General features: G+C 49.2%; 1 protein-coding gene and 1 pseudogene across 4 annotated transcripts; one reads left to right on the top strand and one right to left on the bottom strand.

Annotated features, from left to right (window-relative positions):
- Window positions 1-317: 317 nt before the first annotated feature.
- On the bottom strand, window positions 318-49,951 carry ZNF512B (zinc finger protein 512B). Of its 4 annotated transcripts, none has more exons than XM_038750278.1 (18): window positions 49,934-49,951; window positions 39,676-39,801; window positions 23,312-23,391; window positions 22,231-22,359; window positions 16,928-17,262; window positions 16,503-16,750; window positions 14,754-14,825; window positions 14,457-14,642; window positions 13,097-13,231; window positions 12,803-12,927; window positions 8,546-8,638; window positions 8,063-8,164; window positions 6,841-7,008; window positions 5,417-5,608; window positions 2,798-2,899; window positions 2,213-2,275; window positions 1,578-1,676; window positions 318-643 (listed from the first exon to the last, which is right to left on the bottom strand). In XM_038750278.1, exons 2-18 carry the CDS (start codon window positions 39,797-39,799, stop codon window positions 320-322), a joined length of 2,577 nt encoding a protein of 858 aa, XP_038606206.1. In that variant the 5' UTR covers window positions 39,800-39,801; window positions 49,934-49,951; the 3' UTR covers window positions 318-319. The 4 variants fall into 4 exon arrangements, with proteins under 4 accessions (XP_038606206.1, XP_038606207.1, XP_038606208.1 ...); XM_038750279.1 differs by lacking the exon at window positions 49,934-49,951 and adding an exon at window positions 47,731-47,801; XM_038750280.1 differs by lacking the exon at window positions 49,934-49,951 and adding an exon at window positions 45,584-45,648.
- Window positions 49,952-60,165: 10,214 nt separating this feature from the next.
- Window positions 60,166-60,265, top strand: LOC119931869 (annotated as a pseudogene).
- Window positions 60,266-60,948: the final 683 nt, after the last annotated feature.

Below are 60,948 nucleotides of genomic sequence, written 5' to 3'. Positions count from 1 at the left end.
CTGGTCAGGGTGCATGCGCACACATGCGCACACATGTGTGTGTAAGTGTATATGACAGAGAAAGAGAGAGGCAGAGGGAGAGAGAGAGAGAGAGAGAGAGTCAGTCATAACTGGACAGGAATTGCACAGTTGGTTGTTGTTTGTTCAGTGTGAAACAAGGCCTAGGATCTCCTTAAAGTGGTTTGTTTTTTCTTTAAAAAACAATGAGCCAGAGAAATGGGGAGACAGAAAAAGAATCAGAAACAGATCACCCCATGACCCTGGGTTGTAAACTAATAATTAAGACAGTCTTTGAAAAAACACCCAAATCCCCCCATTCTCATTTCTCAGGCATCTTACTGGCTCCTCCCTTTCTGCTGTGCAGCGGCAGCGGCGCTTGGCTTGCCTTGTCTCTTGCTGCTGCCTCTCCAGGGCTGCTGGGCGACTCCTCCCGCAGCTGGGATTCCGCACCCGGACGCTTGTTATGAGTCTTAGCAGCTGGGCCCTCTCTACTCTTGGGGAATGAGGCCTCGGGGGGCCTCTCCTTGGGCTTCCGGCCTCGCTTCTTTCCACTTGATGTGCTTTTCTTCTTCTCTTTCTTGGGCGAGATCTGTTCCCTGTGCTTCTGTTTGGGTGGGGACTCGGCCGCGGTTCGAAACCAATTCTGTGATGTGGGGGAAGAGGACTAGGATAAATCCCGGGATGTCTCTCTCACCTCCTCTCTCCAATACTAATCCTACTGGAACTAGCAGGGCCTTTCTGGGAATCATTTCATCTCTCCACCAGCCTTCCCCCCCACCACCCTGGGGGTATGGAATAAGGGGAGGGGGTACCCATGTATCATTCTATGTGGGTATGCTTCTTCCTCTCTCTCTTTATCACTCTTGATGGTCAGCTTGCTAAGGTAAGAGGAGCAGAGTGAGGCCTCAAGGCCCAGATCCTGAGCTCAGAGACTCTGTCACTGGGCTCTGTGAATGGAAAGCAAGAGCACAGCTACACCATTCACTTCTGCTCTCACTCCAATCCCCCATTCGGCCCCTCCCCTCTCCAAATACGAGAGGCAGACACACACATACACACACACACAGCAAAGATTGTTCCTGACTCCTGGTGGCCCTGCCCAACCCTGTGGATATGCAATCGATCTAGACCCAGGACCAACGGACCCACTTGGCAGAAGGGGAGGCCCCTGTGCCGTAGTTAGAAGGGCCCCTGCCGCCACTGCACAGTAAGGGGCGAGATGTTACTAAAATTGGCTGCGGCAGGATAGGCAAGATCTGGGAGGGGTCTATAGACCCAGAACAAAGGGACTACAGGGGCAAACATGGGTTTCCTCTATCTTGGACCCACCATCTCCTTTATCTGGTTTTGTGTGGCCTATGCATCTGGAGACTTGGGCCCTGGTTACTTCTTTGGAGCCTAGGGATGTCTAGAAGTTCACGGAGATTGGCCTGTCCTGGCTACAAACACACAGGATGGAGATCGTTCCGTTTCTCCCACCATTTCCTCCCTTCTCCTTAAATGCAGAGAAGCTGAAATCCTCTTGTGCAGCCCCAGGGAGGGAAAGCAAGCATGGCTCTACTGCCCCAGGGTCTCACCTCTGAGTGGGTCTTGATGATGTGGTATTTCACACCGCTCTCTGAGCTAAACTCCTTCTGACACAGAAGACACCGGTACTTCCCCACCGAGTGGCCTCCCTGCAAAGCATAGAACAGTGTCTGGCATCCAGCTAGGTGGTCAGACACCTGGCTTTCTCCAGGTCCAGGGGCCCACAATCTCCCACCGCTTCCCTTGTCTCCCCCAAGCCTTATTCCCCTCTCCCCAGTCCCTGGGGCCCCAGGTTTCCCTGGGGGAGGCCTGGCTTACTCAGAGCCCAGAACCACAGGCTCATGGGCGCTCTTGATCCAACATTAGCGGCAAAACCACACCACTACGGACAGCGTCATGTGCCCCAAGGCTATTTGCTTGATGAAGAGGAATTTAGGATAGTGCTCTGCACACAGTGAGCACTTAATAAATAGTATTAGTAGAACTACTATGCCTCATGGCATAGTTATGGCTGTGGAAATCGGGCCTGAGTTGTAAAAATGGTCCAGATTGAAGGCCGAAAAATACAAAATCACACCGGCCTTCCAACAAAATTCTGTTTTTCTCCCATTCTGGACCACCACTTCCCTCCCCTGAAAATGCAAACAAATAAACCATGGCAAAGAGCAGCCCCATGGAGACCTACCTTGTTACAGTTGGCGAGGTGGGCTTTCAGGCCAGACACACTGGAATAGATGGCTTCACAGCACTACTCAGGAGAGAGAGGGGAGAGAGCAGGGAAGGAAACCACCTGCTTCAGTGCTCACGGAATTCCAGAGGCACTTAGCTTCTACAAGCCAAGCTCAAGCCTACTCTAGGGCTTCCCCAGATATACCTGCTGGGAGGAAACAGTCTGCTCCTCAGCTCCCCAGGGTTCCCACACTTCCCCGGCCCCTCACAGGGACTGAGGCTCTACTTGAATACCATCTGGTCTCAGGCAGCCAGAACGATCGCCAGCCAGATGATTCCCAAAGATGAGGACAGTTCCAGCTCACAGATTTGCTTTCTAGCCCTTTGCTGGAAGGATCCAGTGGTCAGTAACACTAAAGTGTTCTCATGCCTGGATACCAGTACTCTATGAACTTCAGCGTAACTGCCTCAGTTTTTTTGGGGGAGGGAGTCTGGGGATTTCTCAGCTCTTGGTCCATCACTGCGGCCAACTTTCCCTTTTCAAACCTCCCTCCATCCTCATGCCGGCCCCCAGCCTGCTATCACTTGGGAACTTTCTTACGTTATTGGGACAGTTGATGTGTCCTTTCTCCTTGACTTCAGTTTTCCAGGTCTCCAGGAGCTGAGGGTTTAGCGTTGGGAGTCCCGGCCGAGTGTAGTTCAGCTGCAAACAATACAGAATGGCCCAGTAAGTGGCCCTGATGGCCCTGGGCCACTTGGCTCAGTCACTCTGCTGGCAAGGAGGGCAGTGGGGAGAGATGGGTGCCAAACCCCCAGGGTGCATGTCACCTGGATGTTGCTTGGTTGGGGAGGTGGACCAGGTTGGGGACAGAGGGCGGTGAATTGAAAACTGGGAGAGGATTACTGCAAAAGCCCCCAAACCCTGCCTCTCTTTCTTGTTACTGTTAGAAACTTTCTCTTGTACCAGTAATGGTGCTTCATCTCTGATGCCTGGCTTCCCCACTCAAAATATCTTCCTGATTCATTACTGGACCTCTGGCTGGACTTCCCCTCTAGACTGTAAGCTCACTGTGGGCAGGGAACATGTCTGCCAGCTCTGCTATATTGTATCCTCCCAAGTACAGTGCTCTGCACAAAATAAGTGCTCAATAAATACCACTGATGATGATGATGATGATAGACACAGCCTAAGCAGGATCCTGCCAGAGAACCAACAGCAGCTTATGGCTTTCTTGCTGGACCCTGAAGTCCTCTGGGGGGACGAGACTTTCCCAGTTCCCACAGACTGAACTAAGATGATGAACTTAAAGGAGATGGGGAGGCGGGACACGTGAGTGTTGTGTGTGTGTGTGTGTGTGTGTGTGTGTGTGTGTGTGTGTGTGTGTGTAGATACACATGCATCTGCACACTTTAGGAGAGTGGCCTGGAAGAAAGCAAGAGGGACAGATGGATTTGGGGATGGGAGGATTTGGGAGTTAGAGAGAAGTTTCTTTAGCCAGCTCAATGGAAATCCAGACAATACTCTGGTGTGAAACACAGACACCTCTGTTCAGAAAGCCCAACAGGCAGGATGGGGGAATCAGTTCCTCTGTTTATTCTCTGAAGAACCTGAAATTGGAAGACCTTCCCAGTCCTGTCTTCAAACAAATAACCCATACTGGGGCCAGGTCCCAAATCTTAACCCAGATAGAGAAACACACAGCCCAAGAGACACATCCTGATTGGAACAAAGAGCTGGAGAAAAGGAGAGGGGGAACAGAGTGAGGGAAAGCTCACTGCCAGTTTTATTTCCATCTTTCTCTCCTCTAGTGGAAAATCTCTTCAATCTCCCAACCTCTGAAAACATGACCCCTATAAAACCAAAACCACACGCTGTTTGCCTAGTGGCAGCAAACTCCAAGCTGGGTCATTTCTGTGAGTTGTTCTTCTCTGGCAACCCTGGCCCCATGACTAAAAAAGACCAGGAAACCCAGGGACCTGGGACTTGGGGCTGGGGAGGAGATCAGTATCCCCTTCCAACTGCAGCCCTGGATTGAAAGTGTAAGTTGCCAAAGAAAATAAAGTCTTAAACCCTAAGTAAATACTTAACATTAAACTCTGTGACTAATTTTAAACCAATTATACAGAGGACTGAGATTCACTGAGGCCAGAATGGGGGAAGACGGGTCAAAACTGCAACAAGAAGGGTTTAGTCTAGATAGCAGGAAGTTCCTGCCAGCGAGGTTTAGGAAACATGTTAGAACGGATGACAAAGAGATAATGTTTTCTGGTTGTTCAAGATTTCTGAGGAAGGAGAGATAGAGATTTAAGGCACTTAACCAGCCCTCGCCATCCTACCTTACTTCAGTGATCTCCTACTTCAACCTAACCAGTACACATCACTTCTGTACTTTGATTTCACCTTTCTCCCCACCCATCCCTTGCCCACATCCTCCCTATAGTTTGGAATTCCTTCCCCATTCATATTCAACAGACCACCACTCTCCTCTTCTTCAAAGCCCTACTAAAACCACATCCCCTCTAAGAGGCCATCCTTGCCTGAGCCCTCACCTCCCCTATTTGCCCTCCATTCTGCATCCCTCTAGACTGTAAGCTCGTTGTGGGCAGGGAATGTGTCTATTTATTGTTATATTGTACTCCCCCAAGTGCTTAGTATGGTGCTCCGCTCAAAGCGCGTGCTAAATAAATACAATAAACTGACTGCTATGCACTTGGGACTGTCTGCCTTAAGTACTTAGATTTTCACCTCATCCGCACCTCAGTTATGTACATATCCACCTTTAATTTATTTTAATGTCTGTCTCGCCTCTAATCTGTAAGCTCCTTGTGGGCAGGGATCGTGTCTACCGACTCTGTTGTACAGTACTCTCCCAAATGCTTAGTACAGGGTTCTAAGTGGGCATGCAATAAATATCACTGATGAATCAACTTGGGGTCTGTTCTGATCATGCTGGCTAGTCCTGCCTGACCAGAAATCACCAGATTCCTTCCCAGCCCTCCCACTGGATCGAGAAGGTTTTTGATGGTCTCTTCTGGGGCGGGGACCCTGCTGTGCACCCAGAGAGTGGGGACGCCTGTGGAATTATGTCGTGACCCGCCGGAATTCGAATAATACAAGAACGACGATTTCAGTTCTATTCCAGGTGAATTCCATTGGACCTGGGACTCTCCACGCTGCCTGCTCCAAATCGAGAAGCCCGAAGGAAGGGCAGGCCCTTACCCGCTTTGTCTCGGGCACCAGATCGTCTTTCATCCTCCGCTTGGTCCAATCTCTGGCCAGCTCGTCCTCCGCAATCTCCTGAAGGTGGAACACGGCCACCTGGGCTGATGTGCGCCGGATCCGGCCACTGGGCGTCCTCTCAAAGTCCAATACGACCTCAGTCTCGGGTTTCACCTCTGGCTCCTCCGCTGGCTGGAAAGCAGGGAGGAGGGGGGCAGAGAGATCAGGTGAGGGAAAGGCAGGGGTTTTCTCAATTATCCTCTTTTCTCAGATACACCCAAGTTCACAAACTTCCGAAATTCACAAACTTCTGACATTCAGGAGAATTTTCAGAACTCAGTAGCCAGGAGTATCAGGCCTCGGCCGAGGGTTCGGTTTCAGCCCAGATCTGGGCTGAAAATTCTATTCCTCTGAGACAGCGTATTGCAGCAGTGTTGCAGAACTGCTGCAGAACCCAGTCACAGAAGGGAGGGCTCAATGGTGATTTCTCAGGGTGCGCTAGTAATGCGTCATTCTAAGATTTCACACCAACATTTTTTTCCTCAAAATAAGAATTAATGAAATAAAGTGCTCCAAACTGCTCACATTCTGCAGCCAGTAACCCTGGGCGGAGGGAGATGGGGCTGCCCTGTCCGCCCACACGGATTTTGCGATTCAATGCAGCAGGATGTGGCTGTGGAAACCCAGCTGTTCGCTCCCGATCCATCATGGGTCACTGACTCACTTGCGCTGAAATTGGTTACAGCCCCAGGCTTGGCAGTTAGTTGCCTCTGCTGACAATGGGCATGAGCTGTCGAGGTTCAGGAAATGGGTCTGGTCTCTGGGTTCATCCCTCCCACCCTGTTGATGTGCAGGGGCTCGGTCCCCCGAATAGAGACTATCCCTGCTGGAGCCTCTCCTGGGGCCACTGGGGCTCTGACTACCAGTGCAACATCTCCTTGGGGCCACCCACACGCAAGACCGAGGACTTTCAGAACCCGGCACCTGCCGGCTCCCCGAGGGGCCACCCAATACGTAGAGGTCACTGGTCTTGGTCAGGATGAGCAGCAAACTGGGCTGACACCGATGGAGAGCAGCCTCCCAGAGAGCCCAGGGGACTACCTTTGGTTGTTATGGGGATTCACTATGGAGGATAATCTCTCAGGTGCTTGGACAGGGGGCAGACTAACCCCTCACACAGGAAAGGGCTCTGCTCCAGAGGTGAGGGCCACAGGATGAGGCCATTCAATATTTGAATATTTCTTTAAAGGGGGAGCTATGCTCAATAAATGCCACTGATTGACTGAAGAGAGAAAACAAGAAGCTAATGGAGAGAAGACGGAGAAGGGAAATGGGGAAGAGGAGGTTAAGGAAGGAGAAGAAAGAAAAGGGGGTGCTGAGAGCAAAGAGGTCCAGAAATGGGAAGAAGGTCCCTGGGGTCTCACCGCCGCATGCTCGGACCGGACATGATAGTCATGTCCGGCCTTGGACTTGTACTTCTTGCCGCAGTGTGGACAGGTGAACACAGGATTCTCCACCTCAGATGGCTGCTTCCCACAGCGTTTCTGGTGATACTGGTAGCCCATCAGGCTGGAGAAGGTGGCCATACAGCCCTGGGAACACAGGAGGCAGAGTGGGTCACTCAGGGGCATGAGCCACCTCATCCTCCCTCCTGATCTCTGAGGAACTGGGTGGGAGGGAGACAGGCTTCAGAAAAATCTTTGGGGCAGCAGTGCTGCTCCAAACTTCCATGCCACAAAATGGTAGACACATGAACTGCAATAATAATAACAATAATTATAATAATATATTTAAATGTTGAAGTAAGTGCTGGGGTTTGTACACAGGGAATGTGACTGTTTATTGCTGCATTGTACTCACCCAAGTGCTTAGTAAAGTGCTCTGCATATAGAAAGCGCTCAATAAATAACTGAATGAATGAATACATTACATGTAGACCAGTCACAGTCTCTGTCCCACATGGGGCTCATAGTTTAGGAGGAAAGGGAAAAGGTACTGAATCTCCATTTACAGATGTGAAAACTGAGACCCAGAGCAATGAAGTGACTTGCCCAAGGTCACCCAGCGGGGCTGGTGGCTGTGCTGGGATTAGAAGCAGGTCCGTTGATTCCCAGACCCCTGCTCTTTCCACAGGGTGCCACATCATAGGAGTGGAATCCATCAGTCAGAACCCATACCGCACATCGCCCCTCCTTGGAACCATAACTCTTCCTCCCCTCAATGGCTCCAAAGGATGAACACATCCTGCAAGAATCCAGGACCCTCCCTCTCATATCCCGGACCACCAGGGTGGCTAGCTGATCCCCGTGCCTTAACCCCAGATCTCTCTCCTCCTGCAACTCATTCCCTCTCCAACCATCTGCCCCTCTCTGGCTCCTCTTCCCACTGCATCAATGGTCTAGCAAGTGAGGGAGCCTGTGGGAGGCACCAGGAAATCTTTCAGAGCAAAGGTAGCTCCATCTGGGTGGACTTCCTGGAAACACTAGGCAATCAGCAACCTGGGCATCTGTGGGCACTGCCCTGTATAGGGTTTTGTGGTCAAGGTATCTACTCCAGCACTTTGGTATAATGCTGGGCACATAGTGAGTGCTAAATAAATGCCACAATTATTATCCTAACTAGTCGCCAGAGGCAGGGTTTCCTTACCTCATTGGGACACTTCAGTTTCCCCATCTGCTTCAGTACTTTCCTCAGCCGCTCCCGCTCCTCCTGCTCATCCAGCTCGGAGGTCTCCACAGTGGTCACAGCCTGGAACCACAGCCAAAGTCAGTACCCCGTGGGGATCGGTCGGCCCAGAGAAGATTCCCACCTCTCCGGCTGCAGTGCCAGCTCATTTCTCCTTATTCCATTCACAGCAGAGGTAGAGGGTATGGCGGGGGGGGCAAGGGGGGGACGTAACAGCTCAGTGATGACAGCTCGTCATCACCCTCTCGTTGTAAGAACCCTCCAGAAACTCTCAGATCCTCTCCCCCAGATCCCCTGGGTCACTAACCTAAGCCACCAGCTCACTGAGGCAAGAATCAAAATGGGAACCTTCACTTTATTTGCTGGCCTCCCCCAATCCCTGGAAATAGAGGATGTTTGGGGCAAGGGGGGGTAGGGAAGGTCACGCAGGTGGGTGTCCAATACCTTGTTGACGTGCTCTGCCATGGTGTGGTAGTTCAGTCCGGCCTTGGACTTGAATTGCTTTTTGCAGTGCTGACATTTTAGGGCATCCTGCAGCTGAGTAAATCACACTGACATCAGGGTGCTAGCCACTTTCATTCCCCGGCCTATCTTTGTCACCTATTCTCTTCTAATCTGTCCTCCCACTACCCCCAGCTTCCACTCTTCATTCCTCCCCAGCCAACTAACTAGCTTGCAGCTCTCCCGTTTCTGACTCATTCATTGCTCACTCCTTTCCCTCAGCACAGAATGCCTTTTCCCTCTTGTTCTACCAAACCACATCCCACCCCTCCTAAATTCCCACCTCCTCCAAGAAGCATTCCCTAACAAACACTCCATCTTTCTGGCTTTGCCACTCCCCCTTAGCACTCATGCACAAGTCGATTACTTATTCAATTGTTTAACTGCAGTGTTTAAAAATCTATTTCATATATTGCCTCTTCTTTTGCCTTTCCATTACATTATAAGCTCCTCAAAGATAGGGGTCCCAAGTCACATCAATCCAACAGCTTCTCTAAATATTTACCTATTTCTATCCATCATCAGTACTTCTAAATATATATATTCAATTATTTATTCCACTATTTCATCCTGCACACTTTTCACTATTACCTGCTATATCCTTGTTTTTCCTCCTGCTCCCACTATTTGCCAATAATTTATGTCTGCCTTTTTTCTCCATTGGATTGTGAGTTCCTTTAGGACAGATATCAAAGGTAACAATTGTTTTTTCCCAAGTGCTCAGTACAGTGATCTGCACAGAATAAGCACTATATGACTATTATTGATTGACTGTAAGCTCCTTGAGATCAGGGAACATGAGGTTTACTTCTCAAACGCTCAATAAGGTGCTCAATAACTGTTGCCTATATTGACGGTCAATCAATCAATCAATGATATTTGAACACTTTTTCTGTACTCTATTGTACTTTCCCAAGTGTTTAGTACAGTGTCTGCACATAATAAGTGCTCAGTAGGTACCACTGGTTGATGGTTTGACTGAATGACTGGTTCTCCCCAGACATTCATTTTAAATCCTGTGAGTGCTAGTACATGCCTATGGAGGGAGAGGGCCCCAAGCATTCTCTGAAATGTCTAAGAGCCCATAGCCAAGTGGGGAGGGGCATTTGCAGGCTCATGGGGATACAAATATTGCCTAGGAACACCTACCAGGACTGCCCGCTGATTAGGGTTGGAGATTCCAGCCCTTGGCATCTGCTCAGTCCTTCAACATTACTATAAGGAAATCCTTATATTGTCACAGGGAAGACAGGGTCTCAGCAGAATGTTCAGGAAAGCAGCAGGGAGGCAGCGGATGCAGTTGCTATTTTTCTCCTTCCCTGCCAAGGGCTCCATCTGTAATGTGGTTTGTTTCCCAGACGCTACAGTGTCTCTGGGACAGCATGAAGGCAGGGAGCCAACGGTGGGTGAGCTGTGGGACTTTGGGGAAAGGGGCCTTTGTTTTTTAAGAGAACACGGCGATGACCTGGTACTTTCCCTGATGCAGTTGCTATTCCCATTCAGCGGCAAAGCAGAGCAGAGGGCCAACTTGCAGTGAGCTAATGGGGAAACAAAGTGCTTGCAAAGTCAGGAAAATGATGAAGCCTTGGATCGGTTACATCCATGCAAACTAGGCAATTGCTGAAGATGGCATCCAGTTTCGGAAGCTTTTTCTCTCTGACTTCTGCTTCTCCTGCTTGGTTCAGCTGCTCTCAGCGCCTATGACTCTGGTCCAGGGAACCAAAAGGTTTTAAGCTGGTCCTGCCTGGGGTGACCACCAGTTAAAGTGACAGTACACCTGACAGGCTATTAGGATCAATGACATTTACAATCATGTAGTGACCATGACAGGTGTGCAAGCTTCATTCTTAAGTACTTTCCTGAAGTGCCTAGAGGTAAAAAAGTCCAATCCCTACCCTCAGGGGCTTACAACCTTTATGTGTGGTGCAGGGGGAATGAGGTGCTGGAGTGACAGCCAATGCTTAATGTATCACTTGGAATCCTGATCCAGGGGTTATCACTGCCGAAATGATAATGAGAACAACTCATTTTAAACCACCCTGGAAGGCAAATGAAAATCTCTCTGGGTCTCGGGAGATTTTCACTAGCCCAAGAATAGTATGCTAGCCCCAGTCATGCTGACTAAACCCACCTCTTCACTATCTACCAGGCGGAGAAATGCCTCACACACAAACATGTGAAAACCTCATACAGTCTGTTCTCCTACAGTTTTAAGGAAAACGCTCACTGAAGTATTCACTTTGTGTCTGACACCACGCGAATGGGCACAACTGTTTTACCCAGAACACCACACAAAAACACACCATATGGCAGAGCTGACTGTTCAATCCACTAGATTGTATACTTTTCCACTAGACTTTAAGAAACTTGTGGGCAGGGATCAGGCCAACCCACTCCATTATATTGTATTCTCCCAAGCAGTTAGTAGAGTGTTCTGCACAGAGTAAGTGTTCAATAAATAGCAATTTTTGATTGATAAAGGAGTGGTAAAGTTTATGAACCTGGGGCCTCTGGCTGGTTTCCTTCAGATATACCACCTGACTTCCTTCAGGCCCAGGACACTTTATTTATTTATTTATTCATTTAATTAATACGGCATTTATTAAGCCTTATGTTCCAAACACTGTGCTAAGCACTGAAGTAGATATACAATAATCAGCTCAGGCAAGTCCCTGACCCACAAGGCTCAAAATTTAAGAGGAAAGGCAAGCAGGAATTTTATTTCCAATTTACAGATTAGGAAACTGGAGCTCAAAGTGGTTAAATGACTTGCCCAAGGTCACACAGTACCGTTGGGATTAAAACCTGGGTCTTCTGACTCTCACCCCATGCTCTTTTGTGTAGGAATTATGTGATGTCTACATTAATTTAGAGGGTTCCACTTCAGTATGAATTCTCTAATGTGTAATATGGGTTGAGTGATCATGGGCATTCCCTACATTCATTATGCTAAACAAAGATGAGTATTAATTTTCATTGCCATTTTAAAGAGAATCAGGCTCTAGATAGGTAGATAAATTGCTAGGTAGGTAGAAAGAGCCACTGTTTGAATGTCCAGGGGCCTCGCTGTCAGACAACCTGGACTGCTCTAAAGTTGAATCATGAGTCTCCTCCGAAATGGGATTACACTCTTAGTCTGATGCTGGTTGCTTCAGTTCCCACGAACATGTGATGAACATGAATTTTTTCCCACTCTCACTCCCCACACCCTGACCCCTGGGCTATCAAGATGCCCTTCTCTGCAGCCCTCAGCCCTGTCCTGGCTCGAGGTAACTGCAGAAATCTAATTCTGCATGATAATTAGTAAATCTCTCCCTCCCGCACATGTGCATGTAAACTTGTCCTGCATGAAAGTTGACAGTGTTCAGCCAGTTCTCAGATATGTAGGGGTCAATTGTCCAGTTCTTGGAATATCTGGGCTCTTGTTTCTTTCCCTTCTCTCACATACCCATGAATTTATCATTTTACAGCAAATTAGCACCTCCGCTGGATACCACAGGGCAGGGAATGGAAGGAAACCTCAAACCTGTCATTCTAGCTGCACATTTGCCCCTGGAAGGTTGGGTTGGGGGCAGCCTGACTCAGTGGAAAGAGCCCGGGCTTTGGAGTCAGAGGTCATGGGTTCAAATCCCGGCTCCACCACTTGTCAGCTGTAAGTCACTTAACTTCTCTGGGCCTCAGTTCCCTCATCTGTAAAATGGGGATGAAGACTGTGAGCCCCCCGTGGGACAACCTGATCACCTTGTATCCTCCCCAGCACTTAGAACAGTGCCTTGCACATAGTAAGCGCTTAATAAATACTATTTTAAAAAAAGTTGGAGCTATTGCTAGAGGAAACTTGGGGATCATTAGTGGATTTCAATTATCCATGATCTCCCTGACTGAAATGACCAAGAGGAAGGTGAGCTGACTGTAATTGCCTTTTAGCTCTATTATCTCCTGCAGCAGCATTGTCTGTGAATCCAGAATCCCCTCTCCTCCACATACACATTCATATTCTCTCTCTCTCTCTCTCTCTCTCTCTCTCTCCACTGACACCTGGCTTGCTGCTCCAGGCTCCTTTCCTCAGGCCTCAGGTGACTCCTCTCTTTTTCCCCTTCCACCTGCCCATCCTCATCATCTCTCTAGGTCTTCACCCAAGGCCTGACCTACCATAAATTCTTCCCACTCCACTGGAGGTCACAGGGGGCTGGTCCTTACCTTCTGGCAGACATCCATGTGCTTCTTCAGCCCAACGACAGTCTTCCTGGTGACGACTCCACAAGTAGGGCACGCGACTTCCCCCTTCTCGCTGATGATGCGCTGCCATTGCTCTTCTGGGCTTGCTGAGATGGAGAAAGCAGGGGCAGAGATTCAGTCAGGGGCCTGGGAGGTTTGGACAAACTACCTCAGGGGAGAAATTGGCAGCCTTTAGGAGAACCAGAGTCCGGCCTCACGGCTCCAAGCCGTCCCTGCCGCAGGAGCTCACGGGAGCCGGGGCTCCCTGGCACTTACCTGTGCTGAGGTAAGTGGCAGTTTCCCTTTTCACACTCGATGCCGGAGGTTTCTTCTTTGAATCCTCAGTGCTGCTACCTCCCTCCAGCTTCTTGGCTCGGTGGGCTTTGGCTTTATCTTCCACTTTAGCGAGACCTAAGACAGAAAAGGGGACTTTCGCAAAAAACAACCCTTCGCACTGGCTTCCTTTTGCAGAGCCTGAGACTGGGTCCGTGGAGGCCCCAAGCCCTGGCCCAAGGCTCCTGACAGTGGGGACATTAAAACAGCTGGGTAGACCACAGCTGATCACCTTTCGCTCCTTTCTTTTCTGACCAATAGCCTGTGGCTGTGGTGAGCAGCAGCAGCAGCAGTTATTTTAGCAGTTTAGGTGTTTACTGAACTTCATCCTTGCTCTTTGACTTCTTTTAGCTTTGGACTGATTTCAGGCACTGGGCCTGTTCTCACTCGCCACGCTAAAGGGGTGACAATTCCCATCTTCACCATGGGGTCCCAAGGAAATGTGGACCAAATGCTCCTCTCCACACAGCAACTGATCATACCACAGGAGCATCCATCCTGGCTTAGAAGCAACACCAGAACCCAAGTTGGGCTGGGGCTTTAACGCCCACATTGCTGACCTGTATCTGGGCCAGCCCAAGCTCTGGTGATTTCCAAGTATCACTGACCAGATAGCTGGAAATCACAGGTAAGACAGAGTGGTGGGTCACCCCACAAAAGGCATCAGGCTTTCCCCCGCCCCTTTCCTTCCCACATTGCCTTGGTCCATCAATCAATCAATCCGTGGCATTTACTGAGTGCCTCCTGATTTGCGGGCAGAAATGATCAGATTGAAGTTAGCAAGAACCCGGCTTCCTTAGACGGTTCAGTTCATTGATCTGCCCCAGGGGATCAATCATAAGAGAAGCAGCGTGGCTCACTGGAAAGAGCGCGGGCTTTGGAGTCAGAGTTCATGGGTTCAAATCCCGGCTCTGCCAATTGTCAGCTGTGTGACTTTGGGCAAGTCACTTAACTTCTCTGTGCCTCAGTTACCTCATCTGTAAAATGGGGATGAAGACTGCGAGCCCCCCGTGGGACAACCTGATCATCTTGTAACCTCCCCAGTGCTTAGAACAGTGCTTTGCACATAGTAAGCGCTTAATAAATGCCATCATTATTATTATTATCAATCCATAATTCGTATTTATTGAGGGCCGTGTGCTGGAAACTGTACTTAGCACCTGGGAGAGTACAATATGACTGATGCAGCCTCAGGGGATAAGGGGATGGAGTGGGGGTGCCGGAGTCACCTTTCTCAGTGACTTCAGGCTACGTACGGCCTTTGGTGAGGGGCTGAAGGGCAGTGTTCACACAGGACAACTACCTAAAACCACTGCTGTCCGGTGTTCTGACCCATCCAGAGTCTGGTGACAACCGCGGGGAGACTTGCATCTGGGCCTGAGCCTCAGCTGTCGGTGTCCTACACGAGACGCCACCAGCCTGAGTAAGGAAGGGTCCTCGGGTAGAGTTGCTGCAGTTGCTGCATGGAGAATGGAACCCCTTTTTGCTGCTGAGAAATGACAGGGATTCTAATGGGGCTGGGTGCCCTGGGTTCGGGTCCCACCCGCCCCTGCACTGGAAAACCGAGTTGCTATATGGACAGAGCTCCCTGGCCTGTTACCTTTTAGCCCAAACGTCCCTGAGATTGACGGCTGCTCCCCAGTAAACTTCTTAGGAGTTTTCTGTTTCCTTCCTGACTCGAGAGAGAGAAAACGGAGAGGACAATTCTGGTCAAATAACCGTAGTGCAAGTTTGGGGCCCCCCAGCCCAGGACAGTTCCTTCCTCCCCACCAGTTCAGGGGGTGAAGAGTTCCCGTTTCGGGGGGGACCCCGGTCCCCAGGCTGGGAGGCACTCACCAATCCGGTCCCTCCTGTCAGTTGAGTCTCTGAAGAGGCCCAGCACTCCTTTGCATTTCCCCACTTTTCTCACCCATCAATACCCTCCACCCTAGCTTCAGTACTTTGTTGAGACCTCGGCTGGGTTCCCAAAGTGTGTATGTTGGAGGACGGGGAGAGGGGAAAAGGGGGAGTATCAGGACCCCTTTTCCTGACACAAATCCCCTCATGTGGGTTGAGGTGCAAACAGCTGCATGCTCAGCTCTGCGGCATATGTCCTAAATTCACCCGCTGGCTCTGCCCCCAACCTAACCGGCCATGTATGGGGAGACTTGAGGAGTGGCCCTTCCTGTTACAGGCACCAGCCTTTCTAGATGAACTTCTGGGTTCTAGAGAGAAGCTATTTTCCCCTGGCTTCTCTTGGGAGGGGAGACCAGTGTCTGACAGGGTACAGCTCTTTGAAAGTCCCACAGAATTTGGATTTTTCCATTCGTGGATGCTACAGCTGCTAAGAGTTCAGGGCATCCTGAAGGCTGAGTGGCTCACAGGAAGGCTCAGCCCTGACTTCAAGGCTGTAACGATGGTCCAAGCCCAGTGATGAGCTCTTTTACCTTATGCCTTGACTCAGAGGAGGGGATGTATTTGTTTCTTTTAAGTTAAATTTGCCTTCTCATTTCACTGTTGGTGGAGCTGAGAGGCTCCTGACCTGACCTTGTCACTAATAACTGTTTCTGTCCTGAACCCCTCAATCGGACCGTGAGGGCCTCACCAGGACAAGCTCACGTCTTGTTCTTCATTTACACCTCCCCACTGCACCTAGTACAGTGCTCTCTCTTCACACCCTGGGCACTCAGTACAGATGGTTGGCTGATAGACTAATTCAGACCGAGCTTGGGGTCAACACCTTTGGCCCCAGGTTCGGCCCCCGCTGAGCCCCAGAATGGTGATCACCGGGCCTGGCCTGGGTCCGGCCAGGAGTGGAAGGTGACCCCAGTCCTTCTTTCTGGTACAGGAGGGAGTGCTTCTACGCACGCATGATACAAGCTGTGACATATACAGCGTCCCTGGGCCTGCTGGGGATGACTGGGACTGGGCAAAAATGCACACACGGTGCTTCTGTGGCTGCATCTCAGCAGCTAGGACACAGGCATCTTGGGTTCTAAATGCCCCAAAACAAGGGCATGGGAAGAAGGAGGTCAGTGACCCATGTCCGATCAGGCTTTTTCGAGCCCAGTCCACACGTTTAAGACTGGCACACTGAACAGGTCTCTACCTTGAAGGCAAAACTCTACCCTGTGTGGATTTTGTCCACCTCCATAGGGATCCTCAGAATTCCTTACAACTCCTCTGGGGTGCCTCCCACATGGCAGCAGGTAAGAACAGGGTCAGGGCCAGGGGCAGTGAGTTGAAGACTGGCCAAAAAGCCTCCATGGAGTTTGCAGTGGAGCTGGAAGCAGAGCCTAGGGTCCAGCTTTCTCCTCTCCCCCTGACCTCAGTCTCGGTCCCTCTCTCACATCCTGGGCTCTACTCTTACTGTGCTTCATCCGCTCGGGGTCCTCCTCCGGGAAGGACGCTTGACCGCCACCCTGTCTGGAGTCCTTGCAGCCTGAGGGCTTGGTGGTGGGCACTGCCGCTGTGAGGGTCCCGGCCGCGGGCAGCTGGAAGTCCTTGCCTTCCCGCGTCTCCAGGGCACATTCCCCATTCTCGGGGTGCTGGGCAGCGGCCTTCTCCAGCTTCACCTGCTTCGGGTGGATGGGGGAGGAGTCTGAGCTCTCAGCAGCTCTGGGGGGGGAAAAGCACACACACACACATACACACACTGACCTCAGGTTTGAGTTCATGGTAGCAGGGCAAGGAAACTGTGGATAAGTCATCTCCTCCCAAACCAGCAGGCCTGAAGAGCCCCTCCCTAGGGTGCCCACGGCCGAAGAAAGAGCCTCTAGCAGCTAGAGCTGGTACCTTTTCTTGCCACTGCTCCTCCCAACAGTCTTCTGGAGTCTGTTCTCCATCTTGTTCGGTGAGACCAGTTTGCTAGTTGGTACTGGCTTGCTGGTTGAGAGTGGTTTAGGAGGGTGGACGGGTTTGCCCATTGGTACAGGTTTGCTAATTGTCCCTGATTTACTGGTTGGGATTGGTTTACTGGTCGGGACTGCTTTACTGGTTGGGACTGGTTTGCTGGCTGGGACAGGCCTATCCATGTGGTTCCAAAGCCGGTGTTTCTCCAGTTGGGTCTTGGAGGTGAAGGCGGCTTCACAGTAGGGGCAGGGGTACGTCAGCCTCTCGGAGATTGCACCCTAGGAAACAGGTAAGTGTTACACATGCATTAGGGTGTCAGTCCACACTCCCCATATCATTCAGACCTCCAAGAGGAAGGCAAATTGGAGGGTTTTGTTCTACCTCCGCTAGAACCGGGGCAGCCTGCAGTGCAACCCCCTGAAGGGAGAGTCTGCGCCTGCAGTCTGAGGAGCCCAAGGATATGGGCCAGCCCTTGTCAGCCTGGATTTGAGAACTACTGGGTAATAGTAATGGAGGTATTTGTTAAGCACTTACTATGTGCCGCGCTATACTAAGCACTGGGGTGATCACGTTGGATATGGTCCCTGTCCCTCATAGGTCTAAGTATACCATGTCGATTTTCTGCCTCTTTCCCCCCACCACACTAGCAGGGGTCTAAGCCTCAATCCTATGGACCAGGAAGAAAGTCCTGAATCCGACTGGTTCCCCAGCCTGTGAAACTGCGACCTGGATAATCCTGGAGGGCCAGTGCCAAATAGTCCTCTAAAAGTTTGGCGGTCTCCAGCATTCAGTTCAGGTCCATAGAGCCCATTATCCACGGGTACAGGCCATCCCCTAATATCCTCCAGGGAGTTCCGGATCAGAACAGAGCCACAGTGGATTCCAAGTCACAGAAGGGAACCGGGTGAGGTGATAGTTTGTCAGCACTCTGGCTCTGCCTCCCTGTATACAGTCCTCTGGGACCTAGCCCCTCTCCCTACACTGAGGCAGCCACCCACCTGCTAGATGCGGCAGGCACAGAAGTGATTCGTTCAGAGGACCTGGCTTCAGTGAAGGCAGAGTCTGCTCCATAAACTTCCCCTCTACAGGCATAGTGTCATTTTGTGTCAGAGGGGCTCACAGCCTTGGCTCTCAGACAAGTCCCCAGACTCAGAAAAATGGGGAGTTTGGGTGAAACCACACAGAGATTCAGTGCCATAACATGGAAGAAAATGTCAACGAGGGGAGGGGGAGGGACCAGTCTTTGTTTACAGAAAGACTGCTGCATATAAGATGATAATATTGCTCCTCATGAATGTTTTACTGCCTTTATAACTGAACAATTTAGTTTGTATGTAGCCTGCCAGGGATGGTGCAGAATACCAATGGTTATTACACAAGGAAAAATAAAAATAAGCAAACATAATGTAGCATATGCCCTCACTCTTGCAGTCAAGCACACACACACACACACACACACACACGTGTATATATATACATATATATATACGTATATATGTACATACACACACATATATGTATACATGCACATATATGTATATATGTGTATATATATACATACACACACATATATATACATATATATGTATATATATTCATATATATATTCATATATGAATATGTGAATCTATAACGGACCATTTCTTGTACATACGCAAATATACAAATATTAAACATAAAATAATACCTGTTTATTGTATTGGTCCACTCTCTCATATTCATATATATTCACATTTGTTCATATATTACGCACAAAAAAATATAATCATTAGTACTAATATACACATGGGTGTAATGATTAGGAAGTTTATTATTATACAGTGCATGATTTTTCAAGACTGGGAATCTATATTACACAAGTGTGAAAGAGAGTTTACTATACCCATGTCTGCACGGTTAGGAGCACAACATAAGTGGCCCAGGAGATTCCTTCCCCATTACCATGTAAAGCATCAAACCCATCCACTCCAGAGGCCCCAATTACATAATAATTCACTGCTCTTTCCCCACCCCTTCCCCAGGGGCTTGTGGGTAATGTGGTTTTCTTTAGAGGTGAAATCACATAATCCAGGAGACCTATTTCCTTTTGTGGCCTGGTAATTTAATACAGATTTCTGTCTCAACATAAACACACACACATACACACACACAAACACACACATATACTCCCAAACAGAACCAGGCACGCACATATATATAGAGAGAGTTTCAGAGAACCTAAACAAATGCCCTCCAGTCACTCACCTCACCCCTTCTGGACTCCTCCCAGAGACCCTGGCGTTCTCCCCACCAGACACACACATACACACTTATCCCCACCAACTAGACACCCCATCCCCACCACAGAGGCACATATGCAATGCTGCTGACTCAGACACACACTCATGTCCCTTAACTACAGTTATGTGAATACTTTCCTCCCCTTGGAGGCACACACTCATCCCCTGCCTCAGACTCACTCATTCTCTTTCTGCCACAGAAACAGAACAACCTCTCCACTGAGATGGACACACAAGCCTTCCTAGACTGTAAAATGGGGATTAAGACTGTGAGCCCCCCGTGGGACAACCTGATCACCTTGTAGCCTCCCCAGCACTTAGACCAGTGCTTTGCACATAGTAAGCACTTAACAAATACCATTATTATTATTATTATTAGACACACATTCCACAGAGACAGTCTCCCAAGAGACACACACATAGCCCAAAGAGACAACTCCTCCACTAGAGACACACATGGACAGTCCACAGAGATTCTAAGATGCACATCCCTGGATGAACAGACACTCCCTCCTACCACACACACACAGACACACTCAGACACAAACAAATACTCCCCCAGTCACAAACACATTACTGAATTCCATAGGGAAAATCTCAGATGCAATTTGAAACTTTTCCAAAAAAACCATGCAAAGCTGTAGCTTTCCAACTTCCAACCCCACTCCCTGCTATTCAGGGAAAATGAAGTGCAAATTGCTGTTCACTGCGTGATAAATGCTGGGAGCCCCATGGAGATCCATACATCCAGCAATATGCAGGAATGGACACACACACACACAAGTTTTCTTGCTAGAAAACCAATTGGGATATGTGTAGTGTATAGAAGGGACACACTTGACTTTTTCAGGGAATGGAAGGGCTTGTCTTTTGCATAATTCTGAGCACTTTTTCCTCATTCCCCCCCCCCCCCCCCGCCCCCATCATTTTAGCTGGTTTAGAAATTCAGTTACTCCAATATTTCCATTTTTTTCTTACTTTCCTTTCCACTGGGAAGAAGCCTTGGCCAAAGGTCCCTCCTCCTTTCCTTATTTTTCAAGGGTCTTCTCCCTCAAGGGGTCACCTTCTTCTCCCCTCCCTATCCTCCCTCCCCAGAAGGGAGTCAGACACACCCTGGGCAGGTAGACCCAACATGGTAGGCGAGGAGGAGATGGGTGAATGGTGGAAGAACCACCTTATAGCTCAAGTCCCTGACTCAGAAAACCCCCATGGATGCTCCCAGTCAATCAATCAGTAGTATTTATTGAGTGTTTGCTATGCACAGAGCACTGTGCTAAGGCCTGGGGAAGCAGTGTGGCTCAGTGGAAAGAGCATGGGCTTTGGAGTCAGAGTTCATGGGTTCGAATCCCGGCTCCGCCGCTTGTCAGCTGTGTGACTTTGGGCAAGTCACTTAACTTCTCTGTGCCTCAGTTACCTCATCTGTAAAATGGGAATTAGGATGGTGAGCCCCCCGTGGGACAACCTGATCACCTTGTAACCTCCCCAGCCCTTAGAACAGTGCTTTGCACATAGTAAGCACTTAATAAATGCCATCATCATCATCACAGGGAAGCAGCATGGCTCAGTGGAAAGAGCCTGGGCTTTGGAGTCAGAGGTCATGGGTTCAAATCCCGGCTCCGCCACTTGTCAGCTGTGTGACTTTGGGCAAGTCACTTCACTTCTCTGGGCCTCAGTTACCTCATCTGCAAAATGGGGATTAAGGCTGCGAGCCCCACGTGGGACAACCTGATCACCTTGTTACCTCCCCAGCGCTTAGAACAGTGTTTTGCACATAGTAAGCGCTTAATACATGTCATTATTATTATTATTATTATTATTATCATTATTATTATTACAATACAACAGAGTTGGTAGACATGTTCCCTGCCCACAATAAGCTTACAGTCTAGAGAACTTTCACAAACCCCAGGAAACAACAGTCACTGACACACACATTTTCCCTTTCCTGTATTGTCCCCTCTAGCCCCCAAGAGGCGAGACCCAGGGAGTGATAGGAATGAGAAGCCTTTTGCCCCATTCACCTGGTCCAAAGACGTGGTTCTACATCAGCCTGGAAGAAATCAGTTCTAGGACTGATTCCAGTTTGGATCGCCACTTGAGCAAATTCATTAAAGGTCCTGTCCCTCCCAGCCTTCCGTGCTCCTGCAGGCTGGTGGTGATGGAGGGCTGACGGGGGCTGGCAGATTGGGGGTTCCCGCCTTTCCCACTTCATCCCTGGTGTTTCCTTTCTACTTCTGCTCTCCAGATGGGGCCACGGTCAGCAGGAGGGGAGGGCTTCCGTGCCTGTTTTGGTCCCTGGGGGGGGTGGGCTATGCACAGGTACATAGGGGAGGAGGTAGCAAGGGGTTCAAATAATAATAATAATAATAATAATAATGGCATTTATTAAGCGCTTACTATGTGCAAAGCACTGTTCTAAGCGCTGGGGAGGTTTCAAGGCGATCAGGTTGTCCCAAGGGGCTCACAGTCTTAATCCCCATTTTACAGATGAGGTAACTGAGGACCAGAAAAGTTAAGTGACTTGCCCAAAGTCACACAGCTGACAAGTGGCGGAGCCGGGATTTGAACCCCTGACCTCCGACTCCAAAGCCCGTGCTCTTTCCATTGAGCCACGCTGCTTCCCCGAGAAATACTGAACTTCAGAAGTTCTAGACCATAAGCTCCTTGTGGACAGGGAATATAACAGTTGTTATATTGTATTCTCCCAAGTGCTCTGCACACAGTAAACGCTCAATAAACATGATTGAATGAATGAAAGTTCCTAGAGGTGAAAGTTGATCCTCTGACAGGTAAGTGTACAAATCATTTCCTGCCTAGGGTAAGAGACACTTTGGAAGGAAGAAACGCACTAGGCACAGGGAAACCTGAACCCTGGGAGATGAATCCTGTGATACACACACACACACACACACACACACACACACACACACACACACATGCACGCACGCACGATCAGGAACACCTTACCCCTTGGCAGCGTTGGTAATGGTACTTCAGCCCATAAATACTAGGGAACTCCAGCCAGCACCCAGAATTCGGGCATTTCACCCGCGAATGGGCTTTAAACTCATCCTTCCACTGGTTCATCAGGGAAAGCTGGGAAGAGTAAACAAGCAAGTATCTAGTTGAATAAACCACTCCTCCCACATATGCTATCCTGCCTCAGTGTTCCCAACTGAAAGATGCACTCCCGGCTCACCTACTTTTCAGGGGAGGTCCTGCAGTGGAAGCAGCTAACACTGGGAAACCCCTGTGATAATGGAGAAGAATAGGAAAAACCCTTTAAATGGGAAGAGGAATTTTCTTTAAAAATTCCAAGCAGGGCAAAATCAGGGGTGGCAGCATGGACAAGTGGAAAGAGCATGGGCTCAACCACTGACCTGTTGGGGGACCTTGGGCAAGTCACTCAACTTCTCTGAGCCTCAGTTCCCTCATCTGCAAAATGGGGATAAGATATCTGTTCTTTTTACTTCTTAAATTGGAAGCTCTGTGTGGGTCAGAGGCTGGGCCTGATCTGATTCTCTTATACCTACTTCGGGGCTGAGGGCAGGGCCTCACACTTTTGATAATAATGGTAATAATGACCATAATTATTGCTACTATGGACTCAGTTTGGGGTCAATTGGACTGTAGCTCAGTCAAGGGTTTGTAAAATGCAGCCTTAGCTTCTGTTGGAAAGATTCATATTCTTCCCTTGTGGGTATTTCAGTACTTTCTTTTGGGGCTGTGCAGTTGTCCAGCTGTGTGTGAGGTGGGTGAGGGTGGATGTTTGTGTCTGTGGCTTTGCCTGGTCCCCAGATGGGGGATTCAGAGCTGGGGAGGGAGCAGGATGGGGCAAAGGGGGTGGTGTCTGGTCCAGCAACAAGCTGATCTCAGCAAACCAATTCCTAAACCAAAATGTCTCGTATTGGTCAGACACATCTGGTCTGTTGGCCCCACCTGGATCTTCTCCAGGGCCTCTTCAACATGCTTATTCAATGGTTTTGTTGAAAAAGACAGAGACAGATAAAAAAGAGAAATTGGAGTGCAAATGAATGGTCCATCTTACAGGAATGTCTCTCAGCTCTTGGTTTTCTGCTTTGGGCCGCCCTTTCTTTCTGCCTTCACTTTTATCACTGGTCACATTTCCTGGGAGGGGGGAAAAAAGAGAGAAAAAAAATCAGGACTCTGGTTTGTGTGGCTGTTCAACTTCAGTATGGTTAGTTGATGTTTATCTCTGACTCTCACAATTCTGCCAACTGACCATGCCGCCAACTCCTTCTCCTTGGCTGCTGTTAATCCCATTCCTGTAATAATAATGATGGTATTTGTTAAGTGCTTACCATGTGCCAAGCACTGTTCTAAGCACTGGGGTAGATACAAGGTAATCAGGTTGTCCCACTTGGGGCTCACAATCTTAATCCCCATTTTATAGATGAAGTAACTGAGGCACAGAGCAGTTAAGCGGCTTGCCCAAGGTCACACAGCAGACAAGTGATGGAGCCGGGATTAGAACTCACATCCTCTGACTCCCAAGCCCGTGTTCTTTCCACTAAACCATGCTGCTTCTCTTGTACAATAGTCCTTTCGCCTGGGAGCTGACCCTGGTCCCCACGTGGCCAAACTGCTAAATGAAGCCTCAGTGCTCGGCTCGATCAATATATCAATGGTACTTATTGAGTGCTTACTGTGTGCAGAGCACTGACTTAGAGTTGGTAGACATGATCCCTGCCCACAAGGAGTTTATAGTCTAGTGGTCCTATTACCTTCTGAGGTGCTTCCTGCTCCCCCAGACCCCTGGGGCATCCAAATATACAGCAGGGTAGCCTCTCTACATCTTTCCTCTCTATCCCATTTCCCAGGAGAGGCCTGGACCTTGACTTCACTGGTCAAGATGGCCAAACTAGTTGCTTAGGGCCTCCTAAAATCCCACTTTTTCCAAAAAGCCTTCCTGGGTTAATCTCGCAGCATCCTGATTCATATAATTCCATTAACCCAACACTTGCAGCATGACCTAGTAGATAGAGGGTGGGCTTGGGAGTCAGAAGGACTTGGGTTCTAATCCTGGCTCTGCTACTTGTCTACTGTGTGACTTTGGGCAAGTCACTTCACTTCTCTGGGCCTCATATACCTCGGCTTTCAAATAGGGATTAAGATCTACAGATCTACATCTCTCCCCCTGCTCTCTCCCCCTCCCTCCAGGCTCGCATCTCCTCCTGCCTTCAGGACATCTCCATCTGGATGTCCGCCCGCCACCTAAAGCTCAACATGTCGAAGACTGAGCTCCTTGTCTTCCCTCCCAAACCTTGTCCTCTCCCTGACTTTCCCATCTCTGTTGACGGCACTACCATCCTTCCCGTCTCACAAGCCCGCAACCTTGGTGTCATCCTCGACTCCGCTCTCTCATTCACCCCTCACATCCAAGCCGTCACCAAAACCTGCCGGTCTCAGCTCCGCAACATTGCCAAGATCCGCCCTTTCCTCTCCATCCAAACTGCTACCCTGCTCATTCAAGCTCTCATCCTATCCCGTCTGGACTACTGCACCAGCCTTCTCTTTGATCTCCCATCCTCGTGTCTCTCTCCACTTCAATCCATACTTCATGCTGCTGCCCGGATTATCTTTGTCCAGAAACGCTCTGGGCATATTACTCCCCTCCTCAAAAATCTCCAGTGGCTACCAATCAATCTGCGCATCAGGCAGAAACTCCTCACCCTGGGCTTCAAGGCTCTCCATCACCTCGCCCCCTCCTACCTCCCTTCTCTCCTTCTACTGCCCAGCCCGCAACCTCCGCTCCTCCACCGCTAATCTCCTCACTGTACCTTGTTCTCGCCTGTCCCGCCGTCGACCCCCGGCCCACGTCATCCCCCGGGCCTGGAATGCCCTCCCTCTGCCCCTCCGCCAAGCTAGCTCTCTTCCTCCCTTCAAGGCCCTGCTGAGAGCTCACCTCCTCCAGGAGGCCTTCCCAGACTGAGCCCCTTCCTTCCTCTCCTCGTCGTCCCCCTCTCCATCCCCCCAACTTACCTCCTTCCCTTCCCCATAGCACCTGTATATATGTATATATGGTTGTACATATTTATTACTCTATTTATTTATTTATTTATTTATTTTACTTGTACATTTCTATCCTATTTTATTTTGTTGGTATGTTTGGTTCTGTTCTCTGTCTCCCCCTTTTAGACTGTGAGCCCACTGTTGGGTAGGGACTGTCTCTATGTGTTGCCAATTTGTACTTCCCAAGCGCTTAGTACAGTGCTCTGCACATAGTAAGCGCTCAATAAATACGATTGATTGATTGATTGATTGATTGATTGTGAGCTCCATGTGGGACAAAAAACTGTGTCCAACCCGATTTGCTCGTATCCACCCAGCACTTACTAGAGTGCCTGGCACATAGTAGGTGCTTAACAAATGTCAAAATTATTATTATTATTACTTAATGCCTCCAGTCTCTCCTCTCTCCAGTCCATACTTCACTCTGCAACCCGAGTCATTTTTTTTATAACATCCATTTGTGCAAGTCTTCCACACCTTTGAAAACCTCCAATGGTTGCCTATTCCTCTCTGCATTAAGAAGAAACTCTTGATAATTGGCTTCAGAACACTCAATCAGCTCTCCCCAACCTCCTTGCTCCTTTCCCACTTCAACCCAGCCTGGACACTTTGTTTTTCTAATGCCAACTGACTCGCTTTGTCTTGCTCTCATCTCTCTTACTGCCAACTTCTTGCTCACATTCTCCCTTCTTCCTGCAACTCCTTCCCCCTTCACATCTGCTCTCTCCACCTTCAAGGACCTTCTGAAATCCCATCTCCTCCAAGAAGCCTTCCCTGATTACTCTCTTCTACCTAGCCTCTTTCTAACTACTGCCATTTCAACATAAGTCCTCACCATAATATTTAGAGAATTTTTATATCCTATTCCTTCCCCTTCCCTGCAATTTAGTTTAGTGTGCAACTCCCCACTAGATTGTAAACTCCTTCTTGTTAGGGACCAGGTCTACTAACTCTTATTGTACCTTCCCGAAGCCCTAAATACAAAGTATGTGCTCAGTAAATATTAGTGATTGATTAATTAATTCCACTTCTCAATGCCATGTGCCAGGGCCTGTCTGCTATTGTCAGATATGTCACATCACCTGGGGTTTTGCTTCACAGTAACAGACTGTGAGCCCACTGTTGGGTAGGGACCGTCCCTATATGTTGCCAACTTGTACTTCCCAAGCGCTTAGTACAGTGCTCTGCACACAGTAAGTGCTCAATAAATACGATTGAATGAATGAATGAATAAAGTGTTCCCCCATCTAGTCTGGAGTATCTTGCCTGATAACTAGTGTGGTTTAGTGGAAAGAACACGAACCTGAGAGTCAGAGAACTTGGGTTCTGATCCCAGCTCCATCACTTGTCTGCTGTGTGACCCTGGAGAAGTTGCTTAACTTCTCTGTGCTTCAATTACCTCATCTGTGAATTATTCTACTTAGACTGTGAGTCCCATGTGGAACATGGACGATGTTCAACCTGATGAGCTTGTATCTACCCCAGCACTTAGAAGAGTGCCTGGCACATAGTAAGTGCTTAACAAATACCAAAAAACCCCTCATTTTCTTTTTTCCCACTCTCTTCTGCATCTCCCTGATATGCTCCCTTTATTCACCATCCCCCCACCTCCAGCCCCAGGGTTGTCTGCCCCTCTAGACTGCAAGTTTGTTGTGGCCAGGGAATGTGTCTGTTGTATTCTCCCACGTGCTTAGTACAGTGCTCTGCACAGAATAAGCGCTCAATAAATACAATTGATTATCTTGCATCTACTCCAGCATTCTGTACAGTGCTTGCCCCATAGTAAGCTCTTAGTAGATACCGTAATTATAAGGCACATTAAGAACTGCCATGTGGTTTGAAACCAAAAAGCAGCTCAGCAGTTATGATCTTTGCTGCACAGGTATGGGACAAGTCCAGGGAGCAGCATCAAGACCTCGTCACTCTTTTCTCAGGCTTTACAAAAATACTTGATACTGTCAGTAGAACTTGGACTCTGGCAGTTACTAAGCAAATCTGGTTGCTCTGAGAAAATTGCCAAGATGCTGAGATTACTCCACAGTTGAATATCCTATTGAGTCAGGAGTGTGCATCATTTGTTCCTGTCTATATGAAGAATGTCAGGGATGATCAACCCATTCTATGTTGCTGTTTTTGAGAATGACAAGGGAGCTGGGGTTGGGATTTGTCTCTGACCCACCAGGAAATGCTTCTAACTCAACAGGTTCTGAACATCTTTGAAACCATTTATGTACATGTCCGTGATTTATTTTTTTTTTATTAATGTCTATTTCCCCTCAACACTGTGAGCTTGATGTGGGCAGGAAACATATCTACCAACTCTGTGACACTGTACTCTCCCAAGTGCTTAGGACAGTGCTCTGCACTCTGTAAGCCCTCAATAAATACACAGATTTATTGACTGAAAGAACTCTGCTCTAAAGCTAATCATCGGCATATCTCCACCTATGTGTTACCCCCACTTCAACAGAACTGGAAGAACTCTATTACTTATGCAATTAATAGTATTTATTCAGTGCCTTCTTTGTACAGAGCACTGTACTAAGTTCTTGGGAGGAGAGAACAATTATAAATTATTTATAATCACTATACATTATTTATAATTACAATTATTTACAATTCACAATCTACATTTATTAATAATGATTTATTAATGTCTTTCTCCCTCTCTAGACTGCAAGGTCATTGTGGGCATCTACCTACTCTGGTGCACTGTACTCTTCCAAGTGCTTAGTTCAGTGTTCTGCTCTCAATAAGGACTCAATAAATACCACTGATGATGATGATGATGAACAACAGAGGTTGAAGACATAATAACTGACAATAAGATTAAAGAAATCTAAGATTAAGTATCACCACCTCCAGGGAAACCCTCCAAGCAAAGATTCTCATGAGCAAGGTAAGAGTTGACAAATAATTCACTTACTTCTATATCATGTAGTCCCTTTATTCTTTAGTAGACAAAGTTGAAACTGAAATCAAGAAGGCCAGTACATACTGAAGATAACAACCGGGTGGCAACTAACTTCATACCAAGTGGATAATCTACAAAATGGCAGCCAGTGTTCCATTTTCTGTAACAGTGAGAAACCTGAATCAGGTTCAGGTCCCATCAGGCTTCCTAAACAGTTTCCTTTTAATCACCTAGTAGCTATACTTAATATCAAAGAGCAGGGCAGGATTACAAACCACTGGCTGGAGTGTAATCAGTGGACCAGCATTGGGGGGCTGGGGGGGTCTCCAAGTTCAATAACCTGCACTCAGAGGTGCTCAACAGGTGCTCCTGATGACGTTGATCATGAGCTGTTGCTCACTGCAACACAGCTCTGCTGGATGGGATCTGTCAGGGGAATGGACAAGAACAGGGCACCTTCAAGCACTTAGTGCCGTGCCAAGCACTTAGTACAAAGCTTTGCACACAGTGAGCACTTGATGAATATCACTGTTTGATTAGCAGGTGCCGTGTGGTCCACTGAAATGGAGGGCACGCAAGAAGAGGACAGAACAAGATCTTTACATTGCAAACAATATACTCCACTCAGCAATTAAATTCCAGATGTGTGTACAAGAATGGGCAGTGGACAACCACATCTGCATGCCTGACCTTTGGGAGGCTCCTGATGACTGGGTACAAGGGAACTGTAGCCTTTTTTTTTTAATGGTATTTTATTTGCTCTTTCATTCATTCATTCATTGTCGTATTTATTAAGCGCTTACTGTGTGCAAAGCACTATACTAAGTGCTTGGGAGAGTACAATATAACAATAAACGGACAAATTCCCTGCCCACAACAAGCTTACATTACTTACTATGTGCCAAGCACTGTAATAAGCACGGTGGTAAAAACAAGCTAATCGGGTTGGACCCAGTTCATGTTCGACAAGGGGCTCGCAGTCTTAATCCCCATTTTACAGATGAGGTAACCGAGGTACAGAGAAGTTAAGTGATTTGCCCCAGGTCGCACAGCAGACTCGTGGCAGAGCTGGGATCAGAACCCAAGTCCTTCTGACTCCCAGTTCTGAGCTTTTTCCACTGGGCCATGCTGAACTCTTGTTTCCATCTCAGCTTTAAGTTCCTCCTTGCTGATGAAAATCCCTTGAACTGGGGAATGTTTTGGGGGTCGGAAGCAGGGTAGAAAAGCTGTTGAGAAATGAATAGAGCCCAGAGCAGCACTAAGAGCCAGAGTTAGGAGTTAGGTCACAGATAGCAGCATTACCTGCCTTGACACCTGATTGCTGAATTCCCTAGCAATTCACTGACAGAAAGACCCCAGATAGACTCTTGGTGGTCCCACTAGATCATAAGCTCCACGATGTCAGAGAGCCTGCCTCCTTACTCTATTGTCCTCTCCCAAGAGCTTAGTATAGTGTTCTGCACACGGTAAGGCTCAATGAATTCCACTGATTGACTGATTCAGATTGATTCAAGCACTTAGTTCAGTGCTCTGCACACAGTAAGTGCTCAATAAATACGATTGAATGAATGAATCTAAGGAACAATCTTCTCTCAGATCTCTCCCACGGAGCCGCGCGGGCTAGTGGAAAGAACTGGGAGTCAAGGGACCTGGGTTCCAACCCCAATTCTGCCACTTGCCAGGTTTGTGACTTTGGGCAAGTCACAACTTCTCTGTGCCTCAGTTTTCTTATATGTAAAATGGGGATTTAATACCTAACTTCCTTCCAACTTAGATAGTGAACTCTATGTGGGACATGGACTGTGTCTGACCTAATTCTTTAGTAGCTACCTCAGTGCTTAGTACAGTGCCTGGCATATAGTAAGACAACACAAATGCTGTAATTATTGCTATTATTATTATATGCTAGGCCCAGCTCCTATGGAGATGTGAAGGGTCAAGCACATAGGCAATAAGACACCATGCAGAAAGAAAAACCTTGGTTTACAGAGCCACAAGTTCCCCCGACTCTCTGTATTGTTCAAAATTTTAAAGTGCTGTAAAAGAACAGAAACTGGCTTCACCCTGATCCGTAGCTATGCTTTAACTGGAATCATCACACATTCTTGAGATGATTCAAGGAATTGAAAAGGCAAAGAGAAAGGGAGAGGGAAAAAGTCTTTGCCATAAAACAGTCCATTTGAAGAGGCACAAAAACAGCTTGTAAGGGAACAATTAGCACTTGAAAAGAGACGGGGAGCAAAAACAGCCAAGAATAAACTAAGGCCCTCACTGGCTACCCAGCTAAAGACAGGAGGGGCCAAGCTCAAAGTCAGGCTCTGGTTTGGATATCAGAGGTGGGATTGGGAAAACAGCTGTAGGAAGATTGGGTTATTGTTAAGGCACTGTGAGCAAGTGTCAAGTCTACTCTAGACTGTGAGCCCATTGTTGGGTAGGAACCGTCTCTATATGTTGCCAACTTGTACTTCCCAAACACTTAGTACAGTGCTCTGCACACAGTAAGCGCTCAATAAATATGATTGGATGAATGAATGAATGAATACTCGGCTTTAAGGTACTCAATCAGCTCTCCCATCCACCTTTCCTTGCTCATTTCCCACTACAACCGAGTCTGCCTGCTTTGCTCCCCTAGTAATAATAATAATTATGGTACTTGTTTAGTGCTTACTATGTGCCAAGCACTATCCTAAGTGCTGGAGTAAGTCCAAGTTAATCAGGTTGGACACAGTCCTTGTCCAATATGGGGCTCACACTCTTAATCCCCATTTTACAGATGAGGTAACTAAGGCCCAGAGAAGTTAAGTGATTTGTCCAGGGTCACATAGCAGACAAGTGGCAGATCGGGGTTTAGAACCCAGGTCCTTCTGACTTTCAGGCCAGGGCTCTTTCCACTAAGCCGTGCTGCTAATGCCAGCCTACTCACTGTCCCTCACTCTCGTCCACCCGTTAATTACCCCTGGTCCCACCTTCCCTGGAACTCCTTCCCCCTTCACATCCAGCGGACCACTGTTCTCTCCATCTTCAAAGCCCTCCTAAAATCACATCTCCTCCAGGAAGTCTTCCCCGACTAACCTCTCATCTCCCCACCCTACCTCTACTGTCACTTGAATACTTGCGTGTCACCTATGTCCTTGAGTTCTCACACCCCAAATACTTAGGTATGCCCTCCCTGTCCCCCATAGCACTTAACGTAGTAGCTTTAAATGCTAGTGCTTTCTGTGCTTTTTACATCTCCCCAGCTGAATTGTAAGCTCCGTAAGGACAGGGATCGTGTCTACTAACACTTGTACTCTCCCAAGTGTTTAATACAGTGCTCTGTCCACAGTAGGGACTCAATAAACACTACTGACTGACTTAATTAAAGGAACTGTAGAGGAGTGGAAAGAGCATAGGTTTGGGAGTCAGAGGTCATAGGTTCTAATCCCGGCTCTGCCACTTGTCAGATATGTGACTTTGGGCAAGTCACTTAATGTCTCTGTGCCTCAGTTACCTCATCTGTAAAATGGGGATTAAGACTGTGAGCCCCTAGTGGGACAACCTGATTACCCTGTATCTACTCCAGTGCTTAGAACACATAGTAAGCACTTAACAAATACCATTATTATTATTATTTTTATTGATGGATGAGGAGGATGATTTTCATGCACATTTTGTATTTTTATTACAGCTGTTGGGGAGCTTAAAATCTGGAAGCAGCCACAGCCCCGTTAATCCTCTGAGAGGACCTGGTTAGGAAATCACTGCACGGTTGCTGCGTGGGCTGGATTATAACTTCTCGGCTGCCACGTTAGCCCTTGTGAGTGTGGACGGTGATGACTCTGGGACTGCAGTTCGCTGCTGGTACTGCCTAGGCATGTTTTGGATATTGCTTCTGCCACTTTGAAGAAATAACTTTTCAAAACAGCACCCTATGCTCATATCAGAGCCACCCCCTCTGCCCCCCCGAGTTCTTCCTCTAAGGGAGGGAGGAGGGCTGGCTCCTCCTCTGACTCACTGGGGCTCCAGCAGTGCTCCTTGAAGATTAATTAATAAACATTTGCTGAGAGCTTTGACAAAGGCACTGGGAGCCTGCTGTGTGAGGTGACACTGATGACAGCCAGAGGTGTCTTTGAAGCAAGAAGCATGTGAAGGCAAGCGGGATTTATTTTTTTACAGTGAACAAGTTTGCCAGTAGTTTGCCATATTTGCCTCAGGCTCTTGTTAGGAGAGTAGTCTGTACCCTAAGATGATTCCATTCAATAAAACCATTTGTTTAAATAACCTTCAAAGGCTGACTGTTGCTACGTAGGGGGGAAACTATGAGTCAAGCATCTTTCCCCCCTCACGTTGGTGACTGAAAATCTCTAAACAGGATTCAGGACATCCCAGATACAATTTCTGACATGAACAATTCTGCAGGTTTCCCCAACCTCTTTCCAAACCATCAGTGGGAAAACAGGTTATTAGATCTTTCTACTGGAAGGATGATCTAGTGGATTTGGCATAAAGTCAGACATCAGGAAGTCCAGTGCCGCCTGTGTGGTTTTGGGCATGTTTCTGCCGCTTCCGGGCCTCAGTTTCCCTGCCTGTGAAATAGGGACAGCAATGATAGCACTTGTGCTCCTGACCTGCCATTAATAGGCCCATCCTCTTAATGAACATCCATTTGGTGCTCTGATCTTCCAGGATGAAAGGTGTGACCCGGCACAAATAACGGGAATTAAAGAGCTTGCCGACTCTTAGTTCTGATTCAATGGCTGAGGTTTCAGCCCTGCCCCGGTGCCCACTACTGAGATCAGGATCCAGGACCCTGGGAACCCAGGCTTCTGCTGCATAAATTAATCTTCCCAAAGTTCTCCCCCAATTCTCAGCTTCAAGTAGCATGACTTCTCCTTAGAGGGAGAATTCACTCCTCTTCAACCACCCTGGCCGCTCTCAATCTCCCACCGCTCAGGAGGCTCTGAAAGTTTAAAAGGAAATAAATCAGACTTCATTTCTCCCAGGAGTGAAGATGACCAACCCACTGGGGAAAGCAAATAATTTATTTCCTCTAAAGTCATCCAGGAACTGAGGCCTGCATTACATCTTCATTTAGGACAATAGGGATGGCTGTGTGTAAGGGTTTTATGAACCAACTCCTCATCTTTTAACATCTGTTCTTACAGCTGTCTTCCCGTACCTCCAGATGGGTTCACATCACAGCTGTGGTGAATGGGGTTTGGTAATAAATTGCACTGGGTATCTTGGGTATAAGGGATAGCACCCTGCTTACCTCTGCCCCAATGACCCAGAAGTTGCTACAGAGACTTCCCCATTCATCTTAGAGCATATCTGACCTCCACATTTGTATAATCAGCCAGGGCCAGCTCTAAACATCTATCATCTGCAGCATGTACTTCTCAGTTTTTCCTGGGATTGTAGTCAAAGTAGTCAATTTAGAATTGTATTAGTAGGCAATAATAATAATAATAATGATGGAATTCATTAAGTGCTTACTATGTGCAAAGCACTGTTCTAAGCGCTGGGGAGGTTACAAGGTGATCAGGTTGTCCCACCGGGGGCTCACAGTCCCCATTTTACAGATGAGGTAACTGAGGCCCAGAGAAGTTAAGTGATTTGCCCAAAGTCACACAGCTGACAAGTGGCGGAGTTGGGATTTGAACCCATGACCTCTGACTCCAAAGCCTGTGCTCTTTCCACTGAGCCACTCTGCTTCTTAGCAACCTGACGAAGGACATGCTGCAGGTAGAATTTTTCCTATTTTCATTAAAATTCTCCCTTGCCCAAAGCCTGACTTCCTTTAGGCTCCACCTAGCTCCTTCCCACTCCCTACCATTTCTGGTTGTGGGACATCCCTTCCAAGGGTCAGAGTGACCAGGCTTGGAGTGGGGAAGGTGCTGGGAACTCTAAAATTGAAGGAGAGAGGAGGAGAGAGCACAAGGGAAGTAGAGCTGGGTATAGGCTAGGATGAGCCTCTGACTACAAGCTGCCCAACCAGTGGATGAGGATGGGCTGGGCCATAAAATAATATGGACTGGACTCAAAATGGGTGGCTCATGGCACCTGTCTCCCCACCATCCCTAATTTGGGGTTCATGTGGATGGAGGGGGCTCCAGCTTGAAGGAGTAACTTGTGAACATTGGCATGCCACTGAAAGGTGATACCACAATCCTGTACAAATATTTTCCACCAATGACCCAACTGGAAGCCCCAAACCCCCTCCTTCCTCTCCCCCTCCTCCCCCCTCCATCCTCCCCGCCTTACCTCCTTCCCTTCCCCACAGCACCTGTATATATGTTTGTACGTATTTATTACTCTATTTATTTTGCTTGTACATATCTATTCTATTTATTTTATTTTGTTGATATGTTTTGTTTTGTTCTCTGTCTCCCCCTTCTAGACTGTGAGCCCACTGTTGGGTAGGGACTGTCTCTGTATGTTGCCAACTTGTACTTCCCAAGCGCTTAGTACAGTGCTCTGCACACAGTAAGCATGCAATAAATATGATTGATTGATCGATTGATTGATTGAGAGAGGTAGAGAAGCAGCATGGGCTTAAGGATAAATATGCATGGGTCTGACAGTCAGAGAACCAGGATTCTAATCTTGGCTCTGCCACTTGTCTGCTGTTTGACCTTAGGCAAGTCACTTAATTTCTTTGGGCCTGTTACCTCAACTGTAAAATAGGGATTAAGACTGTGAGCTTTATGTGGGACAGGGCCTGTGTCCAATCTGATTATCTTCAATCTACCCTAGCACTTAATACTGTGCTTGGCACATAGTAAGTGACTAACACATGCCATAAAAAGGGTGAAGGAGATGAAGGAGTCAAATTTAAAACTGGAAGGGGAAACATCTTTCATTCAGCAGTCTCAGACACTCCTGAGGCATCATCCAGCTGCTGAATTATAATGCCAAGAATGGCATGGGACAATTGTGGCACCAGTAGTGTCCCAGAGGATGTCACCTGGGAGGGTCAACTGGCTCACTCACGGGGTCAGGGGCATATCTCTTCAGAACTGGCTAGGTCAAGAGAAGAGGAGGTGGTGAAAGGAAATGGGAGAGGAGGGTGTGGTCCACCCCTTCTGATGATGATGATGATATTTGTTAAGCACTTACTATGTGCCAGGCACTTTACTAAGCACTGGAGTGGATACAAGCAAATTGGGTTGGACAACAGCCTCTGTCCCACGTGGGGCTCACAGTCTCAATCCCCATTTCACAGATGAGGGAACTGAGGAGCCCAGAAAAGCAAAGTGACTTGCTCAAGATCACACAGCAGAGAAGTGGCAGAGCTGGGATTAGTACCCATGACCTTCTGACTCCGAGGACTGTGCTCTACCCACAGCACCATGATGCCAACATTGACACGTCCCCCCAACACACACAGTGTGATGGGGCAGCTGACTGCTCAGACACCATGTTTACTTCACATTTTCTAGCCTCGTGGATGGTAAAATATTAATAATGATGGTATTTGTTAAGCGCTTATTATATACCTGTCTACATGTTTTGTTTTGTTGTCTGTCTCCCCCTTCTAGACTGTGAGCCCGTTGTTGGGTAGGGACCGTCTCTATATGTTGCCGACTTGTACTTCCCAAGCACTTAGTACAGTGCTCTGCACACAGTAAGCGCTCAAAAAATACAATTGAATGAATTAATGAATATGCCACGAACTGGTTTATCCTAGGGACTCGGACTGACTTTCGGCTAAATTATGCATCCATTAGGGTAGAATCAGGGGCTAGAAAATGCTGCCGTTATTAGCCCTGCTGTAGGTCCAGTGGAAAAGGCCCAGTTCTGGGAATCATGAGACCTGGATTCTAGTACCGGCTCTGTAAGTGGGGGAATGTCTGCTGGAGCTCTGCCCTGAGTGATGAGGGTTTCTATGATGTCCCTAGAGGGGGACTCATCCTGCAGGAATCCTGACCAACAGTTAGCTAACTTGGGAGACAAACACCGCAGTGGCTACCAAGGCCCCCAAACTACCATCTGGATCATGGGGCTACACTACATCATTGGCACTATGCTGCCATCCCTTTAGCCATCAGTGGGTTCTGCTGGTAAAACGAATCTTTGTGTGCATACTGCAGTGTGCTGTCCCTTTACCCCCCAACTAGAGCACAATGGGCAGGGATGAGAAAGTGTACACCACCCCGTGCAAAACACGATCCTCAAATCAATTCCTCTGTGCAGATTCTTGATCCTACGGTCTCCCTTTATAAAAGCTCTTAATTATTTGGCTGCTTGGGATTCTGGAGGATAGGTAAGTTACGCACACATACCCTACAGATGAACACTATTCATCTCCTCATTAGGACCAAGCCAGCCGGACAAAGAATGCAAATTTGCAGCACTCTATCCATCCAACACAAACACAAGCTGCCTGTGTTGTTGGCCATATTGACAAGCACACTCCTGCTGGGGCCTCAGCAGGGACAGGACTGAGGCTTCTCCCTCCTTACTCTGCAGAAAGTTTTCTCTCTCAAGCAAAACCTGGGTTCAAATCCTGGCTCTGCCACGTGTCTACTGTGTGACCCTGGGCAAGTCATTTAACTTCTACGCCTCGGTATCCTCACCTGTAAAATGGGGATTAAGACTGTGAGCCCCAGGTGGGACATGGACTGTGTCCAACCTGATTAGCTTGTATCTACCCCAGTGCTTAGTACAGTGCCTGGCACATAGTGCTTTTAAAAAATACCATTTTTTTTAAAAAGCAAATAGGACAAACATGTAGGGGAACCAGCTTTCCAGCTTAACATTAACTCTGGCCAGAGACCACTAGGTTTCATTCTCGCAGGTGCGGGTAAATCAGGAAACACATTCAACACCATGTAGCTGACTGAACAGAGGGAACGAGGAAGTACTGGGCCCACAGCAAGGCTCCGCTGCTCAACAGCTCCCCACCAAATTCCAGCAGAGACTTCTCGTAATTCACATCATCCCACCTCACCTTCAACCTTTGGGGCTCTGAGCCTTGGGAAGCAGTGTGGCCTGGTGGAGAGAGTACAGGCCTGGGAGACAGGGGACCTGGCTTCTAATCCTCATTCTGCCACTTGCCTGCTGTGTGACCTTTGGCAAGTCACTTAACTTCTCTGGGCCTCGGTTTCCTCAACTGTAAAATGGGGATTAAATACGTTCTCCCTCCTACTTCCACTTCCAAGTGGGACGGGCTCTAAATCTGACTAGATTATCTTCTATCTACTCTAGCACTTATTAAAGTGCTGGGCACATAGTAAGCATTTAACAAATATCACAATTATTATTGATATTATTATTTCCACCACCACAAGCCAGCTCTCAGACCTGAGCCCATCTTCCCATCAACCTCTGGTGCTTCTACCCAGCCACCTAGCTGTTTTTCAAAATCCAGTCCAATAAGACTGTCCTCTGAGGCCTTTCAGGACTGAACAGAGCACAGGTAAGACTCACGATTGATCCAGACTACCCTTCCCTGGGACTGTGGAGCAGCATGGCTCAATGGAAAGAGCACGGACTTTGGAGTCAGAGGTCATGGGTTCAAATCCTGGCTCCGCCACTTGTCAGCTGTGTGACTTTGGGCAAGTCACTTAACTTCTCTGGGCCTCAGTTCCCTCATCTGTAAAATGGGGATTAAGACTGTGAGCCCCCTTGGGACAACCTGATCACCTTGTAACCTCCCCAGCGCTTAGAACAGTGCTTTGCACATAGTAAGTGCTTAATAAATGCCATTATTATTATTATTATTATTATTATTATTATTATGTGTATTAGGTATATGCCTGTATAGGCTTACGGCGGGGGCAGGGGGGTAGTTTGATGTCAACATGTGTTTGCTTCAACTCCTTCTGGCTCATAAGCAAATTGTGGTCAGGGACCACATCTTCCCCATCCCTTGTAAACTATCCAAAGGGAGCCACTCACGCACCAGACACTAGGCTTCCACTACGTTTAACAGTGAAAGGCACCCCAAATACTCGGAAAGTTCAGCTCGCATTTGGGAGGAAAGTGGACCTGGGCCAAGAAGGGTCAGCATCATCACGGCCCTCAGGCATCCTGGAGGAGGTGAGCCCCCAGGGCCAGAAATCCTAAAGCCCGAGTAAGTCCGAATTCCTCACCCAGAGCCAACCCAAACTTTCTGGAACCCTGAGGGCAAACGGAATGACTTTCTAGGCAGCTGGTGGCCTGTTTCCCGGAAGTAGACAGAGCATCTGGAGCCAGGAGTACTTCCAGGTCCAAAAATAACCTCCCTGGTTCCAATCATCGCTCTGGAAGAGCACCAGTGGCAGGGCGGGAAGCGGGAGCGGGGTCAGAGCCAGGGCTCAGGAGGTTCTGGCACCGGGGATGTCGACAGGGGCCTCGGGTGGCCCCTCCAGACCCTCAGCCCTGCCCAGACGTATCCCAGCTTAGCCTGCTATTCTTGCTCACTGCAGAGCAGATGCAGCTTCAAAGTAGGGATGTGGGCGCTTTGAAGCGCACGTGGTTTCCTCTTGACGTTACCTCTGCCCCAGCCCTTCCCTTTTAAAGTGCAGCTGCGACCCCAGCTCAGAGACGATCACAAACCAGCCCGGCTCCGGGTGAAGTCGGGGCAGCCGGAGGAAACCCGGAGTGTTTTTTCCTCGACAGTGTGGGCAGGATGGATTTTGTTGCCCCATCTCCTCTGCTTCCAGGGTTTCCTCCTTTAACCCACCCACCCTCTTGCCAGCTCTTCCTGTTAAGCAAATCCAGGAAACAGAGCTGAGATTACGGGGGTTCTGACATTTCCGAGCCAGGCCCGGCCAGACTGCCCCTCAGAGAGCTGGTCTGTGTCTCCAGGGATCGATGTGTTTAAAAATAAGCCTGTTTCGCAAAGTCTTAAGAGGTAGGGAGGGAAGGAAGGCAGGACTAGGGAAGAGATAAAATACCATAATTTTATTTCATTTATTTTAACATGCAGTTGAATGCTTGAAGTGTGTTTTGAGGGGAAGGGGGGATTTTTTTAAAAGAAACCACTCCCCAGGGATGATGCTGGAGACAGAAAAGCTGTGATAGTATGAACGAGCAGAAATCAGAACCTTCTTTCCATTAATATGTTCACTTGATGAGGCCTCAAAAATCAGACATAATTTCGACAACAGGCAGAGTTCACATGGTGACAGATCACCTGCAGTTCTTCTGGGCTGAAATTAGCAACTAGGGGTTGGAAGTCCAGGTGGAAAATCCAGATGATTCTGTCAAAAGTCTTCCCCCCCTAGACTGTAAACTTGTTACGGGCAGGGAACATGTCTGCTAATTCTATTATTAGAATTGTTCTGTATTGCACTCTCCCAACCACTTCGTACAGTGCTCTGCACATAGTAAGCGCTCAATAAATATCAGTGACTGATTGTTTTTAAAAGACACATCCTTAGGGCCCCAGTTAGAAGGAAGTTTGGGATCCCCAAAGAAAGCAACTTTGGTCTGAGTGATGAAAGATGACTGTCACTCTGAGGGGTTTGAGAGAAACAGCCCAGTGGAAACATTCTTACCGATGTTTGGAAGCTCCTGGGCTGGAGGCAGCCGACGCTCTGTCCTGCTGGCGTCTTTCCCTGCTCCAGTTTTGCTGGACCCCGCAAGTCGTCTCCCCCCTCCAGCGCAGAATGGATCGGCCATTGCTACAAACAAGTAGAGGAACCCAGGTGAGGGGCCGAGAGCAGGATGCAATGGAAGTTAAAGAGGGAGACCAAAGTGGATCCATGGGATCAGAGACCTCCTTGCCCCACTCACCGCTGGCTCCCTCCAGGAGGTATGTCACAAGATGGGGGCACTTCCTATTTAACGTAAGCAGTCAACTTTCTGAAGAGGTTTCCAAGCTGTGCTCCATGCCATATGCTTACCCTCCCCTTCCCTGCATGGAAAGCCATTTCCCTAATACCCACCCCCCATCTGCACTTTCTGTCATTGCCTAGACAAGGGCCTCAGCCCAGTCAGTGACTTTTCTTTCCTCCAGTCCTCAGGCCATGCTCACAAAACTTTGCCAAGTTCAATTGCTCCTGGCAGATCCGTCAGCTGCTTGTGGGAATCAGGGGAGCCCTTTCTCCAGGAGACAGTATCTCTTCCTCGGGGAACTGGAATCAGGCTTTGTTTGGGATTTTGAGAGGACTGGGTCTCTTTTCCAACCCCCATCCTCCCCACACCCCCACTCCTACAAACGGTAACTGGACCAGATATCCTAAGCTTCATCTGTAAAGCAAGGACAATGTCACTAGGTGGATGGATGACTGACTCAGGGGGAGGAATCCTTCTTATGTCATTCAGGTGAAAATACCCCTTTGACTCAGTCCAGAATCAAATCCAGATAAATGCTGAATTCCCACCAACGAAAAGCCCATACTGGCTTCAGCAAGAACACAAATCCATTTCCAACTTCTCAATTTGAGTTCAAAGTGAAACCTCACAAAAAGAGCTAATTCTTTTTAGCTTTTGTTATTAATGGCAATCTTCTCCTTAATCATTCAAGTTACATCTCTCCATAAATAATGGAATGTGAAAAAGTGGCCATCAGAAAGACTTTTCCATTTCTGCCCCAACTCCTCCTCCGGCAGATCAGCCTAGTATTCGAGCACTCTCCAATGATCTCGGCCCACTCATGCTTCCAGGGCAGCAGAGGGCAAAGGGTTACTGCTAAGACCCAATTCAGAGATCTGTGTCGCTAGGTGACGTGGACTTTGGTCCCCTCGGTGATCCCAGAAATGAGCGTCACCAGGCAGAGAGTTGCCGTTCCAACTCTGACGACTGTGGCTGAGAGCTAGGTAGTTTGCAAGACTCTGTTTAAGCAGAGGCAATTCTGCCCTTCTCTCTTCTTCCCCCCCCGCCCCCATCTCTTCCCAGTCCCTGTTCCCTGGTGACACTGGCCTCCATTGGACGGTTCCCCAACCATAGTCCTCTTAACTCCAGGCCACTTGTCCTCTAGGCAGGGTGGCCTGGAGATAAAATGAAAACTCAGCAGGGAATGCCCTGGGCTCACTAAGAAGGGTCTGCCAGACCCGCAAGATTCTGAAATTCTGCAATGACTCTCTCATCTCCGATTTATGAGCATTTGAAATCCTCTTTTTTAATTTGAAAATGTTATTTCATTTCATATTATGGTCAGATGGTAGATCAGACATCCCAAGTGGGTTTACATTTACCGACAGGTGAGGGCTGCAGGGGTGGGGGTGGAGGTGAGAGTGGGAGAGCAGGTTCTAAGGATGGAACATCCATCTGACCAGATTAGACAATCCCAGGGGAACAAGTGTGTGCCAGCACCAGCTGAGCTGCGCCTGATGACATTCCAAGCACGAAGGACACGGATGTTTCCTTCAATCATATTTATTGAGCATTTACCATGTGCAGAGCACTGTACTAAGCACTTGGTACAGTAGGTACTAAGTACTAGCACTCCCCAGAGTGGAGAAAATCATCTCTGATGATTATTATTATAAACCTATTACTGTACAGGGGGAGCCTTGAGGAGCCCCCCACTATCGATGCAAGAGAAAATAACCCAACTTTCTCTCTTCCCTCCTCTGCAGACTGAGGTTCACACTTAAAAAGAGAACCCACAGCCTGGCTCAGCAACAATCCCACCCCTAATAACAGCGCGAAGATCCTGAACTGCAGGAGAGATCTAAGAACACTGACCTGGAGTTTCTTTCCTCCTAGTCTCTCTCACCACCCCACACCCGCTTCCTTCCCTTCTCTCTAAGTTTCTCCCTTCTTCTTGGTCCCTCAAGGAGGTAACACCTACAGGCGCCCAAGGAAGCCTGTACTGTCGGTCAACCTGGGAGGTAGATCTTTACTCTTCAGTAGTTCTTTGCAGAGTGTTTAATCGGAACCCGGGGCACGCAGAGTTCATTCCTTCTGGGAGGCCTGGCCTTGGCTATAAAAGGAGAAAAAATAGCCCAATAGCAAACAGTAGCAACCCACTGCTCCCCTCCCGTCTCCTGCCTCCTCTCTCGGACAGCTCCCAGGCAGGACAATTATCCAGCCTGGGAGCGTCAAAGCCTCAGGGACAGGGAGTGAAGTTAAACTTCACTGTTAAACTTTGGGGTTTCAGATGTTCTAAGTATCAATTGAAACACTTTCCTTCACGTCTTACTGACTCGGTCCATGATTTATGGTGTCAGCGCAGCCCTGCCACAGCCGGCCCCTGCCTCCCGATACCTATTTCATCACTCTGGGCTGTGCAGGGATGAGTGAGTCCTGAAGTCTGGGGCCCAGATCCCTAGGCAGACAGAGGCCAGCAGACCGCAGAGACAACAGCACCGGCCCCAGGGGAGCAGGAGGAGAAGCTTCACTGCCCAATTAAAGAGTTGCACTAATAGGCTCCCAGAAGAGTCCTGGGGATCTTCCTGAAAGAGAACTTTACCTTCTGGGGGTAGTGGGAGAGACAGACAGATTGGTGAGCTCCTCCTCACTTCACCCACTCCGTGCCCTCAGGAAACACCTTCCTCTAGGAACAATGCAACTAAAAGCAGACAAACACGTGCCACTGCAATAGCTGAGCTACCAAGTATCCTGTTCTGCCGGCTCTCTCCCCACCACCATCCTCTCCCCAAATCCGCCTCCAATCTCTTCATGCCCCAGGGCCACAGCAGTCAGAATTATCCTGGATCTCTTCCAGGGTTAGGAATAATGCTTTGGCATTTAGTAAGTGCCTTGTAAATCCTAATCTTCTTCTTCTTCTTCTTCTTCTTCTTCTTCTTCTTCTTCTTCTTCTTCTTATTGTAAGAAAGAGTTAGGTTTAGTTTCTGGGGCTTTGGTGTTGTTGAAGTGAGTAGGTTTGTCCACTCATGCAAGGTTTCCCTCTTCTGAGCAGGTGCTGGGAAGGCAGGAGAGGAAAGAGCCCCCAGAGGCAAGGAATTCAGGAGCAAATCCTTGGCAGGGACAAACATCCTTCTAGTGACCAACGGATCGGGTCCTGCAAAACCATTCATTCATTCATTCAATCGTACTTATTGAGCGCTTACTGCGTGCAGAGCACTGGACTAAGCACTTGGAAAGGACAGTTCAGCAATAGAGACAATCGCTACCCACACTGGGCTCACACACTGAAGTAGAAGTCGTGGTGACCTGGAGAGAAATGTGGTCTATTGGATAGACCACGGGCCCGGGAGTCAGAAGGACCTGGGTTCTAATGTTGGCTCTGCCATTTATCTTCTGTGTGACCCTGGGCTAATCACTTTATCTTCTCTGTGCCTCAGTTACCTCATCTGTAAAATGCAAATTATTACTGTGGACTGTGTCCAATCTGATTAGCTTCTATCTAATCAGGATAGTGGCTGCCACATAGTAAGCTCTTAACAAATATCATTTAAAAAAGCTAAAGAAGAAGGCCCCATAGCTAGTTCACTAGGAAGTTCAGGGAGGAATTGAATTAAATTGCTGAATCAACATCTTTTTTAAAAAAAAATGGTATATTTTAGCATTTACTATTTGCTAGGCACTGTTCTAAGCACTGGGGTAGATACAAGGTAATCAGGTTGGACGCAGTCCATGTCCCACATGGGGTTCATGGGCTTAACCCCTATTTTACAGATAGGGTAACTGAGGCACAGAAAAGTTAAGTGACTTGCCCAGGGTCACACATCAAACAAGTGGCAGAGCTGGGATTAGAACCCAGGTCCTTTCACTCCCAGATCCATGCTCTTTCCAGTAGGTCATGTTGCTTCTCAGTCTGGATGGGGGAACACTTCAGTTATTGTGAAGCAAAACCTCAGATGATGTGGCCATCCAACACAAACATCAAGTGAGGGAGTGAGGCGGGGGCAGACTCAGGGAGACTAAAGGAATCCAGGAATATTGAGGGCCAACAGTCATTTGAAACATCAGGGATGAGTGACTTGGAATTAATTCCCATCAGTAAGTTCTTCCACTGGTTGCCCATCCACCTCCGCATCAAACAGAAATTTCTTACCGCTGGCTTTAGAGCACTCAACCACCTTGCCCCTCATATCTTACCCCACTGATTTCCTATCACAACCCAGCACATTCTCTGCACAGTTCTACCGCCAACATATTCACTGCACCTAGATCTGGTCTATCTCACCACTGACCCCTTACCCACATCCTGCCTCTGGCCTGAAAGTCCCTCCCCCTTCATATTTGACGGATCATTTCTCTTTCCACTTTCAAAGCCTTATTAGAATCGCATCTCCTCCAAGAGGCCTTCCCCGACTATGCCCTCATTTCCCCTTCTGTGTCACCCATGCACTTGGATTTATAACCTTTAAGCCTCAGCACTCATATATATCATTTGTTTCAATGTCTCTCTCCCCCTCTAGATTAAGGAGGCTTGTGGACAGGGGAGCTGTTTACCAATTCTGTTATAATGTGCTCTCCCAAGCGCTTACTACAATGCTCTACACACAATAAGTGCTCAATAAATATGATTTATTAAATGATTCCCTCTGTCTGCTCCTTCAACCATCCTCCCTCCCCGTATGCAAGTATGCCCATGGCATTCAAGGGTTCTTTATTAAAAGTCATCATGCTTATTTTATAGAATATTCTACACTATAAGCTTGCTGTGGGCATGGAACGACTCTACTAACTCTGTTGTATTGTACTCTCCCAAGCATTTAGTACAGTGCTCTGTTCACGGTCATTTATTCCACCCTCCTGCCTCCAAGCAGGGCTGCACTCAACCTTCCCCGATCACATCATCTTAGGGTCCATCACTCCTCACTCTCTGGAAACTCCTCTTTTTGTCTCCCCCCAAATACCTGGTGATGCATTTCCTATCCATCTTTGCTTAGTAGGTTTTTAGGTTTAAAGCCATGCGTCTGTCTCACAGATCTCTGCGAAGTGGGGAGAGACACAATTGAATGGAACAAACCCAGTGGGAGTCCATCTCAAAATCCAAACACCGACCCATCTCTTAAGCACATTCTCATGGTCGCCACTGCCCCCAAAATCAATAATCCAATAAACCGAGACACACCGTAAGTCTAAATTGGTGGTGGGACACCACTGCCATTCCCTCAAATTTTTACACCTAAAACTCTCAAGTTTTAAATCAAATACTTTACTGTAATTTCACAAGGCCACCATCTTTATTCTTTTCCCCACAGAAATTTCCTCTTCTCAAACTTCCCTTCTTCCCTGTCTTTCCCCTCTCTCCTACGGACTAGCAAACTACAACCATCTAACAAAGGAAAACCATAAAATAGAGTAACAAATCACAAACAGTCCTCTTTTTCTTTGTATTGATTGGTGAGTGGGTGAGCTGAGACAGGTAGGCATCCATATAAGTGCTTTCTCTCAAGGTGAGCTCTCTAGGGCCAAGATCTGGATAATGCCACATTCACAGAGCCCAGGGTCCTACCTGCTCCAACAGGATTTGTGGGATGAGAAATAGGGAGGCAGGGAAAGTCCAAGATGGCAAATGACTCTGGGGTTCTCCCCCTGACCTACCTGGGAGCTGTCCTGAATTCAAAGGCCCGTCACCGGCCTCATTCAGAGCCCAGCGTGCAACTGAGCCTTATTATTGGATGCGGAGGGCAGAGGCAAGGCCAGACATGTAATGGATTTCCCCTCCTTGGGATGGCCTGGCAGGACAGAATCGTAGATGAAAAACAAAAATTGTAGGTTTAGAGCAAAGAGGAAAAAGACAAGGATCTAGACGGGGAAAATTTTCGGGGCACACAGGGTTAACTTCAACTCCCTCCCTTCCTTCACTCCCTCAAGATTAAGTTTCACTATTTCTGAGCAAACTTGGAGGGGAGGGAGGGAGGGGGAAGTAGGGGTCTGTCTATAAGATTGCTGCATCCTGAGGGGAAAACCCCTCAAGCCAGGGGGGAAGGCTTGAGCTAGCTGCTGGCGGGAGGATGGAGTGGCAGGAGCAGCTGCCAGGAAGCTGGTTTAGTGTCCAGACTCAATCCAGCCGGGTCCAGAGCATGGAGGACCAGGGATGGAAGTGGATGGGAGGACAGCTCCAGGAACTAAATTATGGATCAGTCTACAAAATGAGGCAGGCGTCGCTCCCACCATCATTCATTTACATTTCCACTTTCGGGGGGCCACGCTTTGCCTGGACATCCCTTCCCTCTTTCTTCTGGTTTATGCCCTAAAGGGAGACACCCTGAAACCTTGGTGCTGAAGGCTCTGAGAAGTCCTGCTCAGAGCAGGGATGTCTCAGCGGTGCCCTCTCTAACCACCGTGGGGAAAAAAGGCCCCAATTCCTCTCTAGACTGTAAGCTCACCGTGGGCAAGGAATGCGTCTGTTATAGTGTACTCTCCCAAGCGCTTAGTACAGTTCTCTGCACACAGTAAGCATTCAGTAAATTTGCCTGACTCTCTATTATCCCCCCATCTCCAGGAAAAGCTGAAGCAAAAAGGACCCCATCCTCCCTAGCCTAGGCAGACTGTACATTGTGTGTTCCTTCCCAATCCCTTTGTCTGCTTAAAACATAAAAGAAAAGAAAAGAAAATACATGTAAGGGGCAAAACCCCACACAGGAACTCTTGAGTATTAGTCACAGACTCTGTACTCCTCCTTGCCTCAGCCTGTTCCAATTTCAACTCAGCCCTGGTCACTTCACTACCCTTTCAGGAAGTAGAGTTGTGGGGAGGGAGAGATCAGAAGGATGGAGAAATAGGCTCATCAATCAATGACGCTAATTGAGCACCTTACTAGCACATTACTAAGCACTTGGGAGGGTACAATCGAGGGAGAGTCAGTCCCTGCCTTCAAGGAGCGGTCATCAATCAGCTGTCTTCTAGAAATGACTATCAAAAGTGCCAACCTGTACTTCCCAAGCGCTCAGTCCAGTGCTCTGCACACAGTAAGCGCTCAATAAATACGATTGAATGAATGAACTAAGTGGGCACTCAGCCGGGAGGGAGGGAATCTTGGGGACAAAGAAAACAATTCACAGAAATAAACGGCTGAGAGTTGGGCTTTGGAAACTTCTTGCAAGGGTCTGCAGGGACCCTCGGGGAACGGTCTCAACACAGGTTTTTCGGGCATCCCAGACGGATGCCGATATCGGAAGCATCATTGCCTCCCTCGGTGTCGGGGACATTAGGGTTAAGCTGCCTTTCAGGGGTTGGCGGCAGGAATGTGTGCTAAAAAGTGACCATTTTGCAGGGGTGGGGGTGGGGTCCCCCTCTCCATCCCCCCCATCTTACCTCCTTCCCTTCCCCACAGCACCTGTATATATGTATATATGTTTGTACATGTTTATTACTCTATTTATTTTACTTGTACATATCTATTCTATTTATTTTATTTTGTTAGTATGTTTGGTTTTGTTCTCTGTCTCCCCCTTTTAGACTGTGAGCCCACTGTTGGGTAGGGACTGTCTCTATATGTTGCCAACGTGTACTTCCCAAGCACTTAGTACAGTGCTCTGCACACAGTAAGCGCTCAATAAATACGATTGATGATGATGATGATAAGAGGTCATTCATTCAATCGTATTTATTGAACGCTTACTGGGTGCAGAACACTGTACTAAGTGCTTGGAAAGTTCAGGGCATGATGGCATTAGAGGTCTCTGAATTTTAAGGTCTCGTGAAGTGGTGGGGGGGGGAAATCAAGGTAATCCTTAGAGTTCTACCTGTCTCCCACCTGACCCCCAGACATGACAGCTCCTTGGACTCCAGGCTGAAGTCTCCAAAGGTCCCGGACTCTGCTGAGCGTTGGGCGGCTGCAGACTCCCCGTTCTGCCGGGTGGTCCGGGCTCCGGCCTTCGACCCCTCCGGCCCCGGGAGTCCGGGGTGATATCCCCCAGCTCGAGGAGCCCTACCTCGTGCCCTCCCCGGCTCCTTTGACGGGGTGTGGGGATTTCACTTCCCCAGCACGTGTGTGAAAATTCCGAGAGAAAATGGGAAATAAAGGCGACCCGAAGCAGAGAAGCCCTGAGAGGGACTGGCATCTCTGAGTGGACGAGTTGTTCCTCCTCCAGGCAGCCCTTCCCTGCACCGGTGACCATTCAATTGTATTTATTGAGCGCTTACTGTGTGCAGAGCACTGTACTAATCAATCAATCAATCAATCGTATTTATTGAGCGCTTACTGTGTGCAGAGCACTGTACTAAGCGCTTGGGAAGTACAAGTTGGCAACATATAGAGACGGTCCCTACCCACCACATCAGGCGAGGTCACAGGCCGGCGGCGGGGCGCACCTGGATGCCCGTGCCCAGGTGCCATCTCACCCCCGGTTCTGCCCGGCCAGGCCTCACCCACTGCCCCCGCGACCCCCGCATCTCTCCCCTTTTGGGGAGTGGGGTCTCCCTGCCACCCACCTGTCAAAGGCGCATGCCTCCTTCCTGCGTGGGGCCTGGCCTCTCGCGGGCACCGTGGGTCACCGGGCACCAAGGGCAGGGGGAGTTTGGGGGTTGGCAGTGTGTGTGTGTGTGGGGGGGGAGATCCCACCCCTCCCAGCAAAGTCAGGCGCTGGCAAATCCCTGATTCCTGCCGACCCCTGCCACTCCCGCTACCCCTAGGTGAGGAGGAATGCCAGGGGACATCTGGGGGGTACGAGGGGGTGGGCAGTGTCCAACTCCTTAGGAGACCGAGGGAGGGATTAGGGATGGCAGGGGGGCTCGGGGGTTGGCAGTGGGGGGGGGGGGGGGGAGATCCCACTCCTCCCAGCAAAGTCAGCCACTGGCAAATCCCTGATTCCCCCTGCTGCCGACCCCTGCCATCCCTGCTACCCCTAGGTGGGGAGGAATGCCAGGGGAGATCTTTGGGGGGGGGGGGGTGCGGGGGGGTAGTGCCCAAGTCCTTGGGGGATGGGGGAGCTCGGGGGTTGGCAGTGTGTGTGTGTGTGGGGGGGGGGAGATCCCACCCCTTCCAGCAAAGTCAGCCGCTGGCAAATCTCTGATTTCCCCCTGCCGCCGACCCCTGCCATCCCTGCTACCCCTAGGCGGGGATGAATGCCAGGGGAGATCTGGGGAGGGCACGAGGGGGTGGGCAGTGCCCAACTCCTTGGAGGACGGGGGGGGGCTCGGGGGTTGGCAGTGTGTGTGTGGCGGGGGGAAGATCCCACCCCTCCCAACAAAGTCAGGCTCTGGCAAATCTCTGATTCCTGCAGACCCCTGCCACTCCTGCTACCCCTAGGCGGGGAGGAATGCCAGGGGACATCTGGGGGGGAGGGCAGTGCCCAATTCCTTGGGGGACGGGGGCAAATCGGGGGTTGGCAGTGCATGGGGGTGGGGGGAAAGATCCCACCCCTCCCAGCAAAGTCAGGCGCTGCTAAATCCCTGATTCCTGCCGACCCCTGCCATTCCCGCTACCCCTAGGCGGGGAGGAATGCCAGGGGACATCTGGGGGGGTGCAGGGGGGGTGGGCAGTGCCCAACTCCTTGGGGGACGGGGGCAAATCGGGGGTTGGCAGTGTGTGGGGGTGGGGGGAAAGATCCCACCCTTCCCAGCAAAGTCAGGCGCCGGCAAATCCCCGATCCCCCCCGCCACTCCCGCTACCCCTAGGCGGGGAGATGTAGGGGGGCACGAAGGGGTGGGTGGGCAGTGCCCAACTCCTTAGGGGACCGACGGAAGGGGGGCAACCCGCACGAGCGAGCAAAGGCAGTGAAGCAAAATGGCGACTTTTTTATGTAGAGGGAGAAGGAAAACAGTAAGAGGGAGCGGGAGAGAGGGAGGAAAACGCCCCCCTAGGGAGCCGGGGGACCCCCCGGGGCCTCGCCACCCCCTGGGCCGGGGGCAGGGGCATGGGGGGGGGGGGTGGAAGGGGGGGGCGGTGCCAGGGCCGGGCCGGGCCGGGCCGGGCCGGGCCGGAGGGGGGGACGGGGGCGCGCTTACCTCCGGCCTGGCTCGGCCTGGCTCGGCTCGGCTCGGCTCGGCTCGGCTCCCCGGGGCCGGCGCACGGTGCGCGCCCCCGCCCCCGCCGCCGCCGCCGCCGGCTCGGAGCATGCGCGCTCCTTCCCTCTACCTTTGACAGCTGTACCGTGGGGAAGGGGAGCGCGCGCGCGGGGAGGGAAGGGGAGCGCGCGCGCAGGGAGGGAAGGGGGAGCGCGCTCGCGGGGGCGCGCTTGGAGAGCGCGCTGGGGCGGGGAGCGCGCGCGCAATTGGAGGGGCGCGCGCTGGGGCGGGGAGCGCGCGCTGGGGCGGGGAGCGCGCGCTGGGGCGGGGAGCGCGCTCGCGGGGGCGCAGGGAGGGACGGGGGCGCGCGCTCGCGGGGGCGCGCTTGGAAGGGGGAGCAGGCGCTGGGGCGGGGAAAGCGCGCTGGGGCGGAAGCGCGCTCGCGGGGGCGTGCGCAATTGGAGGGGGACGCGCGCTGGGGCGGGGAGCGCGCGCTGGGGGAGCGCGCTCGCGGGGGCGCAGGGAGGGGAGGGGGAGCGCGCTCGCGGGGGCGCGCGCTTGGAAGGGGGAGCAGGCGCTGGGGCGGGGAAAGCGCGCTGGGGCGGAAGCGCGCTCGCGGGGGCGTGCGCAATTGGACGGGGGCGCGCGCTGGGGCGGGGAGCGCGCGCGCTGGGGGGAGCGCGCGCTTGGGGGAGTGCGCTCGCGGGGGCGCAGGGAGGGAAGGGGGCGCGCGCAGGGAGGGAAGGGGGAGCAGGCGCTGGGGCGGGGAGCGCGCGCTGGGGCGGGAGCGCTCTCGCGGGGGCGCGCGCTGGGGCGGGGAGCGCGTGCTGGGGGGGCGCGCGCAATTGGAGGGGGGCGCCCGCTGGGGCGGGGAGCGCGCGCTGGGGCGGGAGGGCGCTCGCGGGGGCGCGCGCAATTGGAGGGGGGCGCGCGCTGGGGCGGGGAGCGCGCGCTGGGGCGGGGAGGGCGCGCTGGGGGGAGCGCACGCTAGGTGGGGAGCGCGCTCGCGGGGACGCGCACAATTGGCGGTGGGCGCGCGCTGGGGCGGGAGCGCGCGCGCCGCCGGCAAGTCTCGCGTCATCGTTTGAAATCGGAGAAAAGTGAGCGTCCCGCCCCGTCGAACGAGCCCAACGACGGCGGGAAAAAAAATAACAAAAATTAAAAAAAACGAGAATAAAGGAGATAACGGCGACGGCCCTTGTTAAGCGCTCACTACGGGCCCAGCGCTTGCTCAGTGATCGTCGTCATGCTGGTGATGGTGTTTGTTAAGCGCCCACTCTGTGCCCAGCCCTGGTGTAAGCGCTGGAGGGATCATAATGATAATAATAGTTGTTAAGCGCTTACTATGTGCCAAGCATCATCATCATAATAATAATAATAATAATAATAATAATAATAATATTTGTTAAGCGCTTACTATGTGCCAAGCGCCGTCCTAAGCGCTGGAGTGATCATAATGATAATAATATTTGTTACGCGCTTACTATGTGCCAAGCGTAATAATAATAATTATAAGAAGAAGAAGAATATTTGTTAAGTGCTTACTATGTGCCAAACGCTGCCCTAAGCGCTGGAGTGATCATAATGATAATAATATTTGTTAAGCGCTTACTATGTGCCAAGCGCTGCCCTAAGCGCTGGAGTGATCGTAATGATGATGGTGATGGTGTTTGTTAAGCGCTCACTCTGTGCCAAGCCCTGGTTTAAGCGCTGGAGGGATCATAATGATAATAATATTTGTTAAGCGCTTACTATGTGCCAAGCGCTGCCCTAAGCGCTGGAGTGATCGTAATGATGATGGTGATGGTGTTTGTTAAGCGCTCACTCTGTGCCAAGCCCTGGTTTAAGCGCTGGAGGGATCATAATGATAATAATATTTGTTAAGCGCTTACTATGTGCCAAGCGTAATAATAATAATAATATTTGTTAAGCGCTTACTAAAAGGGTAAAATAGAGTAAAACTCTGAATTCATTGAAGCAGCGTGACTCAGTGGAAAGAGCCCGGGCTTGGGAGCCAGAGGTCATGGGTTCTAATCCTGCTCTGCCACTTGTCGGCTGTGTGACTTTGGGCGAGTCACTTCACTTCTCTGTGCCCCAGTTATCTCATCTGGAAAAGGGGGTTTAAGATTGTGGGACACGTGGCTCAGTGGAAAGAGCCCGGGCTTGGGAGTCAGAGGTCATGGGTTCTAATCCCGGCTCTGCCACTTGTCAGCTGGGTGACTTTGGGCAAGTCACTTCACTTCTCTGTGCCCCAGTTACCTCATCTGGAAAATGGGGATTAAGATTGTGAGCCCCACATGGGACAATCTGATCACCTTGTATCCCCCCAGCGTTTAGAACAGTGCTTCGCATATAGTAAGTGCTCAACAAATACCATTATTAGTATTATTGTTATTAAACTCTGGAGGAGGGGGAAATAAAGGTTATAAAGAAAAGAAAACTATCCCCCTTCCCCGCCTGCCACACCCGCGGAATCAATCCATCAGGGATTGTCGCTTTTGCTGAATTGTACTTCCCAAGCGCTTAGTACAGTGCTCGGCACACAGTAAGCGCTCAATAAATACGATTCTCCTGGTTCTCCTCTTATCTCTCCGGTCGTTCTTTCTCAGTCTCTTTTGCAGGCTCCTCCTCCCCCTCCCATCCTCTTACTGTGGGAGTTCCCCAAGGTTCAGTGCTTGGTCCCCTTCTGTTCTCAATCTACACTCACTCCCTTGGTGACCTCATTCGCTCCCACGGCTTCAACTATCACCTCTACGCTGATGACACCCAGATCTACATCTCTGCCCCTGCTCTCTCCCCCTCCCTCCAGGCTCGCATCTCCTCCTGCCTTCAGGACATCTCCATCTGGATGTCCGCCCGCCACCTAAAGCTCAACATGTCGAAGACTGAGCTCCTTGTCTTCCCTCCCAAACCTTGTCCTCTCCCTGACTTTCCCATCTCTGTTGACGGCACTACCATCCTTCCCGTCTCACAAGCCCGCAACCTTGGTGTCATCCTCGACTCCGCTCTCTCATTCACCCCTCACATCCAAGCCGTCACCAAAACCTGCCGGTCTCAGCTCCGCAACATTGCCAAGATCCGCCCTTTCCTCTCCATCCAAACCGCTACCCTGCTAATTCAAGCTCTCATCCTATCCCGTCTGGACTACTGCACTAGCCTTCTCTCTGATCTCCCATCCTCGTGTCTCTCTCCACTTCAATCCATACTTCATGCTGCTGCCCGGATTATCTTTGTCCAGAAACGCTCTGGACATATCACTCCCCTCCTCAAAAACCTCCAATGGCTACCGATCAATCTGCGCATCAGGCAGAAACTCCTCACCCTGGGCTTCAAGGCTCTCCATCACCTCGCCCCCTCCTACCTCACCTCCCTTCTCTCCTTCTACTGCCCAGCCCGCACCCTCCGCTCCTCCACCACTAATCTCCTCACTGTACCTCGCTCTCGCCTGTCCCGCCATCGACCCCCGGCCCACGTCATCCCCCGGGCCTGGAATGCCCTCCCTCTGCCCATCCGCCAAGCTAGCTCTCTTCCTCCCTTCAAGGCCCTGCTGAGAGCTCACCTCCTCCAGGAGGCCTTCCCAGATTGAGCCCCTTCTTTCCTCTCCCCTTCGTCCCCCTCTCCATCCCCCCGCCTTACCGCCTTCCCCTCCCCACAGCACCTGTATATATGTATATATGGTTGTACATATTTATTACTCTGTTAATTTATTTATTTATTTATTTTACTTGTACATTTCTATCCTACTTATTTTATTTTGTTGGTATGTTTGGTTCTGTTCTCTGTCTCCCCCTTTTAGACTGTGAGCCCACTATCGGGTAGGGACTGTCTCTATGTGATGCCAATTTGTACTTCCCAAGCGCTTAGTACAGTGCTCTGCACATAGTAAGCGCTCAATAAATACGATTGATTGATTGATTGATTGATTGATTGAATGAATGAATTTATTAAGCACTTACCGGGTGCCGAGCACTGTACTAAGCGCTCGGGAGAGTGCGTTGTAAGAGAATTGAATGGGTCCATCCGTGGTTAGATTGTGCTCTCCCATGCGCGTGCTCTGTGTGCACACAGTAAGCTCTCAATTCCCTTCCCCACAGCACCTGTATATATGTCTATATGTTTGTACGTATTTATTACTCTATTTATTTATTTTACTTGTACATATTTATTCTATTTATTTTATTTGGTTAATATGTTTTGTTTTGTTGTCTGTCTCTCCCTTCTAGACTGTGAGACCATTGTTGGGTAGGACTGTCTCTATATGTTGCCAACTTGGACTTCCCAAGCGCTTAGGACAGTGCTCTGCACACAGTAAGCGCTCAATAAATACGATTGAATGAATGAATGAATGAATGAACGTTCCCTGATCACCACGAATTTACATTTGAATAGGAAAAGGGGACTGCATCTGATCCACTGCAGAGCGAGTGGACCAGCGGATGGCCAGACAGGCCCAGCTCCACACTCCTTCTCCCCTTTTTTCCTTCATCAATCATCAATATGTTTCCAACTTGTACTTCCCAAGCGCTTAGTACAGGGCTCTGCACACAGTAAGCACTCAATAAATACAATTGAATGAATGAATGAGTCCCCGGTGCAGCCCGCTCAGGGAGATCTCCCTTCAAAAATCCGGGTCAGGTCTCTCCCTGTTCCGCCCTTTTCTTCCCGCGTCCACCTTCCTAAACCAGAGTTTTGGCAGCGCCGGCCGAAGGGAGGAGGGAAGTTGCCAACCTAAAATGTCAGATTATCTGGGAGATTGAGGCTCCCGGATCTGAGCCGTTTAGTTCTTTTCCAAAAGCTGCTCCAGCTGGCTGGAGCTGATCCCGTTCATGCCCCTGTCTCCAAGCCGGGCCTCAGGGTAGGATAAGGGAATTTAGACACTTGTCCTACAGCCTGTGGAGTAATTTGCCCTGGGCTATGCACACTTTTCCAGTGAAGAGTTAGGGAGAAGCAGTGCCTCTGGATTTCCCCTAATCCCATACACCTAATGATGTCAACCAGGAAGTCATCTGTGAGTTTCCCTTCTGAGCTACAATCCTGGGAATTGGCCTGGATTGCTGACCTTGTCTAACCCTGACATCCAGCTCAGGAAAGGGGATGAGCAGAGAAGGAGGGGAAAGATGCCAAAGTCAAGGGCTTTGGAGCCCTTAGTACAACCCCAAGAAGACTAAGGAATGTTCCCTGCCCAGCAGATTTGGCCCAAACCTTCCACTTTGGGTCTGTATTGTGCTCCTCTGTTTCCTGGGCAGTCATGGCTGATCCAACTGGAATGAAGGTTGGAGGTCCCTCCTGGGGAAGGGTGGGGATGGGCAGGGAGTATTTTTCCTTGATGTCAAAATTATCCCTCCTTCCCTCTCTGGTTCTCCATTCCTACTCAAGACAGGGAAGTCCTTAGGTAGCCCTGAGCCTGAAGGGCCAGTCCCAGAAAATCTAAGCCAGGGGTTCACTTGTGGCAGATGATTCACTTGTGGCAGATGAAGAAAAGAGGCCCCCAAGAAGGGTGAAACAGCTTGGCCTAGCGGATAGAGCATGGGAGTCAGAAGGACCTGAGTTCTAATCCTGATTCTGCCACTCCTCTGCTGTGTGACGTTGGACAAATCACTTAACTTCTCTGTGCCTCAATTACCTCATCTATAAAATGGGGGTTAAGACTGGGAGCTCCATGTGGGACAGGTACTGTGTCCAACCTGATGATCTTGTATCTACCCCAGCGCTTGGTACAGTCCTCGTATAACCATAAATAAAAAGATGGAGAGAACCTCCTCTCGGCTAGCTATTCCTCTGCCCCCGATAAAGGACTAAAGGAGATAAGGCTGGGAACCAGAAAAAAATTGGGGAAAAAAACCCTGAAAATCTTAGCCCCCTCCCCTATCTCAGCACTGCTTCTGACTTCCTAAAAGCTTCATTGTAACTCCCGTGTCTTGGAAGAGAAAGGACTCCTGTTTTCTTGTCAGCTAATTCCGAATCCGGGCACCCTCATGCCTCAAGGCACATCGCAGATATGATATTCCTTATGGGAAAGGCAAATTAAGCAAGGTTCCTGTGGTCTCATAACTGTCCATAAACCAGGCTTTACTGGAGGTCAATGGTTCCCTCTTGGAGTGAGATAAAAAAAATCAATTCATACCAGAACAGAAACAGAATTCCTTATCTTCCCACCCAAACACTGTCCTCCCCATGATTTTCCCATCACTGTAGATAGCACCACCAGCCTTGCTGTCACTCAAGCCTATAACTTTGGTGTTATCCTTGACTCTTCTCCCTCATTTAACTCACATATTCAGTCTATCACTAAATCCTGTCAGGTCAACCTTCACAACATTGTTAAAATCCACTCTTTCCTCTCCATCCAAGTTGCTATCACGCTAATCCAAGCATTTATCTTGTCCTGCCTTGATTAACAGCCTCCCTGCTGACCTCCCTGCCTCCTGTCCAGTCCATACTTCACTCTGCTGCCCAGATTATTTTTCAACAAAAACATTCAGTCCCTGTTTCTCCACTCCTCAAGAACCTCCAGTGGTTGCCCATCCACCTTCTCATCTAACAGAAACTTCTTACCATCGGTCTAACAGAATAGCAAGTCAATCAATTAATCAAACAAACAGCCAAACAGTTCTGAGGACTCCCATTCTTAAGTGGGAAGATTATTCCAGGGATTATTCTAAAAGGTCCTTCCTTTTCCACCAAGTTAATAAAATAGTGTCATTGCGTTAGACAGGCATACACATCCTGGTGTTCTGGTGTAGCAGGAGCCAGGATGTCTGTGGGAAACGTTTGGGGTATTCTGCAGCCTTCTCTCTGCTGTCTCTCACACAAATTCGCAAAGAGAAACCCTTAACAAGGCGCCGACCACTTCCCATCCTGTTCCTCCCATTCTTCTGTGTTTCCTAGGTCTGCCTCTGAGACTAAGGTAAGGAAAAGAGGGAGAAACCCCCAGGGCTGTATAAATAGCTTGAGAGAGCCAGCCGCAGGGGTGGCTGATTGAGGAACATAAACTCTTAAACAGTGTAATGTAAAGTCGACCGCAGTTACTATTTTCAGACCCTGCTGGGACAGGGGGAGGGGGTAGCAAATGAACCTGAAAAGAAGAGCAAATTTAGAACAGATGCTGGGAAGCGCTTTTTCACTCAGAGAGCTGTGGCTGGGCTGAAGCGCCTGTCAGGCACAGTGGTGGGAGCTTAGGCAGTGGGGGTAAGGAAGGCTCTTGTTTCTGAAAAGGCAACAATCACTTGGAAAGAAGAGTTGGTTGGAAAAAAGAATAAGAGAAGAGGGAGGAGGAAGAGAAGCAGTGTGACCTAGAGCACCGGCCTGGGTTCTAATTCTGGCTCCGCCACTTATCTGCTAGGGGACCTTGGGCAACTGATTTAACTTCTCTGTGCCTTAATGACTTCATCTGTACAGTGAGGATTAAGACTGTAAACCCCATTTGGGACAGGGAATGTGTTGTATCTACCCCAGCACTTAGTACAGTGCTTGGCACAGAGTAAGTGCTTAACAAATGCTATCAAAAAAGAGAGGAGGAAAGACATGAGGGGGAGGAGGAGGAGGAAAAGGGTGAGGAAGAGGATGGGGAAAAAGGAGTTGGAGGAGGAGGAGTAAAGTGGAAGGAGGAGAAAGGGGGAAAAGGAGGAGGAAGAAGGAGAAGTAGGATGAGTAAAAGGGGATGTGGAGCCAAGGACAGGAAGAAGAGGATGGAGGAGGAATGGAAGTGAATGGGGAAAGGAGAATGAGGAATGGGAGGAGGAGGTGAGGAAGGAGAAATAATCAATCAGTGGTATTAACTGAGTGTTTACTGTGTGAGGAGAACTGTACTAAATACTGGGAAGAGTACAATATAACAGTTGGTAGACAAGTTCCCTGACCATAAGAAGCTGAGGAAAACAAAGCATTAGTCTCTGAGTTAGAGGGTAGGGAGAGCCCAGCCTCTAAGAAAGTAGAAGAGTGAATTAGACAGAAAATAATGCTGTATGGTTAGAGATTTTCCCCAATCCATGGCCTGTATAGCCATGTTCTGCTGTGAAGTTGCAGACTACTAGAGGAAGCAGGGAAGACACCTGGGTTCTGGGATCCCAGGTTTAACCTTCACCCTGTGCTTTTGAACTCCCTCGAGATCTCAGTTCCTACAGCAAATAATAACATAAAAATAGAAGTGGTGATGCTCTGCTCTCATGTCTCTGGTGGGGATGTTTTAAGGAGCAGTACAATAATATCCATAAAGCACTCTCAACTCTTGGAAAGAGAGGGTCTCTAAATCCTACCAGTATAGTTACCCCAGGAAACCCCCGTGAACCTTCAGATTAAAATTGTTTCTTTCTTGTGATAACCCTTCATGCCAGAAGAGAGCCAGGGAGGGCCAGCAAGTGATGTCTAAGTGGAAAAACAAGGATCTGAGCTTCTACCAAGAAGTGCAGTTGAACTCCCTGTTCATACAAGCAGGAAATAATCTTGTCCAGGGGAAGACTGGGTCTAGCCTGATTAGTTTGTACTTACCCCAGCGCTTAGAACAGTGCCTGACACATAGTAAGTGCTTAACAAATACCATAAAAAAGGAGTTGAGATCACTCTCTCCAGCAGGTTGTCACTTGCCAACTGGATGCTTGTCCCTCACTCTGGTTGGCCCCACAGATTCACCTGAGATTCATTATAGAGGGGTGAAAGGAGAAATGGGGGTTAAGCGAGTGTCTGCTTTGGGGAACAACCATCCCACCTTAGAGCATGGCTGGTATGGATGTGAAGTTAAGGATGGGAGCTAGGGGGCCAGGCGATCTGGGTAGAGTTCTGGGGTTCCAGCTTCTAAAGACAATAAGCTCATTAAATGGCAGGGAACATATCTGCTAATTCTGTAATACCGTACTCTCCCATGAGCTCTGTATAATGGCCTGCACATAGTAAGTGCTCAATAAATGCCACTGATTGATTCATTGGTTGATCGATTATAGACAAGTTCTGATTCTTCCCATGGTCATCAGAGGAAGGAGACCAGCAGGCTCCTTATCATCCATTTTACCTGACTGACTCCAAATGAAGAGCCCCGATCTCCTTCATTCCAGGCCCCTACAGGCCTTTGAAGGACTCCCTGGAATTGTCCTGGAACAGCAAAGGGGAGTTGGATAAGCATATCCCTGTTCTTGCAGAGCTGTGGGGACATTGTCCCCCAATCCTGGGACCCGCAGGACTACTTGTTCCCTCGTATTTCACTCTTTCTCCTCCCTTCCTACCTCCCCACTTCCTTCATTCCCCTTACGCAGCACTCCCTTTTTGTTTTCTGCTTGGAGCTGGAAACCCAACATTTAAAATCTCAGTTGATCCTCAGTTCTTTTTCGTGTTTTGTTTCTCTGTGTTTACCCAGCAAAAACCTAATATTTACAGTTTTGTAAACAGTTTCAAATGTCTCATAAATTCAGTCCTTTGGTGTTGGGGGGGATTCAGGCTTTAATGATTCTTTGCAGGCTCTTCTGTTTCTTTCTTCCACTTCCAGCCTTGCCCCTGCCACTCCCCTTACATTTTCCACTTTCCCCTCCTCTCACAGGAGGTTCCAGTATTAGTGGCTGGGGACGCTACTTTAGGAGCCCAAACCGAAACCAGCATATCCTATCTGACTTCATTCCGAAATCCTTTTATGCTCCTGCAAGTTCACATGAGGTTTTTGGCAACGATGCCTGAAACAGTAGTCGTTTGAATTTCTGCTGTACTTGATATCCATTTATTATAAGTAATGATCAATTCACTCCACGGGGAAGGTATTTGTCTCCCCTTTCTGCAAGCCTGGCCCAGAGAAGTTAAGCATCTTATCTACCGAACATCCCACAGCACGGGAGGCACGGAGCTAGGTCTGGAAGCTTGGGGCTCCATTTCCTCCCACGGCAGCAGCCAGCTCAGTTGGAAAGCTAACACGGAGGGACAGAACAGCTGTTCTCCTTACAAAAAAGGGACTTGGAAAGTTGAACACGCCTAATTCACGAGGACTTGGGAGGCTGTCTGAAGCTGACCCAGGTGTTCAGTCTCTGGGCCCGTAGGGACCATCCCTGGCTTCTGCTGGGGCTCAGTGAATGACCAACAGATGTTTCCATCGTTCTGAAGGAGTTGTTTCTGCATCTGTGAAACGGCAGGTTTTCTGATGGCTAACCAGGTCATCTGTATACGACCACCTCTGCTCTCCATATTACATCCTCTGTTTCTGGCTCTTATCTTTCCTCAGTTCTCAGCAGGGGGGGGATAGTTGGGAATCTCACTCTGTAGAGCAGCACATATACTAAAATTGGAACGATACAGAGAAGATTAGCATGGCCCCTGCGCAAGGATGACACGCAAATTCGTGAAGCGTTCCATATTTTTTTTCCCCACAGCACCTGTATATATGTATATATGGTTGTACATATTTATTACTCTATTTGTTTATTTATTTATTTATTTATTTCACTTGTACATTTCTATCCTATTTATTTAATTTTGTTGGTATGTTTGGTTCTGTTCTCTGTCTCCCCCTTTTAGACTGTGAGCCCACTGTTGGGTAGGGACTGTCTCTATGTGTTGCCAATTTGTACTTCCCAAGCGCTTAGTACAGTGCTCTGCACATAGTAAGCGCTCAATAAATACGATTGATTGATTGATTGATTGATTTTCCGAAGAGGCGAGTCATAGCGTTGTCCAGGAAATCATCTTGCATGATACGGTGGGAAGTCGACGATCCAACTGGCCTTGTGGAAAAAAAACATGGACCTGGGAGTCACAGGACCTGAGTTCAAATCCTGGCCCTGCCATTTGCCTGCTATATTCATTCATTCATTCAATCGTATTTATTGAGCGCTTACTGTGTGCAGAGCACTGTACTAAGCGCTTGGGAAGTACAAGTTGGGAACATATAGAGACGGTCCCTACCCAACAACGGGCTCACAGTCTAGAAGGGGGAGAGAGACAACAAAACAAAGCATATTAACAGAATCAAATAAATAGAATAAAAGATTCATTCATTCATTCAACTGTATTTATTGAGCGCTTACTGTGTGCAGAGCACTGTA

Source organism: Tachyglossus aculeatus, chromosome 8, assembly GCF_015852505.1.
Source record: "Tachyglossus aculeatus isolate mTacAcu1 chromosome 8, mTacAcu1.pri, whole genome shotgun sequence".
In the NCBI taxonomy this organism is placed as follows: domain Eukaryota; kingdom Metazoa; phylum Chordata; class Mammalia; order Monotremata; family Tachyglossidae; genus Tachyglossus; species Tachyglossus aculeatus.
Note: the sequence above shows the minus strand (reverse complement) of the source record. Positions and strands in the feature narration are given on the sequence as shown.

Coding starts and splice junctions, on each gene's coding strand:
- ZNF512B (XM_038750278.1), bottom strand. CDS start 39,799: ATGGCCGATCCATTCTGCGCTGGAGGGGGGAGACGACTTGCGGGGTCC. Junction 7,009..8,062: donor AACTGAAGTGTCCCAATGAG/GTAAGGAAACCC, acceptor CTGTGTTCCCAG/GGCTGTATGGCCACCTTCTC. Junction 2,900..5,416: donor TGGTGCCCGAGACAAAGCGG/GTAAGGGCCTGC, acceptor TATTGTTTGCAG/CTGAACTACACTCGGCCGGG.